Source organism: Lissotriton helveticus, chromosome 8 (genome assembly GCF_964261635.1).
Source record: "Lissotriton helveticus chromosome 8, aLisHel1.1, whole genome shotgun sequence".
NCBI lineage: Eukaryota > Metazoa > Chordata > Amphibia > Caudata > Salamandridae > Lissotriton > Lissotriton helveticus.
In genome coordinates, this window is record NC_136069.1 from 673901421 (window position 1) to 673973509 (window position 72089).

Consider the following 72089-nt stretch of genomic DNA (forward strand, 5'->3'; position numbering starts at 1 on the left):
AGGTGACTTTTCCAGACGCAATTCTAGACACAGTTTCAAACCTGATAACAATACACTCCAACCTATGCGTTCTGGGTCACCTCAACATTTGGTTTGACAATCCCAATAGGACCCATCCAAAAAAAATAATCACTGGCCCAGATGCAATGAACCTGCATCAGATCGTCCACAAACCCACACACACCGCTGGACATATCCTAGATGTTATTTTTGCTAATACTGAATGAGTTATCTTTCAAACTATAACTCCAGTCACATGGTTCAGACCATCACTTGCTTGCTTTCCAACATAAAACAACACTAAGCGACTCACCTAAACTACCTTACATCCATCCACCTATCGGCCGTGGAACCAACTCAATTTGGAACACTTAGAAACACAACTAACATCAAGTACAAATCTGAAAACAATAAATTCTGTTCAAAATCTATATGAGTGGCTACAGGAAGCTTTTGATATCCTGATACCTCTCAAAACCACACAACAGAACAAAAGAAAAAAAGCGCCTTGGAGAAAATAGAAATAAAAGACATAAAACAACAAATTAGAAAGCTGCAAAATACCTGGCTCAAAACAAACGGCAAACAAGAGAAATTTCACCTACAGAAAATTAACAGATTATACAAGTCGGCTTTTAAAAAAGCCAAGAAAAGGTACTATTCAGACAGAATTCAAAATGCTTAATGTGCAAATAAATAATTCTATAATATACTCAATGCATTTCGCAAACCAAATTGCCTAGAAGGAACTCATCCCATTACTTAAGACTTCACAGACAAAAAATCATTCCACGGTCAAAGCAGACACGTTGGACTCGTACTTAAAACAGAAACAAAGCACCAGCACTCACCCTTGTACAAAACAAGAATCCAAGAATACTCCAACCAAGCCTCTCAGTTCCTTCCAACACATCTCACACAATGAATTTATGGACCTGGTCAAAGCAAGCAGGCCTGCAGACAGCCCTTCTGACCCCTGTCCACTACAAACTTTCAAGACAATTCTTTTAACAACCTCTGCTGCCACTCCATTAAGAAGAATCTTCAACCATTCCTCAACCGGAATATTTCCAGAAGAACTAAAAAAAATCACACATACGCCCTTTACTGATGAAAACAAACTTGGACCCACAGAACCCTGACAACTACAGACCCATTACAAATGGACCTTTTCTAGGCAAACTGATAGAAAGAGCAGCGTTCGCCCAGATGTCACAATTCATTGAAGAGAATGACATGCTCTCAGACTTCCAAACAGGATTCCGTCCGGTAAGAGGCACAGAATCTACCCTCCTTGCCATCTGGGATGACCTAAAGAATACAGTTGACTGCAACAGGGTTGCTGCGCTACTCCTCTTGGACCTCTCAGCTGCCTTCGACACGGTTGACCATGACACTCTGAAACAAAGTCTCTATGAAGCTGGCATAGAGGGAACTGCTCTAGACTCAATTGCGTCCTACCTTCGAAACAGAACTAATGTCAGGCATACCCCACATTTCTCGTCCAAGCCATACTCCACAAAAGCAGGGGTCCCTCAAGGCTCTAGCATCTCACTCATGCTTTTCAACATCTACATGAAGTCATTACCAGTACTGATCAATCAATCTCACCTCACGTGCTATAACTATGCAGATGACACACAAATACTCCTTCAACTGTAATACCCCAAAGAGATTGGAAAATCATTAATTTTCACCTGTCTCAGAGCCGTGGATCAGTGAATGACTTGGAGCCATCTCACATTGAATGCTTCAAATACGGAAATACTCACTTGTGGCGATTGGAAATATTCCAACCTGCTTGCCGCATGGCCTAATGAACTGGGATCACCACCTAAAGTATTGAAGGAAGTAAGAAATCTCAGAATGACCATGGACTCCAAGCTGTTGATGAATGCCCAAGTTGACAAACTAGCAAGATCAAGCGTTGTCACTGTACAAACGCTGCAAGAAATTTTCCCTCATTTGGGATTTCCACACAAGGTCCAAGCTACCATTCCCCCGTGTTCTGTCCAAACTCGATTCCGCCAATACCCTATACCACGGATCACCTTTAACTACCATGAAAAGACTACAACAGATTCAGAACTCGGCTGCCAGACTACTCTTGCATATCAAACCACAAGATCACATTTTCCCTGCCTTGAAAGCCCTGCATTGGTTACCATTTGCCAGAAGATCCACGTTCAAGCTGCTTTGTATCACCCACAAAGCAATACAATACATAGAATGAGACCGCTCTTCATCAGGAATAAAATCACCAAACACATTCAACAAAGGGACATCACACCTCAAAATCCCAAGATACAAGAAAAAAACCATGCAGCACATCCATCTCTGTTCATGCAGCCAAACTATGGAACTCTTTAACTTCAACATAAGATCCACCGACCACCACCTTATCTTCAGAAAACTACTCAAGAATTGGCTCTTCCCCACTCTTCCCCACATAAGCACCAGACGTAAACAGAAACCCTTTGTATATAAGCATTTGTTTTCACTTTAGATATGTACCTATCTTTGTGTATTGCTTTGTATAAACATGTAGAATAATTATGTTGTTGAGAAAAAAAAATCATCTTTGGTCTACATGTACTTACTTCCATTGTGCACCTATGTACCTTCCATGTACTTGGATCTGTGTGTCTGTTACTTTTTTCCTGAAAAAGCATATCCAATGTACTACCCTATTTCTCATCCTTATGGATCTATATATTTATCACCATCTTCTAATTTAGCATTTCCTGTGCACTACCCTATTTCTCAACCTATACATCTACCAATACATCCACTCTCTCATTTATCCCAAACCCGATACCACTACTATGGTCCCCAAAATAACCCTTTCTAGACTCTCTCCTACTCTACTCCTCCTTGCATCATCTGACATCTCTTTTACTATACTGATCCCCTAAAACAAACCTTTATAAACTATTCCCTCTGACTCCTCCCCTCCAAAACTCCTTTTTACTCATCCAAAAGCCTCCTCCGACTGCTTCGAGTCTCCTGAGGCGAAAAGCCGGGAGTAGCGGTTTTTAAAATTGTGATACTGTGATTATGTGCTTTTAAAACTCACTATTTTACTGCCACACCACTTTGTACTTCGAGGGCGCCGTGTAGCGGACCTAGCGCTCACGTGACCCCCTCCCTCCGGCTTCCATCGCGGCTGGCCACGGCCACCTAGAGGCCACGCCCCCTTCCCGCCCTTCTTAAGCGCTGATCTGCAAGCGCTCGGTTGGTTCGAGTCTCCTGAGGCGAAAAGCCGGGAGTAGCAGTTTTTAAAATTGTGATACTGTGATTATGTGCTTTTAAAACTCACTATTTTACTGCCACACCACTTTGTACTTCGAGGGCGCCGTGTAGCGGACCTAGCGCTCATGTGACCCCCTCCCTCCGGCTTCCATCGTGTCTGGCCACGCCCACCTAGAGGCCACGCCCCCTTCCCGCCCTTCTTAAGCGCTGATCTGCAAGCGCTCGGTTGGTTCGAGTCTCCTGAGGCGAAAAGCCGGGAGTAGCGGTTTTTAAAATTGTGATACTGTGATTATGTGCTTTTAAAACTCACTATTTTACTGCCACACCACTTTGTACTTTGAGGGCGCCGTGTAGCGGACCTAGCGCTCACGTGACCCCCTCCCTCCGGCTTCCATCGCGGATGGCCACGCCCACCTAGAGGCCACGCCCCCTTCCCGCCCTTAGGATATCCTATATCAATGTGCAACCCCAGAACGCGCAGCGGACATGCGCAGCGGGCGCGCCGTTTGCGCGCCAAAGGCGCGCCTAAGGCAAGCCCGTCTGCGCCCGTCCGCGGCCGGGCGGGGCTAGGGGCACGTCCTCATGCCAATTTTACTTGCTACTCCTCTGAGGAGATCACCTCCCTCCAAGGCCAATGGCCACTTTCAGAATCCATCTGTAGGCACATTGCCTCGTTAGAGCTTGCCCCTTTCTCTTCCTCAATATTGCCGCCGCCATTGCCGGCCTTACCGTTGCATCTCCCTTCCTTACCTGATCCCCCCCCCCTCTACTCCTCCACTATCTGTTCTTTTACTCAACACCAGATCAGCGGTCAAACACCATCATGAGCTGTTTGTCCTTCTCGACTCCGAGAAGCCGGACATACTGCTCTTGACCAAAACCTGGTTCTGTGACTCGTCCCTCCCTGTTCTCTTGGCCACCCTCCCCCCTTCCTACGTTGCCCTACGCGCTGATCGCCCGGCGGGTAGGACAGGCGGTGGTGTGGCATTAATCGCTCGGTCTGATTTAAACTTCCAAATCCTTTCCTCCCCCCCTATTCCCCCCACTGAATTCCTTGTCGCCCGCTCCCTTTCCTTTTCTCCCCCTATCACATGCCTCCTGATGTATCGTCCGCCCCAGTCTTCGTCTCTGTTCTTACCAGCATTCCAAGACCTATTGGCCACCCTGGTGGTCAATTACGCTTCGGTCCTGGTGCTCGGTGACTTTAATTACTGGCCTTCTGACCCTTTTGAGTGTACTGCCTCAAAAGAATTCACAGAATTTCTTCTTTCTCTGAATTTTGTTCCGCACATTTCTGTCCCCACCCATTCTCACGGTCACATACTTGACCAGGTGTGGTCCCTCAACCTTCCAGTCTCCTCGGTGACTGTATCTCCTTGTCTTTGGTCTGATCACGCCCTTATTTCCTTTTCCATTCCTATCAAACCGGTGTCTAAAGTCCCTCACGTCAAAAACACTTGGGCGCGAAATTGGAATAGAGTTGATCTCCCCTCTTTGACCTCTCTACTCCGAAATTCTACCCCGACCCTTTCTGGCCTCTCATCCGACTCTCAAGCCAAGGCAATTAATGCCTGGCTAGCTGGAGGCTGTGACTCAGAAGCTCCCTTGCGTCCTATTTCCACCCGTCGACCCAAGGATTCAAATAGGTGGTTTAACGACAACTTAAAAAAGCTTAAACTGACCGCCCGACAGGCAGAGAGGCGTTGGAGGAAAGACTATTGTCCTTCACTAAAAATCCTCTATCTCATATCTCTTGCCGATTATAAAACGGCAATTCTCGCTGCCAAAACCACCTATTTTTCTACTAAAATAACGTCAGCTGAAAATAAACCCAGAGAGATTTTCGGTATAGTGAACGACCTAGCCTTTTCCGACAGAGCCTCACCCCAAATTCCTCCATCCCAGTCCCTATGCGCCCAACTAAACACCTATTTCTTAGATAAGATTGTAACCATCAAGGCCAACATCCCTTCCCCTTCGTCTGCCTTTATCGACCCTTCCCCTCCCACCGTCCAAGGCTATCTTACCTCCATTCCCCCCCTCACCAAGGAAACATTCCTGGAGATTCTCCCTAAAGTAAAATCGGGTTCTCCGGCAGATGTCTGTCCGGCACGTATTTTGCAACAAATATACTCTTTCTGTCCCGAACCCCCCATCACTTTCCTTAATAGCTCTCTGACCCAGGGAGTCGTGACGCCTGCACTCAAATCAGCCACCATAGTGCCCATCCTGAAGAAGCCTGGCGCTGACCCGTCCATCTCAGCCAATTACCGCCCCATTTCCCTGCTGCCCTATTTGGGCAAGGTGCTGGAGCGCCATGTCACCGCGGTACTCAGCGCCCATGTAGAGGCAAATGGGGGATTGGCTTCCCGCCAGGCTGGCTTTCGCCCCAGGCACTCGACCGAATCAGTTGTGGTATGGGTCCTAGATAACCTCAGGAAGGGAATGGATCACAACCAATACCAGGCGCTGGTGCTCCTTGATCTATCCGCCGCCTTTGACACGGTGGACCACACCATCCTACTGTCCTGTGTCAGGGCGGCTGGAATTCAGGGATCAGCCCTGGTCTGGCTTTCCTCCTTCCTGAGGGGCCGTACCCAGGCGGTTCGGCTAGGAGGCTTCACGACCACCCCACTCCTCATCACCTGTGGTGTCCCCCAGGGTTCTTCCCTTTCTCCCCTACTATTTAACCTTTACATCTCTCCTCTTATTTTCGCTCTTCAGCAGCTGGAGGTCACCGTATTTAATTATGCAGATGACCTCCAGCTCATCTTTGATCTATCCTCCTCTTCGCTCTCTGTCTCTAACTTCCAGTCCATTATGATTTTTATCAGGGACTGGATGAACCACAACCATCTCAAATTGAACCCAGATAAGACCGAGTTGGTTCTCACTGGTGGTTCGTCCAGTCCCTGGAACTCCCTCTTTTGGCCCCCTTCTCTTGGTCCCACCCCCACTCCATCTGCCACGGTTAAAACGCTGGGAGTCAAAATGAACAGTCATCTTACCCTTCAATCACAAATTAGTTCTGTAGTCTCCTCTTGCTTCCTCACCCTCCGAACAATCTGCACTGTCTCCCGTTTCTTTTCCCCCCAGGCACTTAAACTGATCATGGCCGCATTAGTAATTTCGCGGCTGGATTATGCCAATGCCCTTTACAATGGCATCCCGGCATACAGCTTGCGGAGGCTCCAGATGGTACAGAACCAGGCGGCCCGGCTAATCTATGGTCTCCCACGCTACCATCATTCCTCACCCCTCCTTAGGGAACTCCATTGGCTTCCTGTCAGGGAACGCTCCCTTTTTAAAACCGCCTGCATGACCTTCCAGGCCCGTCAAGGCACTGCCCCTGCCTTCATCTCCTCGCTGATAAGCGAATACGTTCCCTCCAGAGAGCTTCGTTCCTCTTCCAAGTCTCTCCTTCAAGTCCCACGTTTTAAGCGCAAAAAGTGGGGTGGAGCCAATTTCTCTACCTTGGCTCCCACTTTTTGGAACTCTCTTCCTGACCACCTACGCTTTGCCACTCATTATGTCTCTTTTCGGAAAGACCTCAAAACGTTCCTGTTCAAACAGGCCTTCTCCGTGTAACTGGCTCACTCTTGTCATTTGACTGCTATTCTGCCTCAGTTGCCGGACCTTTCACTAGCGCCAAGAAACCGTACGGTGAACGATGCGCTTTATAAATGTTTTAAATTGGAAATTGGACTGCTATGACCTAAAATAAAATCCTTCACTCTTTTATCCCTCCACTATCCTTTTCAATCAAAATAACAGACTAACATGTTCACTTTTCAAATTACATATTCCACTATACTACTTCACAACTAATCCTTTGTGGGTTCCAGAGTAGCGTGCTACTTGCCAATAAAGCGTCTCAACACCCCATCATGGTTACAAGCGCTAAATAAATGCATAGCTTTTTCCCTTTTCTACCCCTCCCCAACCCTTCCCAATTGTAATAACCGACTAACATATCCACCACTAAAATTACTTTCATGTTTCACCAAACTAATTCAACACTAATCCTTATGGGCTCCAGAATACCGTGCTACTCGCGCTTCAAAACCCCATCAGAGGTAGCAAGCGCAATATGAATACAAACCTCTTTCCCTCTTCTATCCCGCCACCTACCCTCTATACCCAAATAACTGAATAACATATCAAATACTCAAATTACTTCATATTTAATTATACTAATTTTCAACACTAATCCTTTATGGGTTCCAGAGTAGCGTGCTACTCGCCAGAAAAGCGCTTCAACACCCATCAGGGCTAACATGTGCTATATGAATGCAAACCTTTCTTTCCCTTTTATCCCTCTGCTATACTTCTCACTCCAAATAACTGACTAATATCTACCACTGAAATTACTTTCATATTTAACCATACTAATTCAACACTAATCCTTTATGGGCTACCGGAGTAGCGTGCTTCAACAATCCATCAGGGGTAACAAGCGGTATATAAATACAAACCTTTTTTCTTCCTCTATCCTTCTGCTATCATTCCAAATTGAAATAACTGACTAACCTATCCTCCACTTAAAATGTACTTGCATGTTTCACTATACTAATTCAACACTAATCACCTATGGGTCCCGGAGTAGCGTGCTACTCTGCGAAAAAGCGCTTTGACGCCTCGTCAGGGGTAGTAAGCGCTATATAAATGCCATTACAATACAATTTAATACAATCTGGCAAAGTGATCCTTGCGGCTACACTTTCCACACTCCTTTCCCAAAGCATAACAATTCCTAGAATCAGATTAGTGATAGTTACTGCCACACCTGTAGTGACTTTTGGTAAAGGTTATATCGCCACTACTTTGTTTTGATATAATCTTGGCTGGCCATTTGGAAGCAACGGCAACCTCTCCATCAACGATACCTCCCAAGACCCTTTAACATTCTTCCTTTCCATCTACTTCATTATACTACTCATATTTTTCCACAACCTTGGCAATTTCTACAGAATATTTTAAAAGAGGGTACATGGAAGCCCTCTTGCATTTTATGACTCCAGCACTGAAAAATCAACTGATCACTGATCATCTCATCAGTCATGGCCCCAAATGTACACTTAACCAAAAGTTCCTGTAACCATGTTATAAACTTGTCCACTGTTTTTCCGGATCTTAGTGGTTGAGTTTAAAATGTATATCTTTGAATAACCACATTGGTGCAATTTGCAAACCTTAAATCCAACCTCATTCTTGCTTCCTTCCAAATTGATTTATGGCTTTAGGTAAGTATTTAAACACGTTGTCCTTCATTCTCCAAAGAGCATTGCAATATTGCTCTTTTCCTATTAGAACTAAATTCAAAACCTTCTATTGCTTCCAAATAGTTATCAAACATGTCCACCCACTCTTCCCACTCTATTGACAGACAGTGCTCTTGGTTGTGCCAGAAAATGGGGTAGTGGACTTATCGATGAAATCTTTATGATGAAGTTTGATGTCAATGACAGGCTATACCACAGTATATTATACATCACAGAAAAAATTGTTATGAATGGACATGAGGTTGTAACTGTTTTCCTGTAAATAGAAAGAGGGAAAAAAAAATGTTGTATTCTTTCGATGTTTCTTTGGTAATGAACTTGCCTTGATACTGACAGTTGAGTTTTTCTCATTTGAAATGCCATCAAAATCCATGATAAGACCTTTGCAATGCCGTAAACACTGCTGCAAATGGTGAAACACAAACATCCAGGAGGTGTCGCATGGGTGCTGCAGGAGGTCCTTCAACATGAAATGTTCTCAATTACCATAGAGACATCTCTGGCAATGCGTACCCTAATCACGTAGGCGATGCCTAGAAAGCGCACGCGCAAAGACAATAGCACACTGAGTGCTCGAGCCAATTTCAAGAAACCCAAGGTAAGATAATGTCATTGGTGGCTGGGCCTCTATATGCGTCCCCTCAATATGCGTCCCAGCTACAAAGGTACAAACACGTCCTAAACAATCTGCACTGTAGAATCACTGTCTCCCCAAACAGTCGCACACTTATTTGAAAAGAGACAGCATCACTAGGCAGAGTGGCCCATGGTAAACTGAGTTGTCATACACACTTAGCCAGCTGCTCAGCGTTCACAGCACTATCGGTGCCGATGTTAGGAGTAGAATTGCTGTTTACCCAAACAGTCATGCCCTTGCTCCATATGAGACGGCATATGAGACTGCAACAATAGACACAGTGGCACTGCGGTAAATTACGTCGGCATACACAGCTCAGCACTCAGTACTATTGATGCCGCACTTGTCATGCTTTACACAGTGCCACAATGCCTGTCACCCTTCTGCAGATGAAAAGGCGCACACTGGGTCTTCTCGTAATTGATACATCACTGCACATTTTCTGCATCCGTGTTGGGAGAAAGCCCTTGCCTGCTGTACAGCAAATCGCCTTTTCAGTAATAGAGTACTCACAGGAGGCTCCAGGTTAAGTTGACTTGGCTTTGTTTGAAGTTACAGGTACTCTCAAGATGGTGCCACATCCCCAGGCAGCAGGCAACTGCTGGAGCATTTGTAACCACATTCTAAACAACAATCCTAACCATAGAATGTGCTTGCACCAATATACTGATGCAAGGGTGTGTAACCACATTATAACATTAACCCACCCTCACAAGGCCTGCAAGACTATTTGAATAGAGGTAATATCCCGAGTCTAATGGCAGCTATTCCTACTTTAAAGCACTTAACGTCAAATGACCTCCAGTCAATTGAGTTTGTCAATCAAAAGGGCAGCAAGTGTACGAAATAGTAGCTCTCCAGGAAACATGGCTAATAGATCCAGTCCAGATCCCAGGGTGTATTCTCCATCATGTAAAGGCCACAAGTATCCAACGATTTGGGGGACCAAAAGGCGGCTTAGCAGTTTATATTTCAAAAACTTTAAACATTACATCCACCCAACTGCCTATAGCTACAACAGACATGCAAATTATAAAAATAAAAAAGCCGGAACAATTATTCTTATCAACCTTTACGTGCATCCAAAGCATAAAATTAAAAAAAAAATTATTTACAACCTTAATTACCACCATATTGAATTTCCGGTTTGAACATCCTGCGTGGCAAATAATACTAACAGGGGATTTTAATTCAAATTTGATTTATACTCCAGAGAAAGACGAACTTTTAAATGCAGCTAATGTAATATGGGCACTACAAAATCAAGTGCATACAACAATCGAATGGGGCAACAATTAGTGATTGACTTAGAGCATTTTGGGCTGCGAGTATTAAACAGCAGAGTGGCTCAAGACTGCCAGCCAATCAGCACCTATCATGGCCCCAAAGTTAGCTTTATTTTGACTTACACAATTGTCAAACTACCACCCCTCGAACAAGTAAGAGCTTTTTTAATAATATATTTCACGGATAGCGACATTCCAGTCAACATCTTAAACTGCTAAATCCATGTCCAAGACATTTGGAAGCTGTACCCGAGCTTGGAACGATATCAAAGATAAATCTGAAAAGATTACGATGGACTAGTAATACACTTTCGCAAATTGCTGGGAGAGCAAAGGAGCTGTGGATCCCAAAACTCACAAAACAGTAGGATGATAGAAACCTGGGTTGTCTTTCTAACAAGACTCCCCAAGGATGCTAATACAACAAATCCATATAAAAATAAGATGCATAATCCACGAAGATTCCTGAGTCTGACAGCTACAAAACCTAAGAAAAAATCTACACGCTGCCATTGGATCAACAAGGGGAAGCACTGTATCAAAAATGAAACAGGAGCAAATACATAAACTTAAAAAGCAATATAAAAACAAGTCTGGGAGGACAATAAATTTCAGCAGGACAAATTCTGTGTGAAACTTTTATATAATTCTAGAATATCCACCCCAAAGCTTTTGGGTTCAAGTAAATTCCTTAGCAAGAACACCAAAAGCTATCACTTTGACATGCGTAATGGAACAAGCTTGGGCAGATCATTTAACTGCTACTTTCTCAATAACATCTGAGAGAGTGAGCGCATTGCAGGTATCCCCATTCACTGAGCATGCAAAAGAAAGAACTGCTTTTGTTCAGTATACGTTCAACCATCCAAGCAGTGCGAGTACATCTAAAGGAGGTCGAAGTCATAATCAAAAAGGAGGATAAATCAAATATTATAATCAACCTCACTAAAGATTCTGGAAGTGCAAATTATTTATTCACACATTTTGTCCAAGATGAAATTGAAAAATTATAACTAAGGGCAAGCTTCACAGCACTCCTGGCCCAAATGGTATACCACAGCAGGAAATATATAAATAAAATCCCAAATTTTGGGCTGCACCGCTGTCTCGCCTGTTTGATAAAGTGAGCAATCTAAATTGCCTGCCAGACAGCTGGAGAGGCTCAATAATAAATCCATTATTCAAGAGAGGGAAGAGAACTGATCCAGCCAATTATCGTTTAATCGCACTAATCGATGAAGAAGCGAAGTATTTTGCCTCACTAATCTTTGCAGATCTCATTAGCTGTTCCGATAGTAATAAAAATCATCCCCATTAACCAATCTGACTTCTGACGTGGCTCAGGTACCATTACAAACATATTATCGCTAGGTTTGATGACAGAAAAAAGCTTACGGCAGCAAAATAATGTTATGCTTCATTGATTTTAAAGCTGCTTTCGGTCGAGTTAATAGAGGCATTTTATGGAACAAACTAAATCAGTGGGGTATGCCAGATAGAATATTAAAACCGAGTATGGCACTATACTCTGATACATGGATGCAGGTAAAAATAGCTGATGGGATAAGTCTCTCAAGGAAAATCGATGCGAAGGAAGGACTCAAGCAAGGGTGGTTCCTAAGGCCTCATTTATTTAATCTATTTATGGTGGATTTGTCACCAAGGCTTGATAAAATCAATTTGCATTCTCCACATTTGGGAACTTTGCAGACTATTCATTTAGCATATGCAGATGACATAGTCTTGGCAAGCCATGCAAGGATCGGCCTCCAAAGAGCAATGGATGAGCTAGCTACAAATATCTAGGAATATATCTGGATAAATGACTTTCCAAATACAAAATGAGGCCATACTAAAAGAGGGAAATAGATTTACATTTACATTCTGCCCGATTTCAAAAAGTTTAAAAGGTCCCTCCCTCATCCCGTTACTATCCATTATGAAGGCAAAACTACTACCTACCCTTGCATATGGAAGCAAAGTCCAGTTTAGGGAAGATGCTGGGGTTTTGGATAGACTCCAAACGCGAGCATACAAAAAAGTATTTTCACTTTCGCATAATGCCTCGCCAGAGCAATTTTCAATTAGAATTCAGTTTACAACAGCAACAGCTTCATAGAAGATACGTCACAATAAGAGCCTGGTATCAAATTTGGCGTAACCGAAAACATGAACTCAATAATGCACTCTGGAATGTGTTACAAGGTGATCCGCAGTCCGCCTACTCTGTATATCTTCAAACCCCACTACAATTTACTAACATGGTAGATCTTTGGCAGAAGAACCTTCCTTACTCCACTTTCCAGCAAGTCTAGAATAAGGGAGCAAAGCAACATTCATTACTCGAGGACAAGGCCACCCTGAGCAGGCGGACACATGCATGGATGGTCTTACAATCCTATGTAAAACTACAACCGGTGGCATATTTGGATCAGCCCTTTTCTTACCATCTTAAATCTAAATTTATAGCAATATGCTTTGCTAAATTGCCATCAAATGCAGACCAGCCAAGTTGGAAATATCATGGCCCAAAATCATGTTGTCTCTGTGGAGCACCAACTCAGGATTTTAGGGCCAGATGTAGGTAAAACTAATTTACCGATTCATAAATACCGAATTTTACCGATTCCGTATTTATGAATCGGTAAATTAGAAGGAGGCCGATGTAGGTAATTCTTAATTTACAATTACCGAATCTGTAAGATTCGGTATTTACCGATTCTGTAATTACAGAATCTGTATTTGCCATTGATTCCTATGGGCCTTGAAGCCCATATGATTCAATAGCAAATACCGATTCTGTAATTACAGAATCGGTAAAATTACCGAATTTACAAGGGGGACAGGGTGTCACTTTGACACCCTGTTGCACCCCTGTTTCAGGCTTGTGTGCCATGTGACACACAGACATGCCCTTAGGACATGTCTGTGTGCCACATGGCACAGGTGTACATGCACAGATGTGCATGTACACTAGAATTCGTTATTTACCATGGAATAGTATTCCATGGTAAATAACGATTCAGTAAGGGCCTGTGGCACTGATTACAGTGCCACCTACATCTTGATTTATAGAATCGGTATATTTACCGATTCGGTATTTTACCGAATCTGTAAATTTACCGAATCGGTAAATATACCGATTCTGTAAATAAAATGCCCCCTACATGCAAATCCAAAATACCGGTCGGTAACGGCCGAAATCGGCCGTTACCGACCGGTAATTGGCGTTCTACATCTGGCCCTTAGTCACTTAGGGCCAGATGTAGGAAGCCTAATACCGGCCGGTAACGGCCAAAATTAAAGAATTTCGGCTGTTACTGACCGGTATTATGCTTTTCAGATGTAGGAGGCCACTTTTCAGGATTCGGTAATTTACCGAATCGGTAATTTAGGAAATCAGTAAATTACCGAATCCTCAAAATACCGATTCGGTAAATTACCGAATCTGTAATGTAGGGAGCACTCAAGTGAGTGCTTCTTACATTTAAGGATTCGTTATTTACCACCAACTATTAGTTGGTGGTAAATAACGAATTCCTTTTAAAAAGCAATTTTTTGCATTTTTATTCAGTGCCATGTGGCAGACATACATACACGAGCACCCATGCACATTTCAGGGGTGCAACAGGGTGTAAATGTGACACCCTGCCACCCTTGAAAGGGTTCCCCCTATTACCGATTCGGTATTTACCGAATCGGTAATTTACATTCATTCCTATGGGCCTCCAGGCCCATAGGAATGAATGGGAATTACTGAATCGGTATTTACCGATTCGGTAAATACCGATTCTTAATTACCGGATCTTACCGATTCGGTAATTTTTACCAAAAAATTATCTACATCCCATTTACCTATTGTTAAATACCGAATCGGTAAAATTCGGTATTTAAGAATAGGTAAATTGAGATTACCTACACCTGGCCCCTAGAAGATCCACAGTTTACCTGTCATTTGACCAAATTCCTAATTAAACATGGGGAAATATCAAATCAAGAATAATGGCCAGGCTAAATGTCTGCATGATGTAACATTGGAGACTGTGATAAGTGGATCACCTAGCAAGAGGAACATTCAAAAACAAGTATTTACAATGCAATAGGTCTCGCATTATGAAAGTTTGAGCTATTGGTCTTGTAAATGACAATTTTTTTATTTATGTGTTGGTTTTGAAAATAGCTAAATTAATAGCTTTGTCATTTACAATGCCAATAGTTATAACTTTCGCAAATGTGACACCTATAGAATTTGTAATGTTTTGTATTTACGTGACTTAGATGTATTGATATTACAAATAACAATGGCTTTTAATTTTTTTAAAATAATTAATACTTAAATAAAAGTGATTGTAATTTATAATGGCAATAGCTTAAACTTTTGTAAATAACTTTTGTGAAGATTATGTTCAGTGTATTTTATTGTGATGAAAATCCAAGAACAGAAGTGAAATATTAACATCTTTTTGTGACAGTTCACAGTTGTAATAAAGCTTGAAACATTGAGAGAACATATTTGAACCAGTTGTTGTTGAATGGTTGCACAGATTGTTGCTGTGATGGCGCTGAGTGATGTTGTGGTGGCGCTGAGTGATGCTGTGGTGGTGCTGAGTGATGCTGGTGTTGCGCTGAGTGATGCTGTGGTGGTGCTGAGTGGTGCTGAGTGATGCTGTGGTAGTGCTGAGTGGTGCTGTGGTGGTGCTGAGTGGTGATGTGGTGGTGCTAAGTGATAATGTGGTGGTGCTGATTGATAATGTGGTGGTGCTGAGTGATGCTGGGGTAGCGCTGAGTGATGATGTGGTGATGCTGAGTGGTACTGTGGTGGTGCTGAGTGATGCTGGGGTGGTGCTGAGTGATGCTGGGGTAGCGCTGAGTGATGATGTGGTGAGGCTGAGTGGTGCTGTGGTGGTGCTGGGTGATGCTGGGGTGGTGCTGAGTGATGCTGTGGTGGTGCTGAGTGGTGCTGTGGTGGTGCTGAGTGGTGCTGTGGTGGTGCTGAGTGATAATGTGGTGGTGCTGATTGATAATGTGGTGGTGCTGAGTGATGCTGGGGTAGCACTGAGTGATGATGTGGTGATGCTGAGTGGTGCTGTGGTGGTGCTGAGTGATGCTGGGGTGGCGCTGAATGATGCTGGGGTGGCGCTGAGTGATGCTGTGGTGGTGCTGAGTGGTGCTGTGGTGGTGCTGAGTGATGCTGTGGTGGTGCTGAGTGGTGCTGGGGTGGTGCTGAGTGATGCTGTGGTGGCGCTGAGTGATGCTGTGGTGGTGCTGAGTGGTGCTGTGGTGGTGCTCAGTGATGCTGTGGTGGTCACATCATGTTCACATTTAGACAAGTGTTTCAGATGGTTGAAGTAAGATGAGGAACCTGTCAGAAACAAATGGGGATGAAAGGAACTGACGGGGAAAAAGCTGCGGCAGCAATTTAGGGCATTACATCAAGAGTGAAACAAGCATTTGCAATGCAATAGGTCTTGCATTACTGAAAGTTTGAGCTATTGGCGTTGCATAATTTTTTGCAACGCCAATGGCTCAAACTTTCAGTAATGCGAAACCTATTGCATTGCAAATGCTTGTACTTATAGAAGGCAAGACTTATACTTAAAGTTTTTAATATACTTCGAGGGGCAGAATATTTCAGAGCTGCACTCAAAAATACATTCTCTGGATGCTTCAAGCATTAAAAAAGAGCTCAGCAGGTGTCCTTACTTGGAAAACTGGGCTCTCGTACTCTTCCCTATAAAGCCTGTCAGCTTCCGTGTCGCCTTCTTGTCCTTACAGTCATGTGGACATGACCCCAATATCTCAGTAGATATAAATGCTGCTAACTGCAATGGCGTTTCTGTAGTCTACGATTCTGCTTAGATGTAGCACAGAAAGCTCACATGGTAAACAAAAAAGATTATACTTGCATATGAACAAACTGAGATTAGGAGACAGGCAAGCAGCTGGACAAAGGCACAAAGCAGACTGCTACATACATAGAGAAAAGCATTACAATGTCTACCAACGAAAAGGCCGTTTTGAGTACAGTTGTGTATCCATAACCCTCATGGAACTGGATGAGATTATTGGGATCAATAAATCAGACATTTTACAATGTTAAATAATTCTGAAATGCAACCATAAACCAGAAGTAGGCAGGAAAACCAGTTGTAATGATCTTCCAGAAATCAATATAGTTTTCGAACATACCAAGCTGCTGAGTCAAAGATGTGTAACAATGGCCAGCCATGTAGTCAGTGGCACTCAACTGCTTGCAGTCAACAAGTAATAGCTCACAAATCTCAAATGTCCTCTTCACACCATTTTGAGCTTAATGGAGAGTCAAAACTGACAGAATGGATGACGTCAAGGGAAGACAGAGGGAGACATTCAGCACAACAGAAATTGCTAGCAAGAGGACAGCAATGAAAATACCGGGACAGAGGGGCATAAGCAAAAAGCTCAAGAGGTGCAGAGAGGCCTGTCAAGACATCTGAGAACTTAGTCTGAAGGCAGTCTAACGACACTGTATTGCACAAAAGATGCAGATAATTGTATGTGTCTTCCGTTAATGAAAAATCAAGAGCAAATGTTTAGAGAAAAAAAGTGGTAGAGTCCTGTATTTGTTTGGCATTGAGGAGGGTACTTGAGCCTGAGGGCATTTACGCACTGAGCGGAATCTAAACACAGACCCAAACAAATGGTAATAAGTACATTTGGGGGATGGGGTGGCCTGAACCACCATTTTATTTGGGGGCAAAGGTATTGAATTTTGACGACGTGTCCACCCAGTAGCATGCGCCAGTTTTATATAAGGATTGTAAGTGGAAATCAAAAGATGTTTCACAGCAGCCCTGCAGTGTTTCTTCACACAAGCCTACTCAGCGAGAGCCCACGGGCACTGTCTAGCGACACAGCAATGCAAGAGGCTGACTGCTCACTGCAGAGACCGGCCTGTATTGGGGACAGATGCGCAGCAGGTCTGCCCCTGAAAAGATGCCGACATAGAGCACATCTAAAGAAATGAAACCAGGAGCGCTGCCGTCAGCTCATGTGCCTTGTATCTTGACATGAAAAGCCTACTCCGAAAGGAAGTGCTCTCTCATCCAAGGCGGGGCGGTCAGTAAACTATAAGCAGTCAGGATGCAGTTTTATTCACCAACAGCCAGCATTGTGAAACAGAAAGCGCGCGAGGCGCGCCAAAAATTAAAATTAAAATAAAATAAATACGCACATGCAGGGTCGGCCGGGAAATGCTCTCGGCATTGCGGGGGCGCATTCCTTTTAAGTGTGAAGCAGGGGGCGGGGGAGCGGATCCCTTTGCATTGCTGTGGCGTGTCTGATGCAATGATGCGAGGACAGCAATGAAAATAAAGAGACAGAGGGGCTTAATCAAAAAGCTCAAGAGGTGCAGAGAGGCCTGTCAAGACATCTGAAGACTTAGACTGAAGGCAGTCTAACTACACTGTATTGCACAAAAGATGCAGATAATTTTATGTGTCTTCCGTTAATGAAAAATCAAGAGCAAATGCTTAGGGAAAAAAAGGAGTAGAGTCCTGTATTTGTTTGGCATTGAGGAGGGTACTTGAGCCTGAGGACATTTATGCACTGAGCGGAATCTAAACACAGACCCAAACAAATGGTAATAAGTGCCTTTGGGGGATGGGGTGGCCTGAACCACCATTTTATTTGGGGGCAAAGGTAGTGAATTTTGACGACGTGTCTGCCCAGTAGCATGCGCCAGTTTTATATAAGGATTGTAAGTGGAAATCAAAAGATGTTTCACAGCAGCCCTGCGGTGTTTATTCACACAAGCCTATTCAGCGAGAGCCCACGGGCACTGTATAGCGACACAGCAATGCAAGAGGCTGACTGCTCACTGCAGAGAGCGGCCTGTATTGAGGGCAGATGCGCAGCTGGTCTGCCCATGAAAAGATGCCGACGTAGAGCACATCTAAAGAAATGAAACCAGGAGGGCTGCCGTCAGCTCAAGTGCCTTGTATCTTGACATGAAAAGCCTACTCCAAAAGGAAGTACTCTCTCATCCAAGGCGGTGCGGTCAGTAAACCATAAGCAGTCAGGATGCAGTTTTATTCACCAACGGCCCCCATTGTGAAACTGAAAGCGTGCGAGGCGCGCCGAAAATAAAAAATAAAAATAAAATAAATACGCACATGCAGGGTCGGCCGGGAAATGCTCTCTGCATTGCGGGGGCGTATTCCATTTAAGTGTGAAGCAGGGGGCGGGGGAGCGGATCCCTTTGCATTGCTGTGGCAGGTCTGATGCAATGATGCGAGGACAGCAATGAAAATAACGAGACAGAGGGGCATAAGCAACAAGCTCTTGGCATTGCTGTGGGGAGGGGGGAGGAGAAATGCGAGACACGGCCTGGCGGCCGTGAAAAGTGTGAAGCAGGGGGCGGGGGAGCGGATGCCTTTGAAGTGAAGCTCTTGGAGGCAGGCGGCTCGGGGATGAAATGGTAAGGGCGTTCACGAGCACATGCACTCGATGTAATCCGCCTGGTGGTTTCAGAGCTTGTTTTGCCCTCAATACTCTCGTCCTATTATCGCTTGCACGATTAATAGGACGAGACCTAACAATGCTAGTGGCCTGGTAAAATGGTTGTTTGATGTAACACTTGAGATTTTGTTTGAAATAATAGGCAATTTTATCATATGCTTCGTTTACATTATACAGGAAGAAATGTACATTTTATGATAAGAAATAGTTTTCTCTTTTGGAGAACAAAAAGGGAAACACCCTTTTTTATGGATATTTGTTTTAATGTTGCCATGTATAAATTGTTGTGGTTTTAATTAACTGAACAATAAACGTATTCACATTAACCCAACAGCCTGAAAGCTCAATGGCTGCATCAGATCCAGCCTTTGTCAATGTCTACGGCTTATGCTTTTTTACCATATTATCTTGCGGGGGCCAAACCATTTGCTGAAATGGTCCTGGGACTGAGGTTCTCTTCCTGTGGAATTGAAATCACTAACCCAATAATGTATCAGTAAAACATTGGTGGCCTACCCTGGTAAAAGAGAATGTGGTGTAATATGTCGACCAGACTAGGCCAATGCATGCTTGGAGACCCCAACCATGTTATCAAAGTGTTTAGAAAACTAAGTGATTTCATTCTCCACTCAGCCCTCTGTGCTGCCCTGTCATGAAGAAGTGGCTGGTGACCCATAGTCTTCACCCTATTAAGAAATTAAATTCCTATGGCAAATTTAATACAAATGTATTGGTTTTAATCACTAACAAGATTTGCATGAACAAAGCACTTTGGGGCTCTCAACCAGGCAGCCAACAGGAATACAAACTAACAAAACACAAATCTAAAGATTGCAATTTATTTTATGTACAAGCGGTACCTTCCAATCTGACATATTTTCACGCAGCATGGCAATTAAGTAAGATTCAATGTACGAAATACCAAAGCACATACATCCATTCCACATATAATGCCCATGGTGGGCCATTTACAGAAGCGGATCAATGCATGATTTGCACAAGCACATGGCATGATTGTTCAACTAGGGTTTGATATACAGATTTTATCTGCCACAACACCACCTGTTAATTTCATAAGCCTATCAGAGGGAAGGCCAGCCTTGATAGCTGTCTATACATCCCCATGCTGAAAAAATGGGTGATGTAATCTCTATTAGGGTGGCGGAACAGGAACACCTCTGACTGAAATGGTGATGTATTAATGTTTTGGTATCACCATTTTATAAACTCCAGTTTACCCCAATAAGACACAATTCCAAATAAGCGTTCAGTAATGCCATGATGTAATGGGCCTGGTTCTCCTCATGAACCAGTTTCTGTCCATTTTTTAGCAATGGACCTTCAAGGTGAATACAAAAGTTCGATGTTTATTATGCATAGGGCTTGAAATTTGTCATCAGATTTGCATTTGGCCACCAGGTCACTGCACCTGAAGGCTCCAAAGAATGCTAATGCAAAGGTAGGTAAGAACAATACCACTTCATAAGCTGACTGGGTGCTGTATTAACACAGCCTGACATGTTATACATTATGTGTACTTCAATAGGATCCCTGTTTTCTGATTTTCTGTGTTCAGAACAGCCAAGCTTCTCAGATCTTCTCAAAGGAGTAAGATATGTCATGTGGTTAGTCTACCTATGCATTTTGGGGTGATGGTTTTCATAGTGGCATGTGCCTATTTCCTGGAATGGCTCTTCCCTCACTGCCTAGCCCATATAGAATAGTATTAGCCTTTAGCAAAATCAGTTGTTCCTGAAGAATGGGTCAAAACTAGCTGAACTGAACCTGTGTGCCCACTATAAGCAATACTTCCACAAGGTCCCTAATGTATGGGTTCTATGAAATCAATTCCAGAAACACTACAAAGGGACCAATACACTCAGGGCCCGATGTAGGTAATCCCAGATTACCGATTCTTAAATACCGAATCATACCGATTCGGTATTTAAGAACAGGCAAATGGGGTGTAGGTAATTTTACTGAAAAAATTACCGAATCGGTAAGTTTCGGTAATTACCGAATCGGTAAATACCGATTCGGTAATTGCCATTCATTCCTATGGGCCTGGAGGCCCATAGGAATGACTGCCAATTACCGAATCGGTATTTACCGATTCTGTAAAAGGGGGAAACATTAAAGGGTGGCAGGGTGTCACTTTGACACCCTGTTGCATCCCTCAATTATGTATGGGTGCACATTATGCAGATATACAAGCCCTAAGGGCATGTATGTCTGCAACATGGCACTGTTGGAAAAGCAACAAAAATGCTTTTTCCAAGGTTTTCATTATTCATTCATTATTCTTCCCATGTATTTTGATGCAAACCCAGATTGACAAACACCTATAAATCTGCGTTTGCACCAAAATGGTGTGCTTACCGGACAGTGGTAATATGTTCTTGAAATTTCCTCTTTCGTGTGTGCTACATTCTGTCACATAGAAAGAGAAATATAACTCTAAGGATTATTTAGGTGCAAGACGTTCTCCCTTCTTGCTTGAAAAACAATCCTGCATGTAACGCATACCCCCTTGCACTATTTTTCTATTTTTTATTGGAAGAGTTTACATAAGAGAAATAAAAAGCAATGGCAGCTACTGCACCTAGAAAGTGTGGGTGGGGGCAAGGGAGGGGGAGGGACAGGACAGGGAATTGAGGATAAAAATGATATTAAAAACCGCGCCTCTCGCTGCCCGGACTTTGACGGCCACCCTGGGGCTTCGCCCCCAGGAGTCTCTGGGAAAGCTTCCTCACGCCAAATCCCGATGCCTCTCTTATTCAGTGAGAGCAGCACCAGGATTGGTCTGAGGAACATGGTCTGCCGCTCAGATAGTACCTGGGGACCTGTGGCTTTTTTCTTCAACCCATTTGTGCAACACAGCTGGGTTGGAGAAATAGAAGTGTGCATGTCTGTTTTTGCCAGCGTAAGATGGCCTGCCAAACTTACATGCGCACTTCTAAGTGTCCACCACTCCTGCCTGTCATGGCCTGGCCCCACCCCGCATGCATGCACACCTCAACCAGAGCCCGTCACAGAGAAATAAAAGTATATTATTGTTTAAAAAAATTTTTTTATAAGCTTTATTTCGGTCATTATAGTCCATAAAAGCAAAAAGTATAATACATACATCACTGGATTTGGGCAATAAAAACATCAATACACATTATAAAATATAACCAAAATGCAAATGCATTGATCAAGTTTCATATCAGTTAAAAAGATGTTAAAATTTAAAAAGAAGTTAAAACAGCGATGTTATGAATTAATAGTAATAAAACCGTAGAAAATACAAAGAGGACATTTCACTAATGCGGGGGAATTAAAAAACTTACAGCGCCTATGCCACATAGAATTGAGGAAACGGGACACAGCAAAAACAATTGGAGGATGGGTGTCAGTTCTCAAGGCCTCCAGTCACTGACTATACCCCAAGTTCCTGCAAAGTGGTAAGAGCCAATGCCTCCTGGCTACATTATAGCCAGGACAGAAGAAGTAAACATGAATGGCTGACTCTTCTTTGCTGTTACAAGCAGGACATCCAATGGGAGAAGCTTTTGACCATCTCTTTGTAAATGCACGAACCAGCAGGGAACCCAATCTGAACTGTATCTATAGCTTCCTTGCAATGGATGGTTGAATAACATCAAGGAAAGACTCAAATAGATACTGGTCTTTAAAATTAAGGAAGTCAGAAGTTAGGCAGCGTAGTTTTGTGCTCCTCTGAGTTTCAGCCATTCTAAGCAGTCTGTAAGCTTTAACTATTTCTATTCGCAATATTGTCGGGGACACTTCCTCAGGGTGGGTCCAAAGGTTTGCTGGCCTAATCTGAAGCCTATATCTCTTATGTGTACAAACCAGGATAGTTTTCCCACCTCAGGGAGTCCTAGAATCGCCTTAAGTTCAGACTGGTAGACTGTTAATTTGGGGGTCGCCCATAGTCTACGCCAGAAAGTCAAGGGTTGCAGGCCAATCTCCTCCTCTATGGGTCTAATTCCAAGATCCATACGTCGGAGGATGAGAGGGGTACTTAGCTATAGACCCAAGAGCTGCCTCATAAACTTATTCTCAGATTTGGCCTGTCCACCTGCAGGTAGATGACCCCAAAGTTCTGCCCCATACACTATAGTACTCCTGATTTGGACTTTATAAATCTCGGCCAGCGGGCCCAGCCGTCTATATGATGAGTTCCTGAATGATTTTACTATTCACCCAGCCATCTGTGCTAGCCTTAAGCCTGCCTTTTCTTGCTGTGGGCCCCATCCAAATGGCCCCATCCAAATGTTCCTGACAGCGTAACACCAAGGTAATCAAAGACAGGGATGTATGACATTACAACGCATGCTTTTACATCGCATGCCTTTACAACGCGGTTTTTACAACGCAAACCTTTACAATGCATAGCGCTTTGGGGTGCTGGATAGTGAATAGTTTAATTTACTATTCCAATTCCAGTCCCCGTGGACACTAGGGAAGGTGTTGGGTAGTAAATTAAACGTATTCCCTATCCTAGAGCGCCCCCCAGCGCAATGCGTTGTAATGGTTTGTGTTGTAAAAGTTGCGTCGTAAAGGCACTGCGTGGTAAAAGTTGCGCTGTAAAGGATGTTTCCCCAAAGACAGCTACCCTCTCTAGCTGGGTGCCATTTAGAGAGGGATTAGGGTGAGATGTTTTGCTAAAAAGCATGTACTTAGTTTTTGATGTGTTGATCTCCAAGGATCCTTTAGATGCCCATGGGAGACTTGCATAGTAACAAAGTGTCATCTGCAAAAATCATTGCTGGCATCTTGTCATGGACCAGCTTTGGAGCATCATAGTCGCTACCTCATTTAATTGGTCCACCAATCAATCAAACAGTCAAGGAATTTGTTGAGCGCACTACTCACCCGTGAGGGTCTCAATACACTATCGGGGGGTGCTGCTACTGCTTGAACAGTCAGGTCTTGAGTAGCCTCCTGAAGGTTAGTAGGTCTTGGGTCTGCTGTAGGAGGATGGAGAGGGTGTTCCAGGTCTTGGCGGAGAGGTAGGAGAACGATCTGCCACCGGAGGTCACTCTTCGGTGGTGGCACGGTCGTCGGAGTGGAGCTGGCGGTTTGGGGTGTAGAAAGTGAGTCATCTGTTGAGGTATGCTGGTCCAATGTCGTGGAGTGCCTTGTGTGCATGGGTGAGGAGCTTGAAGGTGATCCTCTTGTTGACGGGCAGCCAGTGTAGGTCTCTCAGGTGGGGTCTGATGTGGCTGTGTCGAGGGATGTGTTGCAGTTGTTTCAGCAGTTTGGCCGGGGCTCCCACATAGAGGGCGTTTCCGTTGTCCAGCCTGCTGCTGACAAGGGCCTGGGTGAATTTTTTTCTTGTGTCGGTGGGGGTCTACTTGTAGATCTTGCGGAGCATGCGGAGCGTGTTGAAGCAGGAGGATGAGACGGCATTGACTTGTTTGGTCATGGAAAGTGTTGAGTCGAGGACAAATCCCAGGTTGCGTGCATGGTCGGTGGGCGTTGGTGCTGCTCCCAGGGCTGTTGGCCACCAGGAGTCATCCCAGGCTGAGGGGGTGTAGCCAAGGATGAGGACTTCCGTCTTGTCTGAGTTCAGCTTTAGATGGCTGTTCTTCATTCATTCGGGACGGGACGGCTTTCATTCTTTCTTGGAGGTTGGTCTTTGCGGTGAGGGAGTCCTTGGTGAAAGAGAGGATCAGCTGTGTGTCATCGGCTTAGGAGATGATGTTGAGGTCGTGTAGTCTGGCAACATGGCCGAGCGGGGCCATGTAGATGTTCAACAATGTTGGGCTGAGGGGTGATCCTTGGGGTACGCCGCAGATGATCTTGGAGGCTACAGATCGGAAAGGTGGGAGACGGACGCTCTGAGTTCTGCCGGAGAGGAAGGAGGTGGTCCATTCCAGAGCCTTGTCTTGGATCCCTGCATTGTGGAGGAATGTGAGTAGGGTGCGGGGGCAGACCGTGTTGAAGGCGGCTGATAGGTCCAGGAGTATTAGGGCTGCGGTTTTACCATTGCCCAGCAGGGCCCTGATGTCATTGGTGGCAGCGATGAGTCCAGTTTTGGTGCTGTTGTTCCTGTGTAACACGGACTGGGACGGGTCCAGGATGTTGTTCTCCTCTAGATAGCGGGTCAGCTGCTTGTTGACGGTTTTCTCGATAACCTTTGCCGGGAACGGGAGCAGGGAGATGGGCCGGAAGTTCTTAAGGTCCCTCAGATCTGCCTTGGGTTTCTTGAGCAAGGCGTTGATCTCAGCGTGCTTACAGCTCTCCAGGAGGGTCGCAGCCTCGAAGGAGATGTTGATGGCCTTGCGGAGATGGGTGCGATGGTGGCGCTGGCTTTGTTGAAGATGTGGTGTGGGAACGGGTCTGACGGGGAGCCGGAGTGGATGATGTCTATGATTTTGATGGTGTTGTTGTCGTTGATGTTAGTCCAGGTGAGCAGGTGGTCGTTGTGGGTGGTGGTCTTGGGGTCTGAGGCGCCGTTGGCTGTCGTGGTGGTCTGGTTGTCGGAGCGGTCGTGGACATCCGTGATCTTGCGATGGAAGAAGGTGGCCAGGGAGTTGAACATGTCTTGCGATGGTGGTATGTCGTTGGTGTTAGAGCTGAGGTCGGAGAGTTTCTTCACAATGTTGAAGAGCTCTTTGCTGTTGATTGCATTGTTGTCGAGGTGGTCCTTAAAGGAGGTCCTTTTGGCGGATCTGATGAGGTGATGGTGTTGGCGCATGGTCTTCATGAGGGCTGCGTGGTTCTTTAGTGTCTGTTTGCGGTGGCATTTCTTCTCTAGTCTTCGGCAGGTTTGTTTGGAGGTCTGGAGACCCGAGGAGAACCAGCTGGCATTCTTGTTGGTGTGCCTGTTGGAGGATTTCTTGATCGGGCCGAGGGTGTTGGCGCAGATGTCGATCCAGCGCCTGAGGTTGCTGGCGGTGGTGGCGGGGTCGGTGGGGTTGGCGGGTGGGCTTTGAGCAAGTGCGGTGTTTAGCTGGTCTTCGGTGATTTTGCTCCAGCAGCAGTGGGGGATCTGTTGGGTGCGTGATGGGTTTCTGGAAGGTGAAATGGATGCAGTGATGGTCGTGCTAGTGGAGTTGGTTGGTGTGGCTAAAGGAGACGTGGGAGCTTGCGGAGAAGATGGGATCAAGCGTGTGGCTGGCGGAGTGGGTGGGCATTGTGATGAGCTGTCAGAGTCCGAGGTTGTCGAAGTTGTCGATCAGGGTGGTGGAGTTGGTGTTGTTCTCGAGGTGGAAGTTCAGGCCTCCGAGGAGGTTGTAGTCTCTGGAGGTCATGGTGTGTGCCCTGACAAAGTCTATAGATCAGAGTTCCTCTGAGGGTGGTGTTGGGATCAGTGTGGACCTGGAAGTGCAGGTGTTCGGCGGTGCTGAGGGTGTCATCGGAGTTAGTCGAGACCTTGAGGGTGGACTTGTGGATGATGGCGATTCCCCCTCCTATTCCGTTGGTGCGGTCTTTGCGGGTGATCTTGTAGCCGCCCGGGATGGCTATGGTGAGGTCTGGCGCAGAGGAGTTGTTCATCCAGGTCTCTGTCAGGAAGGCGACGTCCGGGGAGGATGTGTCAAGCAGGTCCCAGAGTTCAACGACGTTAATAAAAACACAGAACAGTGTAGGGGCCAGAACACACCCCTGCTTTACACCTCTATTTACTGGGAAATAGAGGGTTAATTCTCCATATTTCCCTATTTTACCTGGGCAAATATTCCAGTATGCAGGCGCTAATCAAAGACAGCAAGTACGGTGTAATGCCCAAATCAAAGGCTGATTTAAGATCAACAAAATCAAATAGAGGCTCCCACCTTCTGTTGACACCATCTTCCCATATAATAATTGGAGCCTGAAGATTTGGTCAATAGTTGAAATGTTTTTAAGAAAACTCAGAATTTCGCGCTCATCCACCCAGGACTGGAGACGCTCCAAGACAATCCTGGCAAACAACTTCTGAGTGACATCAATCAGGCAGATCGGCCTGTAATTAGTGGGCAGGAGGTGTGAGCCCTTATTATATACTGGAAAAATTTCTGCCCCTAACCAGGTATCCGGGATTTTCATGTCAATTAAAATGGCATTAAATACTACCCAACGATAGGGGCCCCAGATATTGGGTTGTTCCCGAAATGAATCCACAGGGATCTTATCTAAAACGGGGGCCTTTCCAAGGGGAAGCTTCCCAATTGCACTCAACACTTCTGTCAGAGTGAACCCTTCAACATCTTCAAGGATATTCCCTTCTGAGGTTGACAATGTTCCCTCAATAAGCTCTAAGGTTTCCTGTGCGGAATTTAGCAATTGGAAATAAAATTTTCATTCATCTGTAGCGATGTTCGGCTCAACAGGTGAGTTCTGTGTGGAACTATCTGTACGAACTAGGATCCAAAACGCCTTCCTATCCCTGCTAGTAAGTGCCTGTTCGATTGCTTCCTATCTTTCAAGCTCCCAGTTCTTTTTGGCTAGCTTTATACTATCACTATATAGAGCCCTATTTGTTTTTATCAGTGATCTGTCTTTGGTTTTTATAAGGGCGCCCTTTGCCATTCGGCGAGGATTATTAAACCAGGTAGATTTAGGGCTCCTCTTACCCTTGGAGTGCATCAGGGGATTGAAGATGTTGGACAGGCTAGTGGTCAGATCCACATGTAAAGCCGTGAGTTGAGCGATGGTATCAGGAAAATTAAGTGTCTGGGCAGCCTCCGCCATCGCCATTAAAGGGGAAATAATTAAAGAATAAAGGGCAGAAGCCTTGCCTGGTGACTGCTTCAGGGTTTCCCATCTAATTATCCTTCAATTATTGGCTAGTGTTAGATTGCTGCAGGAGGAGGAGCTAGTAGTTGAGGGACTGTAAAGATCCGGGAGCTTGAGGTCGAGTACCAGAGCATAATGGTCACTGTTGTGTCTCGGCAAGAGAGCATAGTCGACAACCCAGTGCCAAATGCTTGCTTCAACTAGGACGGATCACTGACATAATATCGAGGGACATAATATCGACTATCAAAAATATCGGCGACAAAATATCGACAGACAGAATATCGACTTTGCATCTACAAACAGGTAAGTACAAAAATATCGAGTAAAAATATCGTTTACAAAAATATAGTTTATAAAAATATCGACTTTATTAAAAACAATGTTAAATTAAATTAATATTAAAAATTAATTACTAAAATATACTTAAAAATACTTAAATTACCTTATAATAATTAAATAATTAATGAAAGTTATAAAAAAATATGTTTACAATCATATTTGTTAAAACATATATATATAGTAACATAATATAATTAAATAATATCCAATATTATTACCGTAGGATAGCGGAAGTGTAAAAATTACTATTCCCACTCCAGAGAGTGCAACAGTAGGGAAAGCGTTGGATAGCGTAGGGATAAAAATTACTATTCCCACTCCAGTGGGTGCAACAGTAGGGAAAGCGTTGGATAGCGTAGGGGTAAAAATTACTATTCCAACTCCAAAGAGTGCAACAGTAGGGAGAGCATTGGATAGCGTAGGGGTAAAAATTACTATTCCCACTCCAAAGAGTGCAACAGTAGGGAAAGCGTTGGATAGCGTAGGGGTAAAAATTACTATTCCCACTCCAGTGGGTGCAACAGTAGGGAAAGCGTTGGATAGCGTAGGGGTAAACATTACTATTCCAAATACAAAAAATGCAACGGTAGGGAAAGCGTTGGATAGCGTAGGGGTAAAAATTACTATTCCCACTCCAAAGAGTGCAACAGTAAGGAAAGCGTTGGATAGTGTGGGGGTTAAAATTACTATTCCCACTCCAAAGAGTGCAACAGTAACGAAACCGTTGGATAGCGTAGAGGTAAAAATTACTATTCCCACTCCAAAAAGTGCAACAGTAGGGAAAACGTTGGATAGCGTAGGGGTAAAAATTACTATTCCCACTCCAGTGAGTGCAACAGTAGGGAAATCATTGGATAGCGTAGGGGTAAAATTACTATTCCCACTCCAGTGAGTGCAACAGTAGGGAAAGCGTTGGATAGCGTAGGGGTAAAAATTACTATTCCCACTCCAAAGAGTGCAACAGTAGGGAAAGCGTTGGATAGCGTAGAGGTAAAAATTACTATTCCCACTCCAGTGGGTGCAACAGTAGGGAAAGCGTTGGATAGCGTAGGGGTTAAAATTACTATTCCCACTCCAGTGAGTGCAACAGTAGGGAAAGCATTGGATAGCGTACAGGTAAAAATTACTATTCCCACTCCAAAGAGTGCAACAGTAGGGAAAACGTTGGATAGCTTAGGGGTAAAAATTACTATTCCCACTCCAGTGAGTGCAACAGTATGGAAAGCGTTGGATAGCGTAGGGGTAAAAGTTACTATTCCCACTCCAGTGGGTGCAACAGTAGGGAAAGCGTTGGATAGCGTAGGGGTAAAAATTACTATTCCCACTCCAAAGAGTGCAACAGTAGGGAAAGCGATGGATAGCGTAGAGGTAAAAATTACTATTCCCACTCCAGTGGGTGCAACATTAGGGAAAGCGTTGGATAGGGTAGGGGTAAAAATTACTATTCCCACTCCAAAGAGTGCAACAGTAGGGAAAGCGTTGGATAGCGTAAAGGTAAAAATTACTACTCCCACTCCAGTGGGTGCAACAGTAGGGAAAGCGTTGGATAGCGTAGGGGTTAAAATTACTATTCCCACTCCAGTGAGTGCAACAGTAGGGAAAGCGTTGGATAGCGCAGGGGCAAAAATTACTATTCCCACTCCAGTGAGTGCAACAGTAGGGAAAGCGTTGGATAGCGTAGGGGTAAAATTACTATTCCCACTCCAGAGAGTGCAACAGTAGGGAATGTAAATACTTCTTATATTATGTAAAAAAATATAAATTAATATCTATCAAAAATTAATTAAAAGTAATTACCAATTTAGTATAATATAATAATTAATCAATTAAAATTACAAATTACAATTAATTGTTACTATTAGTTACCTATTCAAATTAATTACAAATTAACAATTAGTTAATTAACAATTAAAAACTAATTAACAATTAATTCAAATTAAATACAATTAAATAACTTGAATCATTTAATTAATTATGAATAAATCACTTCCCACCCTATTCCCCTATAAACTCACAACCCGCTACCGAAAATAAATTAGTAAAATTAACATAAGTAGCAATTAATTAAAATTAATTGGCAATTAAAATTCAATTAATTACCCATAAAAATGAATTACTAATTAATTCTGAAAAAAAACAATCAATATTTTTACATATTTAATTCATTATAAATAAATTACTTCCCACTCAATTCCCCTATAAACCCACAACCCGCTACAGAAAAGAAATTTGTAAAATTAACATAATTAGCAATTAATCAATTAATTAACATTATTTGCCAATCAAAATTTAATTAATTACCAATTATAAATTAATTAACAATTAATTAAAAATGATTACCAATATATAAATGTACTTATTTAATTAATTATAATTCAATTACTTCCCACCCTATTCCCCTGTAAACCCACAACCCGCTACAGAATTAAATTACGCAAAAATTAAAAAAACAAAATTCATTAATGAAAATTAATTATAACATAAATACACACTTTTCACACATATAATAACATAACAAACATTATAAAAAATTTCGATATTATAAAAAATTAGATAATTTTAATAACCTATATTATATACTTCGATATTTTTACTTTCTATATTTTTAACATTCGATATTACATTACTTACCTTCAAAACGATATTTTTGATGTCTATATTCTGTCCATTCGATATTTTGTCCAGCCTATATTTTGGACTCGATATTATGTCCATTCGATATTTTGTAGTCGATATTATGTCTGTTTACCAACTAGAACATAATCCAATAAGGATGATTGCCCTTGTCTATTAAAAGTAGGCTTCCCTGGTTGGTCTGACTTAGTACAACTATTACATGCCCTCAGTGCATGAGTTAGTGTTACTGAACTGATCTGGAGAACCAAGGAAGTCTAGGCCTTTACCGGAGGAATTTGCGGTTTGGGGATTAACCAAAAGGAATCTCATTAGTAAGGGAAGAGTCAGTAGGAATGGCTAGAGGCTCAAATTGACAATTGAAATCTCCCCCTATAACCATCTTAGTATTTGGGGGAATTAGTTCGATAAATGTGGTTAGCATATCTATGGTCAGGGATTCCTGTGCAAACGTTACCGGGCGTGAATAGATATTGATAAAGGCAATTTTGGTCCCGGAAGAAAAAGTAAGGAGGGTACGCTGGATGTCATCAGATGAGGTATTCAACTGTTCAACAGTACAGTCCAGATGTGTAGCAACCCACGTGCCTAAGCCCCAAGATGGTCTGCCTCTACCCCCCCCATAGTGGCTAGCACATTAAACGTTACATAGCCCCTCATAACAATGTCCTCTCTTGCCCAAGTATCCTGGAAAATACATACATCATAATGTTGTACAAATTGCCTCCAGTCAGGATTTTTGAGTTTACTTTTAATACCAGCGATGTTCCAAGACAAGACCCTCAGTTTGTGACCTTTGTTCAAAGTTTCATCATATAATTTATGGCCAGAGGGTTTAGGGGTTTGAGTAATCTCTGGCTCCGACCCAAAGTCTGATACACCCACATCTGTTAGGGAGCTATTCCTAACCATACTTGGGGTATGAAACGAGGGGTAAGGAGGGCTAGATTGTTCGACACATCTATACTAACACCATCATAATCTTGAGGTGCCTGATGAGGTTCATGTTGAGACTCCCTTGGTGCATTTTCAGACATGCCAAGAATACTCTGTGACTGGGTCCCAATGTTTTTTAGTTTAAAATCTCTATTGACCCCCCCGAGACCCATGACTAGGAGTAAGATCAGGTGGTAACAGAGTCAATCAACCTCTTCAAGGGCCCCAAGTCTATTTGCTATTTGCAGCATTGTACAGGATTCTAGAGGTTTGGCCTATTGTTGGATGGGGTTGAAACCAGTGTGTTGGACGTCTAGTGCAAGGGGTCCAGGGTGGTGGATAATTACAAGAATAGAAGACGTCCAGGGTGTGTGGTTGAATCCCTGTAAGTGGTGCATAAGAATGGGAGTACTGGTCTGCCAGGATTTGGGCTGTCTGGAGATTACTAAAATGAATAACTATACAGTGTCCTTTAATTGATGTGGGGTTCTTACCAATCCAACCCACTCTTCAAACAAGTAATATCTCACCTGCCCTATCATAGGGAAACTGCCCATGCCTGGTGAGCCAAAAAAGGTGCTTATTCCTCAATTCCGACTGAGTTTCTCTCTGGCCTGGTTTAATTTCAGGTACACCAGTTAGGACTATAACATAGGGGAGTGAGGCTGGGGGTAGATCTATTGTTGGAGTAGCCAATAAAACTGGACCTGAGTTCTCACTCTGTGCATGATTAAGCCTTTCCCCACCTGACATCATCTCAGAATGGGCAAGCCTGCTTCTACATGGGCCTTCATTATTAGGAGCAGGATGGGAGTTCACATTCTCAGTGGTGAGTCTCCTGGGGCCAGGAGTAGTTCTCCATACTTGGGCCTGGTGGATACCAGGTTCCTCACAATGGGAGTGAGCGTGTCCCTCTTGCACAGTACTGTGTGCCGCTGCCTTGACAGCACTCTTTAGAACCAGACAAGATAGAGCACTAGAAGGGCCACTTCTATCTAAAGGGGGTTGCCCTGCTCTCTCTGTTTGTGAACTACAGTCTTTCTTCTCCACTACAGCAGGTAAAATATTAACTGTGGGAATGGCCTGTGAGCTCAGGTCAGACAATTGGCCTCTAGCTATATTCCTGTAGTTTCACTATCAAGTTCCGCAACCATGAAGGGCAGTCAGAATCTTTATAAGAGTTGGAGGGTGGTTCTGCCAAGGGTGACGGGTTCATCCTCACTGGAAATTATTTCTGGACTAATGCATTTCTTAGTTCCTATCCCATTACCCGTTTTGCGTCTACCAGCCTTAGGTAGAGTAGTAGTCATTCTACCTTTACGGGTTGTTGGCTTTACTGGGGAATGTTGTAAAGGTGGTGGCAATGTCTCACTTGGACCAGGCAAGAATTCTATTGGACCAAAAGTAGACCTGAGACTAGAGAGTTCGGAGATTGGTGGCTCAGAAGACTGAAGAAATATGTCTGGGGTTAATTAATCACCTCTCTGTAAGCTCTATTTCAGTTGAGACTTCCCATATAGCTCTCTGAAGCATCCTATCAATTGAAGTTCAGGGAAGTCGGGCTGGTATCAACACCGGAAGATTTTTTTAGCTACACAACCACGCTTCCCCATATATACAGCAAAAGAAAAAGTACCAATACCAAGTTACCCCGAGGGTAGATCCAGGGAGAGATGTTTTAATATGACTTTATTTTTCTCCCATTATAGAGGAGCTACCCCTGAAAAAAACTGGACCTAATTTCACCTCATAGTGCAGCAACAAGTTAATTTAAAACATTTCTTACATCACAGCATAATACAAAGTGTGTTTTAATACATCTCAGCGTGCATATTCTTCATTTTCCACCAGTGTGCTATAAAAGTTCTTACATATAGCCTAAAATATATTTGAAGAAATAAAAACCTTTTAAGGGGTTCACTGATACACCTGGTCCTTTAAACAAACAAAGAAGAGATTAGCACGGAAGCTGCTATATCAAGAAAATGTATTTATTAACCTCACATGACGGAGACTGCGTCATACAGTACCCTCAGGCCACCATAGGAGACAGTCTAAGGAGTACAGAGAACAGGGCCCTTATATGCATTTGTTACATAGTACGCATAAAACCAAGGGTAGGTCCTGGCACATACAAGCATTGTTTTTGACTTATATGGGTGTACAAAATTTGTTTGCTCCACAAAGTGGGAGGGGAGACTAAACTGAACACATCAGTAAGAATAGCCTGACAGTTCTACACTAGGAGCAGGTGCATTCTACCAGCTAGGCCTTTCTGAGCATGTGCAAGGCTCTGGAAGAGGGAGAAACCACATGCGAGCACATGGCTAACTAAGATGGCCGCCAAGTACAAAATGGCTTTTAGCTCATGCTAACAGCGATTCCTGCAATCTTTAACATATCAAATGGTCAGCAATTTACTCTAGACCTTCCCACAGCTTTGAAAATGTTCTATAGGAGACTGACCTCAGCGCATAGAGCCGATCTAAACCCTTTATCCATAGCTCTTTGCCCCACCAGTATTCAAATGTGTGTATTTGTTTGGTTTTCCAATTTTGAAAAATTATGGATCTGGCAATGAGAGTAACTGAAAAAAGTTTTTTCCTATGATCAGATTTTATCTTCATATTGGGAGATTGGCCCAATAATATTAGAGGTGCATCATTGGGAAATTCAGTCTTTACCGTTAGTCTGCAATATTCTTGTACAGAGGACCAAAATGTTATTATCTTAGGACGCAGCCAAATGATATGGGCCCAGCTTCCTAGAGCTATCGTAAGGCACCTAAAGCAATTAGTAGATATCTTAGAATTGATTTTATATAAAAAGGAGGGTGTCCTGAAGAGCCGCCACTTCGTATTGAATTGCATGCGGCAAAAACGTCCCTGTTTAGCGCAGAGAAATCATATGAATTGATCTTATACCATTACCCTTTCTCTATATGCAATCCTTCACTGGATAGCCATCTCTGCTGTATTTTAATAAAAATGTCAGATTCTTTATAATCGACCAGTTTTACATCAAGTACTTCACAAGCCTACACATGTGGGACTCCGTTAAATCTTTCACTAAGTCCAAAATCTACCTATTGGAAATTAGATTGAGTTCGCTTAAATAATGCATGATTTCGATAAAATACCATTGTTTAGGTGTGTTCACGTATCTGATACCAGGTTCAATATCGACCCAGGCTTTCAATCCTCAGAGTTTTAAAAAAATTCCCAGTGGTGTGCTATCCACTCATCTCCCACCTGTAAACCATTTTTTTATTTAGTAAAGGGAGGGGTGCTGATTTATTTGAACCATTATTTACAAAGATAGCACACAATTTGAAAAACTGTTATTACCACTTCACCAGCCATTGCAAAATTGTGAGCTGAATGTTTTTGAGGGGTTTTCCTGGAAAATTAATTCTCAAAAAAAAAAATCTATTTGTCTTTGAACACCTGGGGAATTAAAAAAAGTCTTCTGCGATTTAAATGTGGAATAAATCAACTTTTGTTGTTAGAAAGATATGGAGACTTGTTAAATTAAGAGAAAATATGGAATTGTGGCCTCAATTCAAAAGGGGCTGTAATCCATACCCTTGTGGACTTTTTGTGGTCTTCAGCCCAACAGAAGTCTTTTTTAAACCCCATTTATATTAAATATGATATTAGGGATAGGGCGCAAGGAATCAGTTTATTGGTTGAAATTTTGATTTTTTGACTTGACGTGCCGTAGGGTGATTTCTATTATATTATGGATACCCTTTTACAGCTAAACTAAGGCACTTAATTCAATCATATGAAGTTTTATATTTCTTGAGATTTTTTTAGATGATAAAATGTTATTGATGGGATGGATTGTGGACTAATGCATTTTACCCTGAGTTTTATTGAAAGTTTTGTTGGTTTTTATCTGTTAATTATATTTTTAGGAATGTTTGTTTAAAAGACTGAGGTCAAAATAAACATATATTTTGACTGACTGACTGGGGAATGAAAAAATGGATAAGAAAGATGCGTAAAACTAGCGAAGTAGTATTCCTTCAGATTTGGGATGCCAGGCCTCTTTCTGTTACTGGGTTGAAGAGGATGCTTATTGCTCATTTGGCACTTTATTCACCCGTATAAAGGTTGAAAATATTCCTTTTATTTTCCTAAAAAATTTCCTTTGTAAAGTGCAAGGCAAGGTGGTGAATAAAACATTAAAAAAACAGTAAGATGGACAGACGTATCTATGCGACTCTGCCCCTAATGGGAAGAGGCAGAGTCATCCATTTCAGAAATAATATTTTCATCTTTTTAATTAAGGGTGTATAATATAATACAAGTAGATCGTCAGTGTCTTCCATGGTGTATCTACCGAGGTAACTCTTAGGTTTTGGATTAATAAGGGGGCACAGTTCAGGGAATAAAGTGTTTGTAGGGCAATTGCATAAGAGAATTTCTGTCTTTATCTTGTATACACCCACCAATTGAAATAGGTGGACGATGTCAAATACCCTATTCTGATTATCTAGATCCGATTTTCAAAAACAGTGCAATGTCATCCGTTTACAGTTTCATTTTGGACATCTCACTAACGAGCAGTTCTAAGCCATGTTCTGCTCTTATGGCAATAGCTACAGGCTGTGTAAAAAGGGAAATAGAATCGGGGAGAGGGGGCACACTTGTCTTGTTCCCCTGTTCACCTTACATTCACCTATTTCTGTTGACTTTAGTATCAGTCGCATGGACGGCCCCTGATTCATCCTTTGCATAACCTGTATGAAGTTTGTTGGGAAGCCAAATTTCCCTAAAACCCTATAAGGCTATCCTAGCAAAGCAGTCAAAAGCTTTTTCACCGGAGTTTCCTTCAGCCTAAAATATCCAGGGCCTTACTCGAAAAATTCCACTATCTTTGTAAATATGTTGCATTTTCTGCTCGCTCCCTTTCAAGCAAAGCAGCTTACCAAGTTCCTTTGATTTGCCACTTTGTACTGGTGGATGTGCCCTGTGATCTGTGGGTGAAAGCATGCATGTATGAAAAGATGAGCTCATGGATAGATGAGTGGGTGCATGACTGCATTGCTGAGTGATTGGAAGGGTGGATGAATTGACGGCTAAATGGGTAAGTGAATGGATAATTGATTTGATGCATAGTTGGAAGAATAGATATGTGAGTGCATTCTTCAATAAGTGAACTGTGAGAGTAGGATCTGCTTACTATGGTTCCCCCATTTTATGCTGGTGTTTCATTGTTTTTTGAATTTAGTCTGTCTGGGGCCCTACTAACCAGGACCCCCGTCCTGGTGGCAGGGGTAGAATTCCACCCTTCTAGAGGGAGAGACATGTACACCCTGACCAAACGATAATAGTTTAAACGAGCCCCAGCATCACAACAAAATGGATGCTGCAGCCACAGACACGAGTCTGACCTCCTGCTGCTGGACGGAATTCCATCAGGGGAGGCCTGGACAATAGGTTTCCTGTCACAGGGAGTTATGACCACCTCCCAGACAGGCTTTAGAGTATTGGGGCTGGGTGGGTGCATTCAGAGAATGCTTTTCAGACAGTGCTGGGGGCACACGTGGTGTCCCTGTGCACATCCCAGTTCAAACCGGTTGCAGGGGCACTCAGCCCCTGCTCTGGCATGAAACTGGACAAAGGGAATGGGTGTAACCACCCCTCTTCGCAGACCTTCCCATAGGTGGGTCACCAGAGAATATCCAACCCCCTTTCTTAGTATAAGTATGGGACCCCAGTCCTTAGAACCTCAGATTACACCTGGGCGAAACTCTGCAACATATATCATAGAGCTTTGACATTCTACATTGACTAGAAGACAGAAGAATCTCCCTTGGGGTCAAGGAGTGACTCCCCTGTTCAAACAGGCACCAAAGAAAGTATCTTGCCGGTCTGCATTTCTGAGGCTCCCGCCGGACCCCGAAGTATTTGCAACTCAGGACACAGACTTTCAGACTTCTCAGATGCGGACACAAGATCCCAGCAAAGCTGACACCCTAAGCCCTCACGAGTGACCGGAACTCCTGGACACCCTGCACATTTGGTAGTGCATCAACTTCTCGAGTGTTCCTGAAGTTGCGCATTGGGCTACTTGTGATCCAAGCCCCGAGCACCATCTGCATAGAAGATTGCGGGCCTACACTCCACGAATGTTCCTTCAGCCTGCTTCTAGCATTTGTGCTCGAGGCCACTTTGTGTTCCCTGGTCCGTCGACTGGAGGGTTCCCACAAAGGTAACTCTTCTTTTCCTTGGGCTTCCCTGGTTGCTCGAGACGTGCCCTGACTCACCCCCAAAGGGTGAGTCCCTCAGAACTTGCTGGTCTGCACCAAAGCCAATCTCTGCTTTCTGCATGGGTTGCTGTTGTCAAAGCTCGTTGGGTCCCATCCGTATTCCGACACTGCAGCACTCGATATCCTTTGGGGGACATCTTGAATCCAGCTTATCCTTAGACATCTCCTGGTCCTTGTGGCCGAAGAGTCAAGTTTCACCTTCTTCACCTGAAATCGCCCGACATTGGTTGGCATCTTCTCATTGCCTATGAAAGACAACAACCTAGGCAATTACAGATGGCTTGTTATATAAAATTAGCAGAGAGGAAAGAACCAAGTTATATTTCACGTTCTATTGTTTATTAATATATTCAGTCAAAAAATACATATTACATGTAAAGAAGTATATTTCTCAACAACAGCATATCAATACAATTCAAAAATGGTATACCATCACAGAATTACACAAAAACAAAATAATTTAAAAATGAGTTACAAGGGGCACAAATCACGACGCGCGTTTCGGCGACCAGCGCCTTCTTCAGGAGTAGCCACGTACTACAAAATCTCTAAATGTTATCAGCTCAACAGGATACGAAGCCAGTAATCTTTCATTCACGAGCAATTAAAATGGGTAATGTCCTAATTTCTAATGTTTTTAATTCATCCACGAGACTTCAAATGTGTCGATTTTTCATAATCACAAACGTTTCTACTTCGTTCAAGAGAGTTTTGAATGAAGACGTCATCAGTTTCCCGCCTCCGGTACATTTGAACCATATATTAAAATAGCTGTTGAATATTGGAAATTTACCTCACATCAGGAGGAGTTTTCCTTTTACTTATTACGGCGCAGAGCGCATTTTTATCAACTATTCACTCCGGAGGTATATCGTAACATTGAAAATTGTCAGGTAATCCTGGTGATCCAAAAAGTCCCGCAAGTCAAAACACGATCGTGAGCTTGTCCTAAGAATTTCTACAAAAGATACTGTAACATCGCTTTTATAAGAATACGAGTCACTGGACAAAAAGTAGAAACGTTTGTGATTATGAAAAATCGACACATTTGAAGTCTCGTGGATGAATTACAAACATTAGAAATTAGGACATTACCCATTTTAATTGCTCGTGAATAAAAGATTACTGGCTCCGTATCCTGTTGAGCTGATAACATTTAGAGATTTTGTAGTACGTGGCTACTCCTGAAGAAGGCGCTGGTTGCCGAAACGCGCGCCGTGAATTGTGCCACTTTTAACTCATTTTTTAATTATTTTGTTTTTGTGTAATTCTGTGATGGTATTCCATTGTTGAATTGTATTGATATGCTGTTGTTGAGAAATATACTTCTTTACATGTAATATGTATTTTTTAACTGAATATATTAATAAACAATAGAAGGTGAAATATAACTTGGTTCTTTCCTCTCTGCTAATTTTATATGACAAGCCATCTGTAATTGCCTAGGTTGTTGTCTTTCATATGCTGTTTTTCCCTGACCTAGGAATTATTAGAATTGATTACTCAGGGGGTCCTTGATACATATGTTAATCTTCTCATTGCCTTCCTGGTCACTAGCAAGTGACCCAGACTCTGTCCCCTCTGCTTTCAGGTTCTTCACATCTCTGATCCACCCTTGGATCCCCCGGACACTTTCCACTTGGACTCCAGCAGCACTTTTCAGCAGCTCTCCATTGAAATCGATGACAAAACCTGACACGAAAAGACACCTATGCACCCAGCTTCCCTGGGTGAGGTAACTCGGTTACTCCGGTGCTCCCGTGGGCGTTGACTCTAGAACCTCCTAGTTCTAAAGGGGTTTGTTCTACGTCCTCTTCTAATTGTCCTTAATCTGTAATTTTCCAACCTCGATTTTCCCCATAGAAGTTAATGGTGATTTGCGGCTGTGTTTAGACACTGCACGCGTTCCCCGTGGGTCCCCTGTGTCACTACCTTGGGTGGTTCCTGGTGGCCCCAGCGGTTCTAAAGGCTCTAGGCCTTGTATATATGTCAGTCGTGGTTCTTATACCACTTTCTTAATATATGGTTTGGTACGCCCCTAGGGCTTCACGTATATTGTGCTAATTTACTGTGTGCTAATTAAGTTTACCGAATGTACTTTTGCCTCTAGCCTCAGTAAAGAGACTAGAGGGATGTGTTTAGAATAAATACATATCTTATATATATATATATATATATATATATATATTCACTGAAAAAACCATAGGTTATACACCATATATAGTTAGGAATTAGCATTTAAAAAACCTTATTTTACTCACACAAAACCAATGAAATTCCATATATAGTTAGTTGTACTAACTATATATCGCGCACCCGCAATCCACTGCTGATCATGTCACATATTACATCATTCATGACATGGTCAGTGACATCACTGATGACATCACTGATGACATCTCAAATGACATCACTGATGACATCACTGATGACATCTCAAATGACATCACTGATGACATCACTGATGACAACATCCAGTGACTGTATTTTTCTGTAAAGTTAAAATATGTCTTACATATTTAAGAATGAGTGGATGTATAAGTGTCTGGATGAAGGATTTAGTAGGTGCATGACTGACTGTATGAGTGAGTGGTTAAATGTGTCTCACTGAGTGCATGGGTTAGTGACTAAACTGTCTTAATTTGTGCATCATTATGTCTGTTGTTCTGTAAACTGCTGCATGTGTTGATCAGTAGCTATATGAGTAACTATATGGGTTATTGATTGGTTGCCCAAGCATTTGTATGGGAGACTGAGTGTGTGTGTGGGTGGCTGGGAGGTGTATGACTCTGTGCATAGATGTATGGGTTCAAAAGTGCATGTGGAAACAGCTGTATGGGCCGTTGACTGTGTGCATGACTGTATTGGTGAGTGAATAGATATCTCAGTGCTACATGTCAAAGTAAGTACATATGTAAAATACAGTACATGTGAGAGTTGACATATATAAATAACTGTGCATAAGAGCCAGTGAATGTGTGAGTGGCTGTATGGATCATTGTGCACTTGTATCCAGGATTGTATAAGTGAGTAAATATGTTTTAGTATATGTTTGAATAAGTAAGGTGTGTATAACTGTATAGTTGTGAAAATGGAGGTGTGATTGATTCTTTGCATGACTGACTAGGTGTGTAAGTAACTCCATGGATGAGTGACAGTCTGTGAGTGTCTGTTTACACTGAGTGTATCTAAGGTTATATTAGAGTCTGAAGAGGTTCATCGTATTATCACATGAATGATGTCATCAGTGATGTGATCAGTAATGTCAAATGAGATGTCATCAGTGATGTCATCAGTGATGTCATTTGAGATGTCATCAGTGATGTCATCAGTGATGTCATTTGAGATGTCATCAGTGATGTCATCAGTGATGTCACTGACCATGTCATGAATGATGTAATATGTGACATGATCAGCAGTGGATTGCGGGTGCGCGATATATAGTTAGTACAACTAACTATATATGGAATTTCATTGGTTTTGTGTGAGTAAAATAAGGTTTTTTAAATGCTAATTCCTAACTATATATGGTCTATAACCTATGGTTTTTTCAGTGAATTTTCAAGGTTTTGTAAATGCTAATTCCTAACTATATATGGTCTATAACCTATGGTTTTTTCAGTGAATTTCATTGGTTTTTTAAAAGCTAATATCTATAGCTGTAAAATGTATTCTTCTTTAAATCCAAAAATATATTTTATATGTTTATTAATAATTTTTTTTTAATATTTTTTTTGTTTCGCTCCCGGTCCGCGAACCGGGAAGCTTTCCGTTAGCTCAAATTGATGCCGCGACCCGGTCCGCGAACCGGTAAGAAATCAACATAGTGACGGTATCGCGTTGCCGCTTAATGCGTCTTATGACGTACTGCGTTAGCGCACCCGGAAGTGCCCCGGGGCGCGGACCGAGGCGTGAAACGCAGCTCCCCGGAAGCGATCCGCGGCGCGGCGCGAAAGCGCGACGTATGCGTTGCCGCGTAATGTGTCTTGTGACGTACCGCGTTAGCGCACCCGGAAGTGTCCCGGGGCGCGGACCGAGGCGCGAAGCGCAGCGACCCGGAAGCTAACCGGGGCGCGTTCCGCAGCGCGTAACATGAGCGTGAGAGGTCATGTGACTTGTTAATAAAACTTTTCATTGGTTCATTTCACTTTTGGTTTCATAATGATGTAAGGCTAGGTCAGGTGACCTAAAAATAACACTTTTCATTGGTTGAGAAGTATTGTTTTTCCCAAATGATGAAAACCCCTCCTTCTTTCCTCACTCTGACTTTCATCATTGTGAGAGGAAGACCTTTATTACTATATCAGAAATGGCTTCAGTAGTTGCTTCAGCTGGTGCACCCCCACCACCACCTCCACCTCCTCATGGGAAGAGAGGACCACCTCCCCAGGTCATGACCAACACTGAGGAGGAAGAGGAAGAAATGGATGAAGAGGAGGGAGAAGAACCACAGTTCTTAGAAGAGGTGCCCCGGGTTTCCCATAAGAAAGCCAGTTTCATCTGGCAGTTTTATTCGATCCCTCCTGGCCAAAAAAAAGTGAATGCGAGGTATGTCACCTGCCTCATCTGTAAAGAAAAATTATCCAGAGGGACGGATAAGAAATATAGTTATGGGAACCATACTATGCACAGGCACATGACCAGGAAGCATCCACTCAATTATAGCCGGGCGGAAATACGGGATTTGCAGGAAAATCCAAGATCAACTCCTGTGGCCAGATCAAGAATATCCATTTCATTGACACCAGCAGAGGCACGGGAAACTGTGCCAAACATACAAGAAAATTTTGGCCACATGATACACACTTGTATGCACTGTCGTGCGTTGTTAGCATGTGGCAATATGAGCATAAATGCTATCAACCTGGCGTATGAACATCATAATTGCCCTAACCGCCCCCAGTAATTTTTTTTTTGCTCCTGTTGAGCCCTTTTCAATGCCTGTTTTTTGTTGTTTCCCCCCCCAAAAAAACCAAAAAAAATATAAAATCGTTCAAAAAATACAAAAAAAAAAAAATGTTCAAAAAAAAATAATATATAAAACAACAAAAATATAAAAAAAAAAGTTCTTTTCAGAACTACCTTCCCTTTCAAAAAAAATTGCTAGAATGTTTAGCACTCTGGCAAGCTCTATTTCTTTTGGTTCGCTTCCCGGTTAGCTTCCCGGTACGCGGACCGGGAGCTAACCCAAATTTTTTTTTTTTTTAAAAAAGAGTAAGTATAAGGAAAGTAAACAGAGAGTGATGTTAAAAGAAAGACAGCTATAGGGAGTAAAGAAGAGATACTGTTTAATAGATCTATTTACCGAAGAAAAGAAGGAAGAGGGTATAATTGTGAAAAACAAAATAGATAACGAAGTGAAAGAAAAAAAAAGAGAGTATAACATTAACAAAGAAGAGTTTCTTGGAGAATGTGAGTGAATGTTCAAAATAAGATTAAAACATGAGGAATAACAGAGAGAAAAAATAGAAAACAGAAACCAAAAAATAACAGAAAAAGATTAATTGAAACAGCAAAGAAATGTAAGTAACATAGAGCCATATCATCAACATAGGCAATAAAAGTTTTGCAGCTTTTATTGGCAGAAATGTGTTGATAAAGCTGCTTTTGCGGCAGAAAACTGCCGCTAAAACCACTTTTGCACCAGTTTTCTGCCAATAAAAAGAGCAATAATTTTATTGGCTGTGTTCATAATATGCCCCTTAGTGTGCTTCAACTACACAGAGAAAGCATTATGAACAAATAGTGATACAGTGATCAGTCAAAGACACTAAGAGTAATAGAGACGGAGTGAGTGAACAAGAGTGAGGAACTATGAGAAGAGAGGGACTGACAAAAAGAGTGGAAGGAGTTGAGTAAGTAGGTAATAGAGAAAGGAATGAGGGAAGTAGCAAAGGCAGGAAACTGAGGGTTAAAGAAATGAAGCAGTGGAACTAATAGTAGTTAAATGTGATAGAAATGTAACGAAAAGAGTACAAAACATTTACCTTATAATTGTCGTTAAATTACTCACTTTTTGTTTTTATACTTTCAATCTGTGAAAGAGAGAACAAACATTTGTAAAATATTAAAACATGTATTTAAAAATTACAAAAGACAAGGGAAAAGATTGAAGGACAAACAGTTTTTCAACAACTTTGACACTTACAGAAGCTTCTGCTTCTCCAGGCCCCCTACACAGTCCTAAAGATATACATTTTAAACTAACAGTATCTTGATGCAGATGAAGTGAGGCCTATCTTAAAACATGGTGCATCTTTTGCATTGCTGTTGTCTCAGAAAAGTGTCACAAGACACTAAAATTTTAAATAATTGCTTCAGGATGCCAATAAGATGTCTCCTATCCAGAGGTTTGTTTGAGGTGAGGCCTACTCAGGGTTGCAGATGAAATTTCGAGTTGTTGAAGAGAATAGAGGACATAATATATGTGAAGGTCTACCAATGAAGTGAGTCATGTCCACTGCACTCTTGAACAAAGTCCAAACCTCCTATGTTTCCCTGGACAGACCTAAACTTGATCTGCACAATGTGATTCGTAATGATAGGAAACACAGGTGATGTAAATGAAATACGTGCAATTTATTTTGCTCATTTCACAATCACATCACTTGTGTTTCCTTTGCTTAGGTATCTCATTGTGCAGATGTAGTCTAGCATATGAAAGAATACGCAGAAGTGCAGCACTGCATGCAACAACTTTGACACTTACAGAAGCCTCACCTTCTCCATGCCTCCTACACAGTTCTACATATACATCATAAATGCAAACAGTACAGAATTAATTATACATGTTAAATGGTTTATTTTTCCTGTTCTCAGAATGTATCAAAATTCACTAAAAACAGTGACTTGAAGGTATTCATCATATAACAGCGGGGAAAAAAAAACACAATCAAAATGATTGTGTTTAAAAAACCCATACAACATAACAAATCAGAATTCAGAACTCCTTAAAGTTAACTTACTTTCCATGACGTCAAAGGATGTCCTATGAACAGCTTACACTCTTTTGTGCTGTTATTACTTTCAGCCCGCCACTTTCTGAAAGAAAATCTCCATCGTTTTTAAAAACATGTTACATGCAATAAATGACTTCTTGCTCTCTACCACAAGTTTCCACAAGGCCAAATCTTGTCAGAGCCATTTATAACTCTTGGATTTCTTGTCAGCCAATCCCGTCATTTGGCATTTCTGCAACTTTCAGAATTAAAATGTTGAAGATCATTTTCACAATCCTGGAATAGTAATATCTTCCCCTTCTTGCTCAGTCATGTTCTACATTTCCTATGACACTGATACTGCTTACTATGAAGCAGACTTACACTAACTCTATGACTAGTAAAATTATTTAATTCTCTACATCACTTTCAATCACAAAGCAATGTAAAACAGTAGACAGCATTGCAGACTTACATTCCCTCTACTCTATGTTCTGATTGGCTGCTTCAATTAGCTTATAAAAAGAAATAGTTTTTCTGAACTCATTCAAAGTGCACTTATTTCTCCATGACGTCCAGTCTTATGGTTAGAAGTTATGTCTCTGAACTACACTTATCCAAAAGGCCAAATTGTGTAGGAGCCATTAGAACTTCTTGAAATTCCACAGAGCACATCCCGAGATTATTTCCCTAAAATTTTGGTTTTAAAAACACCAGGTAAGAGTTTTTAAGGTCATACGGCAATTTTTTTTTGAAAATTAAAACAGAATCGTTGCAGAATGACCAGCCATTTCTAGACTTTAAATAAGCTGTGTAATGTCCTGATGTTATTGAAGGGCCGTCATGATATATAATTGCTGCAGTTACAAAAGTCCTTCCTGATATTGACAACTGCGAAGCTACAAAATTTTTAATTAAAGTTGTCAATTTTGTTCCATCAGGCCTACATCGTTGGAACATTAAAATGACATACTGGCCATATGTTCATATAAATAATGTGGACATCATTTCAGATTTACATTGGCTACACTCCATGTTGTGATCAGCTGCTTTTACTAGCTTATTAAAGGAGACTGATTTACTGTCTGGCAAAGTTAAATATATAAATCTTTCTGAGTCTACACTAGTAGTACTTGATACCATACAGTTCTCGCAGTCATGCTGCCATTGATAAGAAAGCCCAAACAGCTGATCTACATCTACACCTTCAGCATGCAATACATCAAGCATATACATTAAAAACTCCTGACAATCTTGCTGAATATTTTGAGAGAATTGTGTTTGGCCTGAACATCTGTCTAACAGATTTCGAATTTCAGACACACTTTCTATGTTTGTTCTATCAGTGCTACATTTCTCTAACACAGAATTTAACAAACTGCAAAATCTTTGATCAGAATTGACCACAATCTCTTCTTTTACATTTTCTAGAGAAAACAAAACATTAACCACTACATTAGCATAGCAGTTGACACCAGAACTGTTTTCAAATTGAAAACCAACAACATCTTCAACAGAATCCTTTTTGTTTCTGCTTGTAATTTTAGGTTCATCGACTTTTCGTCTTTTTGCTACAACCTCCCCAGTATTGGTCACATTTCTTCGTTTCCGGCCTACCACACGTTTCTCAAACAAAGGATACTGAGGCAAATGTGGCGCATACTCTCTTCTTAACCTATTGTATTCCTTAACACAATCTAGATCCGCACAAATGTTTGTGACATCACACTCAATCAAGTACAATCCCGATAAAGTTCTAACTCGTGACAATGCCACATATGCCATACCCTCCTTGAACACAGAACTGCCAATATTCACCAATACACAGTCTACACTTAAACCTTGCGATTTATGGATTGTCACCGCATATGCCAAGCAAACAGGAAACTGCTTACGGTGAACATATAAGTCTTTTACAAGCAAAAATCTAGCAGAGCAACGACCAATTAGCTGTACTTCCTCAATGCCATCAAATTTAATTTTTAAAAATTCAATTCCATCTCTATTTCTGTATTTTACAAAATCAACAACATTACCCATTGATCCATTTACCAGACCTCTTTCAACATGTAAATTCCTTCTTAAAATTATACGGCAGTTCAAGCACACATTCAGAGTCTTTTCAAAACCTTCAGTTTTAGATATACTCTTCTCTAATGAATCCAATTTTGTTTTCAGATTCTCAGACAAAATAATTGTTGATCCCATATGCTCTACTCTGTCAATAGCTTCCAGTTTCACAATCTCTTGCTTTTCTAAATGCAACATTTTGTTGTTGAATTTGGCACATTCTGCAAGAGTTGGCATCAAACATATTCCAGATATCTTATCAGTAATTTTCTGAAAAATATTCTCAGGCACAACATCTTGTTCTGGATATAAATTTGACAGTAATCGTGCATGTAAAGCTTCTTTCCCATGCTCGGTCACTTTTCCAATTCTAACATCTTGTAGAATAGTCTTGTAAACTTCATCCTTCGCCTGACGCATATTTTCATGCAGTTCAGCATAATTGAAGTTTAACCATATATTGACGTTGCCAATGCTGCCTAGGCACTTCCTGGTATCTTCATGCGTGAGCATTTTGAACACAGGTTGCCCTTTCACTGGTGTCAGCTGCAAAAGATCTCCGAAAACAATGATGTGTTTGCCACCAAATAACACATCGTACTCTGTTTTGAGAACTTCTTGCATTCTCAAATGCACAAAGGCAAGCATGACATTGGAAACCATGCTTACTTCGTCAATGATAAGAAGTTTCATTTTCCTCAAGATTCTTGAAACTTCAAAACAAGCATCTCCAGATAGCTTGTGATATTGTAATTTGTTGTCATGCTCCACTGGCAGCATCAGTAAACGATGTAAAGTAATCCCTTTAATGTTATGTGCTGCCAGTCCAGTTGGAGCGGTGACAACACAAGACAGCGATGACTCTGTCCTTTCCTGCAAATAGCATGAAATTGCTTTAATGAGGAAACTTTTTCCAGTTCCCGCTTCTCCACTCACGTACAGTCGGACAGGCTTCAACGACGTACATGAGCACTCTTTCTTGTCATGACTTAATCCATGATCAATTTGCATGGTAACTTCGTCATATATTTTCCTCTGCTCAACGTTGAGTTGTCTTTCCAACTCTTCTAAGTTAACCGCATCCTCCTGAGCATGTGCCATGGCTCTTTCCACTTCATTCATGGCAGTGGCAGCTTCATTTTCGATAACAGGTCCTCCTAGTGGATCCTGACTCAATGAAGCAGAACTCTGACTGTCCTGAGAACTGTCTCTGGCAATCTCGGCTGCAATCGTTGCTTCCTGCTCAATTTCCGCATTCAACATTTCTACATATTTGGGAAAAGCAGGACATTCTATGGTCTCCTTGGCGGCATTGAAAGAGTCTTCGTAACAGAGGAAATCTCCAAGCAGTTCCTCTTCTGCACTCCAAGGCTTGAAAAGTTGCAAAAGTGCTAAATAGAAAAACTCCTTTTTTACAGGAGATTCGCCACTCAATTTTCGATGGTTTACCAAGTGGCATTTTCTTTGCTTGACCAGACATCCCTCACTTCCTATTACAGCATACACTCCTTTCTCAGTATCTTCTTTGATGTTCCTCTTGAATATGTAATTTTGAAGAACCTCATACAGACAAACATTGTCGAGGTGACTGCTTCTATTTGGATAATATGTATCCAACATGTTGGTCTTCAAAATGTCGGTACTGTTTGGCTCCTTTTCCGCCAAATACTCAATTTCCCGCACAGGTTTCAGAACTCGATTACGCGTTGCAGCAAGACCAAGACTCGCCCAAATGATACTCCTGGACTTGGCATAGAGACTTGCTGAAGACAACCGGTCAGAGCATTCGTAAGCTCCAATTTCTCGATGCGACAACATCTTCAGACTGAAACTGTACAACTTCTTGCTGAGGCTCTTTTCATGGGAAATGTCCTCCCACATATCCTTCAATTCTGTCTTCTCTTTTTTGGTGATGTAAGACGTCACATACCGAGCCACAGCAATACAGTTATCAGCCACAAACTGTATATCCATGTTAGCATTCCACATGGACAAAATCACCGGGTTGTAGTCGTTGATGTACTTGGACTCTTCGTTCCTCTTCAAATTGTATGTGTTTTTAGGTGATTTCTTCATGACATTATGTCGCAGCGAAGACATCAAACTGTTTACTCTTCCTTTAGAAATCACCGGTCGTGGAAAGCCGAAACGACATTTGGTGTAGAACTTGTCCTTGTTTCGGAATTTACGACGGCAGTACTTTCCACATCGATGGCTTTGGAAACGCAGAACTTTTTCTCTTAGGCTTTTCTTCTCCTTTGCGTTTGGAACAGCACACGTAGAATACTGTTGGATGAAACTCATCACTGAGTCTTCTGGATCCGTTCCAAATTTAGGTGCATCCTTGATCCACAGCAACATATGTATATGAGGAGCACCTCTTGCTTGGTACTCCTTTCTCCAGAAGAAATCCAACACCTCTCCAAGAGGTGGATTCTTCTTATTCATGATGAAAGACATCATAGCTTCAAATCTATGATTGAAGTACCTACATACATTGACTGGATCCAAAGAGCACAGTTCTCCGGGTGTCTTGAATTCGATGTTATCTACGTTAGCATTTGCCTCTCGTAGAAATTCAAGTAAGTCTTCCCAGCCATACTCGGCACAGCTCAGAGTGAGGAACCATGTGGGAGTACCTAAGTTCCTCAGCATACATTTTAAATCACCATGACGACGGTACCAGTACTCATTAGTACCACGCTGACACGCCATGAGATTAATCAGGTGAGAATCCAAAATACTGTCTTGGACATTGACTTTATCCATAAAGTCACTTGCCGAGATGTTTTGCATGTGTATACCACTTTTCAAGATGTGGTTCACTGCATATGACAGTCCAGACAGATCGCTTTCAAACAGGAGATGAAACAAATAAGGAATGCATTGTCGAAACCTAGCATCTCCTGCATACAATCGCAAAGTCCGGTATTCAGAAGCAGGAATTTGATGAGGTCGCTCATCATATCTTCCTCCCTGACCTGTTGGAAAAAGCTGTGGGAAACACCGAGCTTCCAAACTTTCCTCCCAAACACTAATGGGACTCCCTTTGGCTTGTTTCATTTGAAACAACTCAATAGCATTCCCCATGACTTCCTTGGAATGCAAAGGATGAACACTATAATGTTCATATATTTCTTCACTAGTAGAGGGTTCTACTTTCTCAATTTGACCAGCACACAAATCGCTATCCTCTTCCTCACTTACTTCCTCTTCTGCAACATATACATTCTTATAGTATTTATTATTTTTTTTCAAATACAATGTTGCCTTTTTAACTTTCCTAACATCTACTAAATCTTGCCATATTTTCTTATTCTTTGTCGGAACCCCATTAACTAAGATAACCAGAGGTTCCTCTTCCACTTTTTCTACTCCAATTGTGTTAATGTTTTTCTTCAAATCTAGAGGCAAATAAACAACTCTTCCCTTTAATCCTCTCTGTAAATCTGATGGAGGCAATTTCCCTGTCTTTGGCTCCATTCTTACAATAGCCTGAAAGGGATGGATACTTTGAATCAAAATAGATTCATAAGTATTTAAATCCTTCAATTCAGAAGGAATCTCAACCAATTCCAGATTATTATGAACTGCTCTAGCAGGCATCTGGTTTTGATTTAATTTGCAACAACAATAAGTACACACACGTTGATCCAATCCCAAATCAAAACAATTTTCTACCATCAAGTATGTTGCGAAATCCTTCCATTCACTATTATTTTCCCTTTCACTTTTTGCATATAAATCCACTAACTTAGTCTGATTCTTATAATAAGTGCGTCGACAACACACACAAGTGAAATTTGGCCTCTCACTTGATTTGACCTGAAATGTGACAATTTCCCTCTGGAAATTATCTGTACTGGAAACCTGTACACTATCTTCCACATTACCCGCTTCTTCTTGGTCAATTTCAACATTCTCCTCTTTACTTCCAAAGTAACAAAACTCAATTTCTTCACATATATTCTTCACATCTATTTCAGAACCATGCAAAAGAGCAGCACATAATTGTTTAAGCATAATTGCTGGACTCTTAGCATAATACAACATTCTAACTAATTTCCTCACTTTATTATGATGCACTGCTAGCATCCTGAAATGATGAAAAACACTCTGGCATACTCTCCTGGAAAGACAAGCCAGTGAATGACCATGCAAACCTGTCACTTCTCTCACTCTGCAAGGATCTAATTCTTGCAACAACCTTATTTTCTGCTTCAAACTTTTCTTATTAAATGACCGTACAAAATCACAAAGCAAATTGATGGAATCCTGTCGCACACTACAAATACTACTACACTTCCAGGTGTACACAGGACCCTTAGCACGTCTTCCTAAAACCTCATTACCTAACACCTCTTCTGTCTCTGTTGTCACAAGTTTTTCTTTTTCAACTGGACAACCATCTTTCACTTCATAAGCACGACCACTGGTGTCAACTGCATGCACCAAATCATTATCCTGGAAATAACTCTCCTCATTAAAAAATGCCTCACAGCTTGAACTATGCATCCATTCTCCAGAAAAAACTTCACAAAAATTACTACGATTAACTATTCTCTTCCATCTACTATTTCTTTTGAAATCATAAATTGCCTTGTTTAGCTTCCTAATTCTATTGATTATCAAAATAAATAACTTACGTTTAATTTCAAATGCCTGATCAATAACTTTCTCAACTTTTTTTTTTCTCTTATAAAAAACAACTTTCTGTTGACCTTTCTTAATATTTTTTAACAAATTGCCAATTATCCTGTTGCGGAACATTCGTTTACGAATGTCCCTAAACTGTTGTTTCCTTCTACTATCATGCACAGAGTTATCTCTTGCTCTAGCAGTAACATTTTTGATTGGCCTTTCCTTTCCATTTGAATTGCTTCTCTTTTTATGGACTGAAACATTTTCTGTAGTAATATTTTTTTTACTACACATATTTCTTATGAATGTTTTTGTACTCTTACCCGGTGCTTTCTTCGTGACTTGACAAATCTTTTTGTTAGAGGACTGCTGCTTCTTTTGATTCACCTGCTGTCTTTGACGTTTTGCAGCCTTTCTCTCTCTTTCTTTCGTTGGCATGGTGAAATGTTGAAATGATCTGCAGTTGAATCTGTGGTAAAATATATTAAAAAATGTTATTAACCACTATTACCAAACAGTAAATCAATAACAGTGATCAAAAACTTAACACACTACTTGACATTTTAAATAGAAGATTTTTTAGTCCTTGGCAAATTTCCAATACAGAAATAGCAGAAAAGAAATGGAATTTATATTCATGTTACCTGTGCTATTTTATATGTGAATCTGATCTAATTTTATGAGCATATTTTAATATTTTATTGAAGACACTACACATAACCTGTTTTTGAAGGTGTCTTTATTTTTAAATTAAACGGTTTACACTTTTACTTTTTATTTATTATAAATTTTAAAAATAAATGTTTATAGTTCCATAGGCTCAAGCAGGTCATTTTCCCACCCTATGTCATATAATTCGGACAAATCTGCATCCTCATCACGCTCTTCTTCATCCTCAGGATTTAAATCATTCAAGGGATCAACATCCACTGATGTTTCAATTACAAGTTCAATGATGAGGTCAAAATCAACTGATTGCAGATTGTCGCTCATGTTGATGTTGTCTTTATCTTTAAAGAAAGATAACAACAATGAGATGTTGCAGAGTAAGAGACAAATCTCAGAGATTATAATAGTAAAATTGTTTAACAAGAGTAACATTTTGCAGCTATTATTTAGCCATGTCCAGCGATGCTGAGCAAGTGAAGCCTATGTCTAATTTTTCAGTGAACAGGACTCATCTCTTCTTAACCTTGGATAAGCCTCACCAACTCTGTGTCCCCTGCACATACTTAAATGTAAAGGGGCAGATTTATGTTAAATGGCACATCCCCAGGCATGCACCAGTTAACGTGCACCGCTGCTCTGCCACCCATGGTGTGCCGTATTTACAATCAGATAGGAGAAAGCTGCGTCAAAACCCTGCGCCTGCTTTAAGCAGGCATAGGTCTTGACGCAACATTGTGGAGATGGGGCACCCCTGAGCCTTGCTTGAGCTGCATCGCACTTGCGATACAACTCCAGCAATGCGCCACCTTTACAACACAGATACGTCACGCATCTGTGCCATTTTTGCCCCATGCTGCCCCGCATTGTAAATGCAGCACACCATGGGTGGCGGAACAGCGGCGCAGTATGACTAGCACATCCCTGGTGATGCGCCAGTCATCATAAATCTATCCCTAAGCTTCTTATCTTGTTACAGATGAACCACCATATGTACCATCAAACTATTTTGCATTTCCTAAATAGCGAATTTTAAGGAATAAATAGCAATTCTTTACCATTCCTAATTTGCAATGAGCAAATTCCTAATTGCAAGTTACCCATTCATTTCCATGGGCTAGGCGGCTCATAGGAATGAAGGTTTAATTTGCGATTAGCAATTAGCTCATCACAAATTAGGAATTTTTCCAAGGGTGCAGGGGTGTCTCAAGAACACCCTGCTGCACCCCTGAAAAAGAAATTTGGGGGCATATGGCACACATACATGCCCTAAGGGCATGTATTGGCGTAATATGGCACCTTTTGTTTTTTGGAAAAAAAGCTTTTTGAAAAGAATTCACAAATTACCACCAACTAGAAGTTGGTGGTAGTTTCCAAATCCTTAATGTCATTTTTTACATATTTTTTGTTTGATACATTGCATTTAAGTAAACGCAAAATTTGCAAATCCTTCAGTGCAATCGCAAAATAAGGAATAGCAAATTTTGCTATTCCTTATTTTGCATCAAACTTGTTTGATACATACCATTTGTCTAATTAGCATTCGCAAAGGCCGAAATTCGCAGAATTTTGATCTGTGCGAATGCTAATTAGCTTGATACATATGGCCCCAAGTGAGGCCTGTCTTGCAACATGGTGCATCTTTTGCATCACTGCTGCATCGGTTTCATGTGGTACGTTTTTTTTACACCATGACATATCTGCGTAAATGCATCAATTTGTAATTTTGTCGCCTCATAGCAAATCTTTTGCACCGCCGCTGCATCATAAAAGTGACGCACAGTGGCGCAAAAGAGGCATACACCTATCATAAATCTGTCCCTAGCATTTTAAATGATTAATCCAGGATGACGATAAGGTGTGGCCTATCCAAAGGTTTGTTTAAGGTGAGGCCTACTCAGGATTGCAGATTAAAGTTACGCTTGATGAAGAATACAGAGGAGATAATACATGTAAAGGCCTACCAATGAAGTGAGTGATGTGCACTTTATTTCACCAGTCATCATAAATGTATCCCTAAGCTTCTTATCTTGTTACAGATGAACCACCATATGTACCATCAAACTATTTTGCATTTCCTAAATAGCGAATTTTAAGGAATAAATAGCAATTCTTTACCATTCCTAATTTGCAATGAGCAAATTGCTAATTGCAAATTACCCATTCATTTCCATGGGCTAGGAGGCTCATAGGAATGAAGGTGCAATTTGCGATTAGCAATTAGCTCATCGCAAATTAGGAATTTTTTCAAGGGTGCAGGGGTATCTCAAGAACACCCTGCTGCACCCCTGAAAAAGAAATTTGGGGGTATATGGCGCACATACATGCCCTAAGGACATGTATTGGCGTCATATGGCACCTTTTGTTTTTTGGAAAAAAATGCTTTTTGAAAAGAATTCGCAAATTACCACAAACTAGAAGTTGGTGGTAGTTTCCAAATCCTTAATGTCATTTTTTACATATTTTTTGTTTGATACATTGCATTTAAGGAATCGCAAAATTTGCAAATCCTTCAGTGCAATCGCAAAATAAGGAATAGCAAATTTTGAATTAAGGACATTTTAAGTCATTTCCACATGTGCAGTGTTTTCAAATTATGATTTGAAAATCGTTTTTGGGGAAAAGGAATGGTTTGCAAATTTATGACAAGGACATAATGGTGTATGCTTCTCTATAAGGCATTTCACTGTCTCTGATGTCATTTTTCCCATATTACATTATAAGACCTTTCCCCATGGAGCACATTCCTTGTAAATATGCTCCCACCTGTGCATGGTGAATTTAGATTTTGACTGTTTGAGTCACATAGCCATGTTAAAAGTGACCCAAAAAAATTGCAAACGCTTTAAAAAAACACATTCATGTGTCTTAAGGACATTTTAAGTCATTTCCCCGTGGACAGTGTTTTGTAAGTGGCGCAAAAGAGGCATACACCTATCATAAATCTGTCCCTAGCATTTTAAATGATTAATTCAGGATGACGATAAGGTGTGGCCTATCCAGAGGTTTGTTTAAGGTGAGGCCTACTCAGGATTGCAGATTAAAGTTACGCTTGATGAAGAATACAGAGGACATAATACATGTAAAGGCCTACCAATGAAGTGAGTGATGTGCACTTTATTTCACCAGTCATCATAAATGTATCCCTAAGCTTCTTATCTTGTTACAGATGAACCACCATATGTACCATCAAACTATTTTGCATTTCCTAAATAGCGAATTTTAAGGAATAAATAGCAATTCTTTACCATTCCTAATTTGCAATGAGCAAATTGCTAATTGCAAATTACCCATTCATTTCCATGGGCTAGGAGGCTCATAGGAATGAAGGTGCAATTTGCGATTAGCAATTAGCTCATCGCAAATTAGGAATTTTTTCAAGGGTGCCGGGGTATCTCAAGAACACCCTGCTGCACCCCTGAAAAAGAAATTTGGGGGCATATGGCGCACATACATGCCCTAAGGACATGTATTGGCGTCATATGGCACCTTTTGTTTTTTGGAAAAAAATGCTTTTTGAAAAGAATTCGCAAATTACCACAAACTAGAAGTTGGTGGTAGTTTCCAAATCCTTAATGTCATTTTTTACATATTTTTTGTTTGATACATTGCATTTAAGGAATCGCAAAATTTGCAAATCCTTCAGTGCAATCGCAAAATAAGGAATAGAAAATTTTGAATTAAGGACATTTTAAGTCATTTCCACATGTGCAGTGTTTTCAAATTATGATTTGAAAATCGTTTTTGGGGAAAAGGAATGGTTTGCAAATTTATGACAAGGACATAATGGTGTATGCTTCTCTATAAGGCATTTCACTGTCTCTGATGTCATTTTTCCCATATTACATTATAAGACCTTTCCCCATGGAGCACATTCCTTGTAAATATGCTCCCACCTGTGCATGGTGAATTTAGATTTTGACTGTTTGAGTCACATAGCCATGTTAAAAGTGACCCCAAAAAATTGCAAACGCTTTAAAAAAACACATTCATGTGTCTTAAGGACATTTTAAGTCATTTCCCCGTGGACAGTGTTTTGTAAGTGGCGCAAAAGAGGCATACACCTATCATAAATCTGTCCCTAGCATTTTAAATGATTAATTCAGGATGACGATAAGGTGTGGCCTATCCAGAGGTTTGTTTAAGGTGAGGCCTACTCAGGATTGCAGATTAAAGTTACGCTTCATGAAGAATACAGAGGACATAATACATGTAAAGCTCTACCAATGAAGTAAGTGATGTCCACTTCATTGCGCCAGTCATCATAAATGTATCCCTAAGCTTCTTATCTTGTTAGACATCAACCGCCATATGTATCATATAACTATTTTGCATTTCCAAAATAGCAAATTTTAAGGAATAAATAGCGATTCTTTACCATTCCTAATTTGCGATGAGCAAATTGCTAATTGCAAATTACCCATTCATTTCCATGGGCCAGGATGCCCATATGAATGAAGGTGCAATTTGCGATTAGCAATTAGCTCATCGCAAATTAGGAATTTTTCCAAAGGTGCAGGGGTGTCTCAAGAACACCCTGCTGCACCCCTGAAAAATAAATTTGGGGGCATATGGCGCACATAAATTTTAACAACATTCCATTACCTCAAAAACGATTTTCAATTCATAATTTGAAAACACTGCCCACAGGGAAATTACTTAAAATGTCCTTAAGACACATGAAAGTGTTTTTTGAAAGCCTTTGCAAGTTTTTGGGTCACTTTTAACATGGCTATGTAACTCAAACAGTCAAAATCTAAATTTACCATGCACAGGTGGGAGCATATTTACAAGGAATGTGCTCCACGGGGAAAGGTCTTTTAATGTAATATGTGAAAAATGACATCAGAGACACTGAAATGCCTTATAAAGAAGCATACACCATTGTGTCCTTGTCATACATTTACAAACCATTCCTTTTCCCCAAAAACGATTTTCAAATCATAATTTGAAAACACTGCACATGAGGAAATGGCTTAAAATGTCCTTAAGACACATGAAAGTGTTTTTTGATTGCCTTTCCAGCATGGTTGGGTCACTTTTAACATGGCTATGTAACACAAACATTTAAAATCTAAATTTGCCATGCACAGGTGGGAGCATATTTACAAGCAATTTGCGCCACAGAGAAAGGTCTTACATTAAAATGGGAAAAATAACATCAGGGACAGTCAATTGCCTTATAAAGAAGCATACACCATTATGTCCTTGTCATAAATTTAAAAACAATTCCTTTTCCCCAAAAACGATTTTCAAATCATAATTTCAAAACACTGCACATGGGAAAATTACTTAAAATGTCCTTAAGACACATAAAAGCGTTTTTTGATTGCCTTTGCAGCATGTTTGTATCACTTTTAACATGGCTATGTAACACAAACATTCAAAATCTAAATTTTCCATGCACAGGTGGGAGCATATTTACAAGCAATTTGCGCCACATAATTCATAATTTTCTCCTTAAAGCACACTATTCTTTAACTAAATTAAAGAAATATTTTCTCACCTTAGCAAATACTTTGAGTTTGAAAACAGTCTCAGAAACACACCAATTTGTCTTCAGCAGAGCAAAAGGTATGCACTCCAGAGTCTGCAGCTATCAAAAGCACAGAAATGCTGTAATTCTTCACACATATCTCTCATGTCACCCAATCAAAACTCTTCCCTCACTTTTTTTCAAATGAAAACCCTTCCCCCCTCTGCCATTTCATGCCTTTTCCGCATGGCAACCACTTCTTGGAAGACCTCTGGTGTTTGCAAGTTCACACAACAATGTTGCAATTGAACTCTGAACTCTCAGTGCACCTGCGTATCCACTGCAATCTTTCATTTAATGATTTTTTATTGACCATTCAAAATACATCTTTCAAATAACTCATCCATGCACCCTAACTTTCTGTTTTCAGCAATCAAAATCCACCAATCACTGTTACTGCTTCATGAACACAGAAACTCCACAGTTTTTTTCATTTTAAACTCTCATTTTTTCAACTGCCATTTCATTGCCACACTTCATCTGACTGCAGGAGAATCTTCTCTCACCATGTTTTCTGTCTGGATTGTTGGACATTGTTATATCCACTGGGCTCACAGGTATGCTGAGAACAGAAAATTACCTAACCTCAATTTACAAGATGTGGAAATTAAGTGGTTTGGCCACAGAGGATTAAAATGTCACCAATTGATAACATTGGTGAAAACCTTTATGCATTTGCCCAAACCTGACCTGTTAATTGTGCACTGTGGAGGTAATGATTTGGGCACTTTGACTGGGGTAGGTCTGGAAATGCTTTTAAAGGACACCTTTGAGCAATTGATGGCACTTTTTCCTCAGACTGCCTTGGTATATTCAAATATATGCCAAAGACAGAAATGGAGGTGGTCAAACCAATTTTGTCCACAAATTGAGAAGTCGAGGAAGCATGTAAACAAATCTGTTTCAGCTTACATGAGAGACCATGGAATGGGCTCCATGTACAACAATAACTTGCGTTACTACATGCAAGATATCTACAGAGGAGATGGAGTTCACTTCTCAGATGAGGGCAACAGAATTTTCACTCTGAATTTAAGACTGTGCATTGGTACCTACTTATAAGTACCTAAATGTACCATAAACCCAAAAGCTCTTCTCAGAGCTACCCTACATCTGATCACTCACAATTATTATTTTACTCTAACTTTTTTCACTAATTTTCAACAAAGTACGCTCCCCGGGGCGCTACCCGGTACGCGAACCGGGAGCTAACCTCGCGAAATTTTTAAAAAATTTTTTTTTTTTTCGCACATATAAGCCTCCTCAGCCACCCTCACAAAACCTAGGGGGTCAAGATAAGTCTACCGTGCCCCCTTCTACCCATTCTGAACATTATTTGCCCTCCATTTTGTATCTTAATTCGACCGAAACACAAAATGGTGGACTCCCGTAATGCTTAAGGTTCGCGAACTGGGGCGCTCAACGGTTCGCGAACCGGGGCGCTCAACGGTTCGCGTACCGGGGCGCTCCCTGGGAAGCGCACCATCAAAAAAGGTGGGAAAGTAGTTTACAGAAAAGCCACTGGAGACAATTTCACCAAATATAGATTAGCTCATACTACATACCAATCCCTACCATTTTCACAAATTTGATTGGAATTCCATTTAGCCATTTAGCCTGTAGACCTCTCTAAATACCCTGAGGTAAATTACTTCTCAAAACACATCTGAAGTGTTGGAATTGACAACCAATTAAAATGTTACTTTCATTTTCTACTTTTTTTACCTGACATTTGATTGGTTATGTACCTGAATATATATAAAAGAAGAGAATGAAACACAGCCATTTTGACTACTACTTCCTGGTGTACATTTCAATTGGATTTTCACTAATCACTTCAACTTCTTTCTAAAGGTAAGTTGTTATTTTAAAAACTGAACTATATTGTGTACTATCAGTTAATATGGTAAACTTTTTCTGATAGTTATATACTATCCCTCTGTCGTAGTTATAGATTTAGATAGACTTCTCTGTTATAGTTATGGATGGAGTTAGGCTTCTCTTTTATAATTATGAATTTACTTACGTTAAATCACATACACTTTTTTATATTCCTACTTCCACTCTGATACTATACACTGCCCAAAGATAAATTCTCTGTTAAAAAATGCCTATCTAAAATTAATCCCAACAGTGCCCTATCTCTACTAATATATATTTTTTTTATCCAAATTTCAGGCAACATGGAAGGCGAACAGAAAGTTTCATTTCAAATTGTCCTGCAAGAGAGCAGCCAAGAATTAATTGATCCAAATTATATAGAATTTATGGATGAAACTTGGGACCAAGAACTACTGCAATGTGTGCAAGCAGTGGATGACCTCCTTCAAAATGAGGACATTTTACACCCTCATAGATTACAAGCTATGTTTAATGAAAATGACGACATTTCAGACAGTGAAATGTTAGAAATGTTATTAAATTTTGAAACACAATCACAATAATAAATAATTGCTTAAAAAATAAAAAAAATAAAAAATAATCAACAAAACCAACAATCAATTAACATACAGTATTTAAAAAGTCTATCATTCATTTTTCATTGCAGTACGCTGCCCAAAACGCTTCCCGGTTCGCGGACCGGGCGCTACCCACGCAAAAAAAAAAAAAAAAAAAATTTTGTTTTTTTTGCCCCGCGGGGCCCTTTTAAAACCTCCACATTAAACCTAGGGGGTAAGGGAGGATCTAGTATGCCCCCTTATGGTTATTTCCCCCTTTGTTTTGGCCTCCTCTTGTCTCTCAATCCTACCGAGAGACAAGATGGCGACCGCTCCAGACTGTTTAGAATGTTGACAGACACCGGAGAACCAATCAGCTTCGCTACGCGAAGTTCCGGTACGCGTAAGGTCCGCGGACCGGAGCGCTGCCCAGAGCGCGCTTACAGATATATATCTTTTTTTAAACGTTAATTTCTCAAAATCCACTGGAGCACATATATTGAGACCTACAAAAGGCACATCGGGCTACCAGTCCCTACAATTTTGCCAAGTTTCATGCAAATCCATTCAGCCGTTCGGGCTAAAAGTGAGGCCAACCGCCCTATGGAAAACTCAATGTTAAAAACACGTTTTGGGACCCCCCTTTTTTCTCGACCCCCCCTGGACGAACCCCCCCAAATTTCCAGGGGCTGCTCAGAAACAAAATGTTCCATTTTCCAGAAAATTTCAGCCAATTCCGTCCACAAACGCCAAAGTTATTAGAGATAGAATTTTCAAAAATCCCATAGAGAAAAAATCCTAACTATATATACCTACTGGCGACCGCCAGTAGGTAATATATATACATATATATATATATATATTCCACAAGAACAACCAACTCCTTCTGGATCTCCTTCGACCAGTGAGAGGTGGCGTGCGCGTCGGCGGAGTAAAACCGACACATTTCTGCTTTCTAACCAAAGTTCGTAAAGCACGCTCTCAGGACACAAAGCAAGGTATCACACAATCTCCATAGTGCTGTTTATTCACAACGCGTTTCGCCGACAAGACGGCTTGATCACGTGAAAGAATGCTGTAACATTATTGGTATTAGTAATCTGTGTAGTCATAGACATCAAAATAAGACTGACGTTTTGTAAAACATGAAAGTAAACAATAAAGTATTCTCGACATACGGAAACCTTAATTGAGATTAAGCATTCACATCTAAGTCATGAATATGCATTAAAGAAATTCATCCCAGCATTTATAAACTTTGTATACATTTGTGCAATTAATAACCGCACCTCGTATTATGCCCTGAGACGTGTCTCGAAAATATGTCTATATATTGTATCCAATATAAAGTAAAAAACATAAGAAACACAAGCTCCGGGGTCACACTTAATAGTCATGAGGCAAGAACAACATTGCTTCATGTGTGTCGCCCATGACGTGACTCCTCCCATTCTCACCTTAGATGCGTGTGAGATGGAAGGACGGTTCCCCACCTTAACGTTGTCAGTGTAAAACAATGTACTTCATATATTTGATTGAAAAAACCACGTATTGGCCAGTGCCCCAAAGTTACGGAAGTCCTATATTTAGATACGGATACACAGTTCTAGCATGTAGGTACTGGCAAGTGCCCGCAAATCAACAGAGTCAACTTTTGTTACAATACCATAGTTACAGCATACAGTGCCCAGGTGATGAAGGAGACAGAGAAGGGGAGAAGTCCCGTGAAGTGAAGTGCAGATTATGTGGGCCCCCTCTCTTGCTCCTGAAAAAAATTCAAACAGATACATCATTAGATTAAAAACATTCTCATAACCATAAGGCTAAAAAAGCTGTAAAGCATCACATCTCTAAGGTATGGAAGAACACTATAAGAACTGTACATGTTAAACAAAATCTGTAGTGCAATACATTATATTTTTAGATGCACGGCTAGTTCCTCATCTTGATTAAGGCCTCCAGGGGCCTTGCTCTGGAATTCAATAATGAGTCTAGACTCCCTCTGGTGTAATTTTAGAACCCTGTTTCCACCCCTAGGGTTTTTTGTTATTTGTTCTAGGATGATAAAACTCAAATCCTTGACATTCGAGAAATGTTGTTCTCTAAAATGTCGTGCAACAGGGTATTTGGGGTCAAAATTAGTGATGGCTCTCATATGTTCCAAAATACGCTTTTTAGCCATGCAGGTAGTGCTGCCAATATAACATTTGTTGCATGTACAGAAAATTGCATGTACAACAAAAGTAGTACTGCAAGTGAGAAACGACAGGATCTTTTTCGTGACACCATTGTATGTGATTTCTTTGCATGACTTGCTGTTGGAACAGGCTTTACAATGGCCACAGGGAAAGAAACCCTCTAGTCCCTTCATTGTAGGAGGATATGTGGTGATATCACTATGGACTAACATGTCCCTTATGCTCCTCCCTCGTCGGTATGTAATACTGGGTCTCTTTGGTAGGTCCCTCCCAATGACATTGTCTGTTTTTAGTACGTCCCAGTTTTTGGATATGATTTTTTCAATCACTTTTGAGTCCGTACTGTAGGTGAGGATAAGTCTGGTAACATCCTCTTCCTCATCACCTCTACTAGGTTTGTCACAAATGGTCCCTGATCTATCGATGGCATTAGCCCTTTCCCTAGCTTTTTTGAGCACCCAACTGGGATAACCTCGACTCTGAAACCTACTTAGAATAGTGTCACTTTCTTCCAAGTAGTCACTTTACAGAGCCACTGACCTGTCTGTAAAGCTCTCCATTGAAAAGAAAAATGTTATTCTTTAATAGCTGTCTCATAGCCTCCGCAATATACATTTCTGTCCTCATGGACAAAGAAATGTATATTGCGGAGGCTATGAGACAGCTGTGTGACAACAAATTTTATGAACCCATTGAATTGACAGTGTACCAGGACAGCATTACCGTCTTGTGGGATTTGTTGTTAGAATGGAAGGACAAGGGCATATTAACATGGGAGGAGTTTAAGTACTTGAAATATGATTATCCAGTCCTTCCGGTGCTCTATCTATTGCCCAAGATACACAAGAATACCAGTAGACCACCAGGGAGACCCATAGTGTCATCAAGAGGCAGTGTATCAGAAAGAGTATCCAAGTACATCGACCATTTCTTGAGAGAGTTCGTGATGAAACTAGACAGCTATGTGAGGGATACTAAAGATTTTTTGATGAAAATTGAAAACCTACAGTGGGAGGTGGGTTATGTTCTGATAACTTTGGATGTCCAAAGCCTGTACACCATAATTGAACATGAGCAAGGCTTGGTAGCATGTGAGGAGTTTCTCAGAGGGAGACCCATGAAGTATAGAGAACACACTCACATGATTCTAAGCATGATAAGATACTGCTTAAAGAATAACATTTTTCTTTTCAATGGAGAGCTTTACAGACAGGTCAGTGGCTCTGCCATGGGCTCGTGCTTTTCGCCCAGTTTTGCCAATCTGTTTCTTGGCAAATGGGAAAAAGACATATGAGCAGACCCCACTCTCCAACAGGATTTCCAAAAGGTATCGATGTGGCTGAGGTACATCGATGACCTCTTCATAGTATGGAGAGGCACGATGGAGGAAGCTGACATTTTCATTGACAGACTTAACCAAAATGCTCTTAATATAGTTCTTAGTGGCATCAAAAGTAGAACAGACATAGAGTATTTGGATGTCAAAATTGAGATCACAAATGAGAAGTTCAAGACAAAACTCTTCCGCAAAGCCACCGCGGGAAACAGTATACTGCATGCCCTCAGCAGTCACCCAGACAATCTCAAATGGAGTATTCCGTTTGGCGAACTGCTGAGGGCAAAACGCAACTGCAAAAATGAAAGTGACTACTTGGAAGAAAGTGACACTATTCTAAGTAGGTTTCAGAGTCGAGGTTATCCCAGTTGGGTGCTCAAAAAAGCTAGGGAAAGGGCTAATGCCATCGATAGATCAGAGACCATTTGTGACAAACCTAGTAGAGGTGATGAGGAAGAGGATGTTACCAGACTTATCCTCACCTACAGTACGGACTCAAAAGTGATTGAAAAAATCATATCCAAAAACTGGGACGTACTAAAAACAGACAATGTCATTGGGAGGGACCTACCAAAGAGACCCAGTATTACATACCGACGAGGGAGGAGCATAAGGGACATGTTAGTCCATAGTGACATCACCACATATCCTCCTACAATGAAGGGACTAGAGGGTTTCTTTCCCTGTGGCCATTGTAAAGCCTGTTCCAACAGCAAGTCATGCAAATAAATCACATACAATGGTGTCACGAAAAAGATCCTGTCGTTTCTCATTTGCAGTACTACTTTTGTTGTATATGCAATTTTCTGTACATGCAACAAATGTTATATTGGCAGCACTACCTGCATGGCTAAAAAGCGTATTTTGGAACATATGAGAGCCATCACTAATTTTGACCCCAAATACCCTGTTGCACGACATTTTAGAGAACAACATTTCTCGAATGTCAAGGATTTGAGTTTTATCATCCTAGAACAAATAACAAAAAACCCTAGGGGTGGAAACAGGGTTCTAAAATTACGCCAGAGGGAGTCTAGACTCATTATTGAATTCCAGAGCAAGGCCCCTGGAGGCCTTAATCAAGATGAGGAACTAGCTGTGCATCTAAAAATATAATGTATTGCACTACAGATTTTGTTTAACATGTACAGTTCTTATAGTGTTCTTCCATACCTTAGAGATGTGATGCTTTACAGCTTTTTTAGCCTTATGGTTATGAGAATGTTTTTAATCTAATGATGTATCTGTTTGAATTTTTTTCAGGAGCAAGAGAGGGGGCCCACATAATCTGCACTTCACTTCACGGGACTTCTCCCCTTCTCTGTCTCCTTCATCACCTGGGCACTGTATGCTGTAACTATGGTATTGTAACAAAGGTTGACTCTGTTGATTTGCGGGCACTTGCCAGTACCTACATGCTAGAACTGTGTAGCCGTATCTAAATATAGGACTTCCGTAACTTTGGGGCACTGGCCAATACGTGGTTTTTTCAATCAAATATATGAAGTACATTGTTTTACACTGACAACGTTAAGGTGGGGAACCGTCCTTCCATCTCACACTCATCTAAGGTGAGAATGGGAGGAGTCACGTCATGGGCGACACACATGAAGCAATGTTGTTCTTGCCTCATGACTATTAAGTGTGACCCCGGAGCTTGTGTTTCTTATGTTTTTTACTTTATATTGGATACAATATATAGACATATTTTCGAGACACGTCTCAGGGCATAATACGAGGTGCGGTTATTAATTGCACAAATGTATACAAAGTTTATAAATGCTGGGATGAATTTCGTTAATGCATATTCATGACTTAGATGTGCATGCTTAATCTCAATTAAGGTTTCCGTATGTCAAGAATACTTTATTGTTTACTTTCATGTTTTACAAAACGTCAGTCTTATTTTGATGTCTATGACTACACAGATTACTAATACCAATAATGTTACAGCATTCTTTCACGTGATCAAGCCGTCTTGTCGGCGAAACGCGTTGTGAATAAACAGCACTATGGAGATTGTGTGATACCTTGCTTTGTGTCCTGAGAGCGTGCTTTACGAACTTTGGTTAGAAAGCATATATATATATATATATATATATATACATATATATATACATATATATTCACTGAAAAAAATATAGGTTTTAGGGGTGTTATAGTTAGCTACACATTTCACTCGTATAAAACCATTGAAATTTCCCCGTTATAGTTAGTTGTACTAACTATAACTCACGCACCCGCAATCCACTGCTGATGGTGTCACATATTACATCATTCATGACATGGTCAGTGACATCAATGATGACATCTTAAATTACATCACTGATGACATCACTGATGACATCATCCAGTAAAAGTGATTTGGTTTGTTATTTAAATATGTATTATATATACATAGCAATCTGCCTTGAAGACTGAGTGGATGTATAAGTGTGTGATTGGAGAATTTAGTACCAATGTGATTGACTGTCTAAGTGAGGAATTTTAAGTGTCTCACTAAATATATGGGATAGTGATTAAACTGTATGACTACCTATATCACTCTATCTCTTGTTGTGTAAACTACTACATCAGTTGGTTACTACCTATGTGAAAGTCAACATTAGTTATTAATTAGTTACATGAGTATTTGTATGGGATAGTGAATTAATGTGGGTGTGGTTGGGTTGGACGTGTGTGACTGTGGGAAGATGGTTAAATAGTTGATTTAGTAAGTATATGAGGTTAAGACTGTATGTGGAAACAGTTGTTTTGGTGAGTGTAGGTCTTTCTGGGTGTGGAAATATATTTCTCAATGATATATGTCCAACAAACTAAAAATATAAAAGGCAGTGTATGTGACAGTTATTGTATATAAATAAGTATACATAATACTCAGTGATTGTGTGAGTGATGTATGGATAACTGTATACTTTTAATACTGATTTTATAACACACTAAGTATGAGTTACTATCTATATGAATAAATAAAGTGGTGTTGTATAAGTGTATAGCTAAGTAAATGTAAGTATGATCAATTGTTTGCATAAGTGAGTTGGATGTCTGCATAAAGGAATAGGATATGTGTTGGTGTATAATGTTGATGTAGGTAAATAAGTATTTTTAATAGTGTTCTATTGATCTTTGTTAGCATGTATGAGTGAATCTATAGGTAAGTGTTTAGATGTCTGTGTAGATGTAGGAATCACTGAGTGGGTTTCTAGAAACTTGTACTGGTGTGTCAATGTTTCAAATATGGTACTTCATATTTTATATTGTGTGTTAAAAGATTATGCTACTGTATGATCAGGTGTATCAGCTTATCCCATGGATGATGTAATCAGTGATATAATCAGTGATGTCATTTGAGATGTCATCAGTGATGTCACTGACCATGTCATGAATGATGTAATATGTGACATCAACAGCAGTGGATTGCGGGCGTGCGAGTTATAGTTAGTACAACTAACTGTAAAGGGGGAATTTCAATGGTTTTATATGAGTGAAATGTGTAGCTAACTATAACACCCCTAAAACCTATGTTTTTTTCAGTGAATATATATATATATATATATATATATATATATATATATATATTACCTACTGGCGGTCGCCAGTAGGTATATATAGTTAGGATTTTTTCTCTATGGGTTTTTTGAAAATTCTATGTCTAATAACTTTGGCGTTTGTGGACGGAATTGGCTGAAATTTTCAGGAAAATGGCACATTTTGTTTCTGAGCAGCCCTTGAAAATTTGGGGGGGGTTCGTCCAGTGGGGGCCGAGAAAAAAGGGGGGTCCCAAAACGTGTTTTTAACATTGAGTTTTCCATAGGGCGGTTGGCCTCACTTTTAGCCCGAACGGCTGAATGGATTTGCACGAAACTTGGCAAAATTGTAGGGACTGGTAGCCCGATGTGCCTTTTGTAGGTCTCAATATATGTGCTCCAGTGGATTTTGAGAAATTAACGTTTTAAAAAAGATATATATCTGTAACAGCGGACCGGTTAGCGCTCTGGTTCGCGGACTTTTCGCGCAACGGAGCTTTGTGAAGCGAAGCTGATTGGTTCTCCGGCGTCTGTCAACATTCCAAACAGTCCGTAGCGGCCGCCATCTTGTCTCTCGGTAGGATCGAGAGACAAGAGGAGGTCAAAACAAAGGGGGAAATAACTATAAGGGGGCATAGTAGATCCTCGCTGACCCCCTAGGTTTGATGTGGAGGTTTTAAAAGGGCCCCGCGGGGCAAAAAAAAATAATAAAAATAATAATTGAACGGCTGAATGGATTTGCACGAAACTTGGCAAAATATTAGGGACTGGTAGCCCGATGTGCCTTTGCTAGGTCTCAATATATGTGCTCCAGTGGATTTTGAGAAATTAACGTTCAAAAAAAGATATATATCTGTAACAGCGCTCCGCTTCGCGTAACGGAGGTTTGCGAAGCTGATTGGTCATTCTGTCACTGGGCTATAGTTGGGCTACATCTGGCTGATATTTGGGCTACATTTGTTTTTTTGTGTGTCTGGCGGCCATCTTTGGGCTACATTGGGCTACATTGGGCTTCATTGGGCTACATTCGGCTAATTAGCAAATAGCTCATCGCAAACTAGGAATGGTAAAGAATCGCTATTTATTCCTTAAAGTTCGCTATTTAGGAAATGCAAATAACTTTGATGATACATATGGCGGTTCATCTCTAACAAGATAAGAAGCATAGGGATAGATTTATGATGACTGGCGCATCACCAGGGATGTGTTAGTCATTCTGTGCCGCTGTTCCGTCACCTATGGTGTGCTGCATTTACAATGCGGCGCATCACGGGGCAAAAACAGCACAGATGCGTGATGTATCTGTGCCGTAAAGGTGGCGCATTGCTGGAGTTGTATCGCAAGTGTGATGAAGGTCCAGCAAGGGTCGGGGGTGCCCCTGTCGCAGGGTTTCTGTTCTCACACAGAACTGTGGACAGAGGATTGGAACCTCGGCGAATTAGGGTGTCCCAAAACTCACGTTAGTAATCAAAAACTATTTAGCAAGCTAGGTACAGTGTCACATTGGATATAACAAACTCTCAATGTTTAGACAATCCAGAATATGAACTTATAGTACCTCAGGATACGTGGAACTCATGAACAGTCGGTCGTTATATATTTCTTAGAAACCAGAACATGGAGTTAAGAAGAACACATGTGTATTTGAAATGTTTATTTACTAATGCCGTCTTCTCAGGCGTAGTACCTTAGATAATAAAAGTACACATATTATCAGTAGCAAAATTACCAGCATAGTTACTAGTACATAAAAAGCGAATGGTGACAGTATGTTAACATGCTGTAAATGAATAAGAGTTAGCAACACTTATAAGCAGCCGCGGGCCGTGGAGGGAGTTACGGTGGGGCAGGGAGGCGGGGAGGGGGAGGGGCAAGGTAGAGAGGGCTCCACCCTGCTTCTCCCCCTCCCCGCCTCCCTGCCTCACCGTAACTCCCTCCACGGCCCGCGGCTGCTTATATCTCACCCTCCCTAATACACATATTATATTATTTGCTAAGAAGGTCTCTTTGTGTTGGTTTAGGGCGTGCCCATACTTTAGTGTCTTAGATTTGAAGGAATCACATCAGCATACACCAGCTCTCTCTTCATGTGAACCGCATCAACTGTTGTGTATGTGTGTTCGGCAAAGCAATATAAAACCCGCCTCATGCCCAGAATTGGCAGAAGTTGCACTTATGTTATGAGTATGAAGTCGTGGAGATCAGACCTCATAACAATTCTGTATCGTGTTGTTCTTGAAACTTTAGCACTCGCTGTACAGATATAGTTTAACAAGTAAAGCAGATAGTAGACCAATAACATATTATTCTCATGTAAACCACGATGAACTACTAGGTGGAAAGCTAAAGCAACAACTAAATGTCGTGTGCAGAAGTTGCAAAAAAGGAAAAATGGCGTTTAAACCGGTAATGAGCCCATGCTAACTTAACACGGTGTAAAGATATCCAGGACCTAGATGACACCTCCTCATGATCCGGAAACGAACTGAATAAGATAATAGAAGTGCCATCTCATGAGAGCAGATTGCAAGTTTATATGTGGACGGTCCGCAAGGTAAAGCATTAAAAACTAGGAAAATTCAATGCTAAAGAAAAATAAAACAGCCAAGTACTTTATCGAGTCTTAAGCCAATAGGCAAGGTAAATAATAAAAACTTGACAATTAAGTCAATGAATTGTCAATGAAATTCTAGTACTCAGCATATGAAACATGAAAAAGGTCTATGACATAACTGTGTATGCAAAATAAGCTGCAACAGCCTCCAACAGGAAGTCACCGTCTTCATCCGAAAACAGTTCAGCCATCCAATTTAAAAGCGGAAAAGAACATACGTGCTCTCCCAGCACCGGATCCTCTATCACCATCAGAGGACAGCTCGGTGGGTTTTCAAGAAAGCTGTGTTCCAAGAAAGACTGTGCTGCCGCCAGTAAATTCCAGGGACCAAGTAGTCCATGCATCAATGCCACAGCCATAATCCTTTCGCCAGGACAAATCAACTCGTGAGTAATGATAGGAGTCATCAGCTGATTAAAGTCGACGTCAGGAGAAACCGGTCCGCAGAGACACAAATCAATGGCCCAATCGAAATCACAGGTCAGGCAGTGAAATACAGGCTGGACACAGGTGAAGTAGGAGAACCGAAAAGATAATCCATATGCCGTGCTTAATATCGCCAACGGCATTGTGCCATAATATTCTAGCATGCGATTGCGGAACAGTGTCAGCAGCTGCAGGGTCGGAGGTTGCATAGGAGGGACATCCATATTTAAAAATGTAAAAAAGCACAAGAGCGTCCGCTGGTAATGCAAGTAAAAATGCAATCCACGAACCAGAGTGGAGAAAATGGAATGAAAGGGAGCAGGGATGACTCCAAAGATTTTCTCAAATGAAGTCACGAGACCACTGGTAACAACTTTAAAAAAGTGTGCCAGGGATTTTGTGGAGGATGCGTTAAAGATAGTCGGAAACATGTTGCTGAAATTGAAAGGCAAACCTGTGTACGGGTGTTCGCTATGTGAAGTACGAAAGTTTCACGGGCCGAACTCAAGGCCACCTCTCTCTGAGACAAAAGAGCTCTTATTCTTGTCATGCCGTTGAAACGTGTCCCAAGGTTGGTATTTGTGGCCAGATTGAAAACTCCCTATGTTCATGTGTGGGAGGAAATAGAACATTTCTGCAGCAAATAACCCGTTCACTTACTGTTACGATAAAAGGAATACTTTTAATTAACTCAGAACAATCTTCATTATTGAGCATCAAATAACTACCATTTTCCAACAACTTGAACGTGGGGATGATAGCAGGAACTGGCGTGCCTTGCAACACGCAAGCCATATTTGGTCGGTGTTTGTTGCATGAATCGTGTAACTGTATGTGCCTACACATTAGTGAATGATCTGGCGTCTCAGTGCATTCCTCTCCATTCAGATAAACTTCTTGATCATCTTTGAAACATCTGTATGTGTATGGAAGCGACCAGACCTCATGAACAAAAGCACTACCTAAAGGTTCATAAAGACCTATTGGTATATATTTCATACAATTTGAAAACTTATATAAAGCAAAAGGCAGCGTTATTAAACCGTGGATAAGGCATGTTGCCAAAAAACCCGCAATCCTCTGCTGATGATGTCACTGAGCATGTCATGAATGATGTAATATGTGACATCATCAGTAGTGGATTATGGGTAATAGTATCTCTAGTTTACTCCCCTATAGCTGTCTTTCTTTTAACATAAGTGTGTGTTTCCTTCCCTTATACTTACTGTTTTTGGTTCGCTTCCAGTTCGCGTACCAGCGAGCGAACTAGGAAGCGAACTAAGAGAAATAGAGGTTGGCACAGTTCCAAATATTGTACCAATTTTTTAATAACGGGGAGGTAGTTCTGAAAAGAACTTTTTTTTTTATTTTTCTGAACATTTTTTTAATGTTTTTGAATTTTTCGGAACAGTTTTATATTTTTTTGGGTTTTTCTTGGAGGGGGCAATGAAAACGATTCATTGTAAAGGGCTCAACAGGAGCAACAAAACAAAAAAAAGAAGTATTTATTATTTTGGGCGTTTCGGACAAACTTGCATATGATAGTCAATAGCTCTGTTGATCAGAGTGATGCTTCTTTCTCCGTAGGAAATGAATCCATCGCAAAATACGCAGGTGTGTTTTACTTCACCAAATCTCATTTGTATATTTGGCACCATCTCCCTGCCCTCTGGTCCCGTTACTTCCGGTACAACAGATCTTCTGGCCATAATAGGGAGATTATCTAGGTCGTTCCGAAACTGTGCAGCACTGTAGTTGTTAGGATGCCACCTAGTCATATGGCGATGCATTGTGTAGTTTCCGAAACTGTATTTTTTGTCG